Source organism: Telopea speciosissima, chromosome 10, assembly GCF_018873765.1.
Source record: "Telopea speciosissima isolate NSW1024214 ecotype Mountain lineage chromosome 10, Tspe_v1, whole genome shotgun sequence".
Taxonomy (NCBI): Eukaryota; Viridiplantae; Streptophyta; class Magnoliopsida; order Proteales; family Proteaceae; genus Telopea; species Telopea speciosissima.
Window position 1 is genome coordinate 11,990,179 of NC_057925.1, and position 70,720 is coordinate 12,060,898.

General features: G+C 39.6%; 6 protein-coding genes across 6 annotated transcripts; 3 read left to right on the forward strand and 3 right to left on the reverse strand.

Moving 5' to 3' along the window:
- Nucleotides 1-627: 627 nt before the first annotated feature.
- Nucleotides 628-8,872, reverse strand: LOC122642923 (U-box domain-containing protein 44-like). The gene is made up of 4 exons (XM_043836537.1): nucleotides 8,825-8,872; nucleotides 3,696-4,437; nucleotides 3,299-3,599; nucleotides 628-2,312 (listed from the first exon to the last, which is right to left on the reverse strand). Exons 2-4 carry the CDS (start codon nucleotides 4,410-4,412, stop codon nucleotides 859-861), a joined length of 2,472 nt encoding a protein of 823 aa, XP_043692472.1. The 5' UTR covers nucleotides 4,413-4,437; nucleotides 8,825-8,872; the 3' UTR covers nucleotides 628-858.
- A 22,161-nt stretch (nucleotides 8,873-31,033) lies between these two features.
- On the reverse strand, nucleotides 31,034-32,683 carry LOC122643251. Its single transcript, XM_043836891.1, has 2 exons — nucleotides 31,744-32,683; nucleotides 31,034-31,689 (listed from the first exon to the last, which is right to left on the reverse strand). Exons 1-2 carry the CDS (start codon nucleotides 32,681-32,683, stop codon nucleotides 31,034-31,036), a joined length of 1,596 nt encoding a protein of 531 aa, XP_043692826.1.
- An 8,759-nt stretch (nucleotides 32,684-41,442) lies between these two features.
- LOC122643252 (coumaroyl-CoA:anthocyanidin 3-O-glucoside-6''-O-coumaroyltransferase 1-like) lies at nucleotides 41,443-42,135 on the reverse strand. The gene is made up of 2 exons (XM_043836893.1): nucleotides 42,001-42,135; nucleotides 41,443-41,856 (listed from the first exon to the last, which is right to left on the reverse strand). The coding sequence occupies exons 1-2, from the start codon at nucleotides 42,133-42,135 to the stop codon at nucleotides 41,443-41,445; spliced, it is 549 nt and encodes a 182-aa protein (XP_043692828.1).
- A 9,415-nt stretch (nucleotides 42,136-51,550) lies between these two features.
- LOC122643253 (probable glutathione S-transferase) lies at nucleotides 51,551-52,353 on the forward strand. The gene is made up of 2 exons (XM_043836894.1): nucleotides 51,551-51,875; nucleotides 51,985-52,353. Exons 1-2 carry the CDS (start codon nucleotides 51,555-51,557, stop codon nucleotides 52,351-52,353), a joined length of 690 nt encoding a protein of 229 aa, XP_043692829.1. The 5' UTR covers nucleotides 51,551-51,554.
- Nucleotides 52,354-57,315: 4,962 nt separating this feature from the next.
- On the forward strand, nucleotides 57,316-57,927 carry LOC122643254 (malonyl-coenzyme A:anthocyanin 3-O-glucoside-6''-O-malonyltransferase-like). Its single transcript, XM_043836895.1, has one exon. The coding sequence runs from the start codon at nucleotides 57,316-57,318 to the stop codon at nucleotides 57,925-57,927; it is 612 nt and encodes a 203-aa protein (XP_043692830.1).
- Nucleotides 57,928-58,036: 109 nt separating this feature from the next.
- On the forward strand, nucleotides 58,037-58,618 carry LOC122643255 (phenolic glucoside malonyltransferase 1-like). Its single transcript, XM_043836896.1, has one exon. It carries the CDS (start codon nucleotides 58,037-58,039, stop codon nucleotides 58,616-58,618), a length of 582 nt encoding a protein of 193 aa, XP_043692831.1.
- The last annotated feature ends 12,102 nt before the right edge of the window (nucleotides 58,619-70,720 follow it).

The window sequence follows — 70,720 nt, forward strand, 5'->3', positions numbered from 1 at the left end:
GTGCAAGGATAGTGCATCTTCCACAGGTAGAGACACCTCTAACAACACCTAAGAAAGCCATATATGATGGACTTGTAAGCTATAATGTGTGTAAGGCAATTTGGAGACACTGTAGGAAATCGAATGGGATCTTAATGGGTCAACTTGGTTTCCCGCTTGGACTTGGGTCTGGGCCCAGCACACCCAAGTATTCCCCCTAATTGCTACAAATTATGGAATGGATTGACACAAAGGGGTGGTGAGATTCCAATAGTGCGAATAGGGTGACTTCGTCAAAAAAAATATATTTGGAAAAGCATCTTAAACTCATCAATTCCATCATATAGGATTGCTAAAGAACCAACATTGGGAAGAAACTGTTAAAAAGAACGAACAATCATAGGTTCATTAGGTTGTATATCACATGGTGTCTCTAAGACAGCAGTAGGCTTAGTTTGCTATTTAGGTTTTAAGAGAGCTTAGGAATTTCAAAATCAATAGTTTATAAGTGATATATACAGTTCATCTTGACTGAGACAGCAGGTAAAGTAGCTCCAACAAAAAAAAAATGACTAGCAGGTACAATTCCTGGGGGAAAAAAAGGTTAAAATTACAATGAAACCATCATTATTTCATGAGCCAGAAGGATTAGCAGAAAGATGGTGACGTTTTCACCACCATCCCCATCTTTTATTTCCAATTTGACAATTTTCATGTACACAGTTACCTTCTTAAACTAAATTACACCTGAGATCTACTAATGTACACATCTAGTCATGAACCAACTGATAGGAGAAACAACAATTGGAACACCGAAAGAATCATGAAATTAATTTCACCAAATAAAAATAATACACACCTTACTCAATTTAAACTTCCTCAGAAGTAGCTTGATTGAACTTGCAGGAGCTCAAGATGCGCCAAAATCTGAGCAATTGTTGATTTTAAGGTTGGAGATCCCTTTTGTGCTAGTTCAATAAGCAACACTTGAGCGGGTTCTCCGTACTGCACTTTATTATCCTCCATTCGAAAAATCCTTTCCAATATCCAAAGTGCTTTCTCTTGGGCCTTTACATTACCTAATTCAAGAACTCTCAAAAGGGCATGAACGCCCGATGATTTGGCAATGAACTTACTACCATTTTCCCAGATCTCATCTTGCATGATAGTTGAAAGGGCACCAAGGACAGTTTCATCTGCTTCTCTGTCTTCACCTTCCAAAATTTGGAATAGTGGTGAGAGAGCACCAGCCTTGACAAGACAAAACGTGCTTTTCACGAAGCAGTAGCCATCATGAACTTCACAAAATGCATGTCCAGAGGGAGGCATACAAAGCCACCTCAATGCTCTGGATTTGCTAAGGTGAAGTGTATTCTGTGACAGCTGAGCTAACGAAGTTGCAGCTCTACATTTGGCAGTCGGCGACCCAATTGAGAGCAACTTCACAAGCCACGGGATCACCCCATGTTCAGCAGCTAGTTGCTGAAGTTTCTTATCTGAAGGAACTGTAAACCGAATCAATATAGCCGCAACACTCTCGACTAACCATCTCCTTGTGGGTGTTGAAGTTGGGGTGCATACACCCAACAATGAAAGCAGAATGGCCAGCAAATTTGCCCTTTTGAGAAAATCTGTCGCTTTTTTGTTGCCAGCAGGGATGTTGCTCAATAGTCCAAGAGCAGCAGCTTTTTCATCCTCCGACACTGATTCTAAGACAATATTTACTATAACATTGAGATGGATCTCTTCCAGTTGTTCAGACAACTCTCCTGGAGAATCTTTAGAGAGATTGTATAGTAAATTCAAGGCAACTGTTCTGATTTCTGTATTTCGGTCAGTTAAGAAGGGTAGGAGAAGCTGAAGTGCACCATTTTCTTTCATCTTGAATTTAACCTTGGATGCATTGGAGTGGCTGGCAATACTATTGAGTGCTCTTAAGAGGTTACACTGAATTTCTGGGCTGGACAAGTTTAAAAGTGGGAGCATCTTTTCTGCCACATCTTGATTCACAAGTATAGATTCTGACTGAGCAATACTGGCAAGTATGGCTGAAGCTGGTTCTCGAAGTGTCATGAGCACAGAAGTAACACAGAAAAGGAGCTGGAGCAAAGATGTTACAATGCCTGAATTAATTAAAATCTGAACATTTTCAGCCAAACTAGACAGATTCTGCAGGGCACCCAACGCAGAGAGCTTGGCTTCAAGTTTTTCAGAACTAAACATTTTGACAAGGGGTTCAATTGCTCCTCCTTCACCAAGAGCAGCTCTACTCTGGTCCGTAAGCTCCATTCTTGAAAGTGCTGTTGCCATAAGAATCTTACTCATATCGGAACCTAAAAATAGACAATATAGCTCATAAATAGCTTAATCATACAAATGAATTTTTTTTTGCAATATGAAAGTGCTTCAACAGCAAGGGATTCCACATATAATACTAACAATTAACTGTCAAGGTAAAGGGCACACACTAATTACAGTATTGGGACCTCACATGCTTAGCTGACATAGGGTGCCACATATACACTTCAGTTTCCTCCTATTTCTGGACAGCCAACGGGTGGTGAAAAGAGGAAACTGATCTTTTGTAAATTTTAAAGTGCTCAATGTCTTCAGGATGAGACCATAGAAACTGTAGAGACTTGTCAAGTTTACAGCCATGAACCAAAGAAAAGTAAATTGTAGGTATATGGAGTTGGAGATAGTCCCGAACACATAACAAAACTAGTTGGTTTTTAATCCCAACCTCGATATTGCAAGTTAACCTAAGGTTAACTACCAATCAACAGAATAACAAAAATGATATATTCAAAGTTCTAAGAAGGATAATATACATGGCAGATGCAACAATGTAATTTCAGACTGTAGACAAAGCTCAAAGCAAAGTCATCTTTGTCATTCATGTTCAAAGTTCAAACATGTTATGAGATACTTTATCCTGTCATAAGGTAGAAGTGTTCTCGTATAAATTGTGAAACCTAATGTCCAGGCAGACTTAAAATGGAAAATTTGCACCATCTCGATCTCATATAATTCCTGTGAAACTAAAAGTTACTGGAATATGGTAAAAAGATGCACATGCGGACGAGGAATAGCAAAGACTTTGCCCGTTGTAGGGGCTTCACTCCTTAAGGACACAGATTGTCATTTTCAAATATCCAAGCACATAAGGATTTTGGATCCAAAGCAAACACTGGGACATAACCCCAAATCCATCTTTTGTGCATTCCAGAAAGGTGATCAAAATCATATGATATAAACAAGTTGACAAAAGAATGGGAAGAAATTAAATGCTAGAGCTTAAGGAAAGCTTTATAAGTACCTTCCCTCAGATATTCTATCAGAGGCTTGAAGTAACCTGCCTCTGCCATATGAAGAACATTCTGAGTGTTGCTTGACAAAATATTCAACAATTTCCCTGCATCCTGTGAAGAATGAGGGTCGAACCCATTGTGCACAGCAACCAACATAAGAATACAACCTTGTATTCTGCCAAGCCTCCGACGGACTGCTGGGACTTCCGCGAGAGCCAGCAAGAGCCCAACAGCTTCTCGACGCTCTTCAACATCCTGTGTTAAAGAGCGCACCAACATCGACAAGGATCCAACATCCACCATTTTCCCCTGTACACAAAATAGCAGTCTAAGATGCCAAAACACATGTGTAGTCAAACCGCAGAATTAAGAACAAATACATAAGTAAAATTGACTTCTATCTACCTTGTTTTCATCATTCTCCACTAGAAGGCTCTTCAGTATTGAAATTATAGTCAACCGATCATTCTCCTTACTAGATGGCAATCGATTCAAAAGAATTGGAATAATACTTTCATCGTTTACCCATTCATTCTGAATCATCTTCTCGCTAATTAGTGATCTTAATCCAGAAAGTGCAAGCCTGAATTCTTCATCATTTCCATATTTAAGGTGCAAGGCAATATCGTTAATATCAAGAATGATTCTTCTATCATTCTCCCCCTTCACTTCCAGGTCATTAATAAACTCCAATTCATGGTCAGTGCTTGCATTGAACCTTACATTCATCATTTCTTTATGTAAAGCTCCAAACTTTTCTTTGATTTCAATTGACACATCAAGGCTTGCCAAAAGCACAAGGCCTAGACATCTACCAAGATCATGAATAATTTCCCCAACCTGTTTCGATGATATTGAATTGGAAGCCTTGATTACTGTCCTAGCATGTCTAAGCTCATTTTCTAGCGACTCAACTGCCTTTTGAATGGACAGTGTGTCCATGACAGAGCTATTATCCCTTAAATCAATAAGAATGGGTGAGAATTTTTCTACAAAAACAGCAAATTCTGTGAAAATCTCTGGTTCAGTTTCGGAATCCTTGGCGAGTGAAGCAACCTCATCAGCCAATTGGAGTAACTCGGAAAGAAGCTCTGCAAAGGTTCTAAAATTTGTTTGATGCATCTCTGATCGTGATGTATCCCAGCCTCTGGAAATAATCAGAATATATGGTTAGCAAAAAGTGAAGTCAAAGACTCAAAAGGTAAGAATGTAAAATGGAATGAGAATATATATATATATATATATATATATATTGTTGGTGGAGGCAGGTGCAGGGGTGAGGGGTTACAGGGCATTCTTCTGTTACCTGGAGAAGTAATGAAAGAAGCAATTCACAGTTGCATTTTCCACATCTTCTCCTTTTGCACATGCCATAAACCTATTTAAAGACTCATATTGTTGCACGCCAACCTAAAACTTCTGCTAGTAAGGAGAGAAAGCAAACATAGCCTACCAAGTAAAACTAGCTATAGTAAAGTCATGAATCTCTTCTTTTGTTCCCAAAAGAAGTTTGCGTTTGTTTGTCTTAATTATATTATCTTCTCTGGCAAATGAATTTATTGATGAATCTCTACTCATTTGTTGTTACAACCATAGTATATGATTCAACCTTTGTAATATTAAGTTCTCCTGGAATGCTAATGATAATTTCTACAGTAATGTTAGGTTTTTGGCCTCCAAGGCCGTAATGGAACATTGTAGTATTCTTCAACATAGCCAAGATGTACTTTCTTCTTCCTAGTTATAATATTTTGCTTTTCAAAAAAAAAAAAAAAAACTTTGTAATACCACAACCTTAAAGAAAGGAAAGGATCATTGGTAATGTGATAACAATCCCATAACTGATCATATTTGAACTATGTTGGACCAATGCTTTAATAGTTCTATTGATGCAGCACCATGTGCCCACACCCGAAGGAAGAAGAAGAAGCAGCCCTGAAATTAGGATTTAGTTTGGGAGCCATAGCTTAGGTTTAAATTTAGCAGGTTCTATACTTAGTATTATTTCAGCTCATTTGTAAACTTAAATTGAACCGGTTCAAACAATGGTTCAATTTAAGTGATTTAATTAAGTATCTTTTGTTTTAATTTATTAGGGGTAGATAGGTCTTTTAACCTTTTTAAAGTTATTTAATTAGGTCCACCCCTCCATGATTTAGTGAGGGAGTGTTTTGCTTAGATTAGGATTTGGCCTATGGCCTTCTATTATTAATATTGAAATCGTGGGAGGCTCCCCCACAAGTTTTATGAATTAAAAAATCGTGTTTGCTGCCATTGTTGCTGCTGCTGCTCCTTGTGAGTGTTTGCCTTGTGGTTCTATCAAGGAAGAAAGGGTGGGTGGATTTCCTACGACTCCTTGCGCCGTGACGGCTGGGAGGATCACTAAATTTGAAGGTGGTTCTATCCTTCTAAGTTCTCAGCTGCTGCCATTGCAGAACCTGCAATTCCAAGTAAGTTTGAAGCCCCTATCCCCATTCCTCTTCTTCTAAATCCTCTAAACAGCCAACCCTAACTTTTCCCCCTTCTCAAATTAAAACATAAAGTCCTAAACCCTGCACAGACCATTCCAGCCATCACTTTTTTCTCAGATTTGGATCGATTACTCCCCTCCCCAATTGGGAAACTCGATCTGAGTTTGGTCCCCAAACTTCCATCCAAACCCTAGAAAATCCTACTCCATTGATTCCCCAAAAACCCTAAATACTAACCACTGAACACCTCAAACACTGAGTTATTCAATAAATACATAAGGTGTTAGATGGAACAAAATGAGATGGCCTTTCATTCCTCTTTCCAAATAGAAAGGCTTCAAGGCTCTCTTTCTAGGCCATTATGGGAACGCCTATCACATCTTCAATGTGAAAATTATAACTTCACAAACAAGTGACGTACGACTGGAGTATAATGGTCATTGACAACTGACAGAATCTGAAAGTTTTAGGCAGGAACGTGTTGATGCCAACAACATAAACAAATACAAGGTAGAACAAAGCTCACGGCTGGCAAGATGTCTATGCAATAAGAGGATCAACTTTGGTAAATTAAAACATGAAACTTCTGTAAAGTTACTGGAATGTAATAAATAATTATGACAAGGGTCCTATCAACTTACCATTCTTTTTTTTTTTGGGGGAGGGGGGGGGGGGGGGGTTGGGGGGTGGAGGGGGTTACTCGATCAACTTAACATCCACACCATAGAAGAATAATATTTCAGGAGGCAGACAAATTGAATGGTCATCTAAGGAGTACCAGAAGCACAGCAGAAGATAAGGGACATAATAGAGGAGTCATATATTTACTCTGACCTACAAATCAGATTCAGCATCAAGTTCTGGAATCAGAGCTCAATTGCATCAACACCACTAATGTTTTCAGCGAATAGTCCACAAGATCAGCTTGTTTGAGAGAAGATTTTGGATAGGAGTGCAACCGGGCCAGGCCGGGGTTTTCAAGGGCCCAACCCAGGCCTGGCCAGTCTGAGGTCGGGCTGGGATATCTCAACCCATGCCCAGACCTGCTTGGTTCAGGGCCAGGCTTGGCCCTGTTTTTGTCATTTTCACGTTATGTTTTAATAGAAAAAAATAATTTGTAACCTAAATATGAATATGGTTAATATATTAAATCAATGGTGTATATTAAATGTAAATTATGAAACTTAATACAAACTTAATACATGGCCCTTATCTTGTGCATATGTATTATATATGCATATATAAGGCAAGGCTGGGCTGGGCTCAACCTGAGACCTTAGCCCAGGCCTGGTCCAGCCTGAACTCAGGCCCGGAAATCCCAACCCTCTGAAAGTCCAGCCCAGGCCTTCGGGTGGGCTTAGGATGGACTCGGGCTCACTAAGCCAAGCTTGAACCCCTATCTTTGGATATTATAAACTGGAAAGTCTCTTAGATATGCATAAGCTATTGAAGGCATGTCTTTAACTTACAACTTCAAATGCTCCAAACCAAACTAGGGCTTTGATGAACAAGTTGAAAAGAAAACCCAACCCAACTCACTAATCCTTATCAATACAAGTTAAGGAAAGAAATATTTACCAAATATAGTATAAAGAGGACTCAATGAATAATGGGGAAAAAAAAAAAGACACCAACAGAATAAAAACTTGCTCCAAAATTATGTCTGCCACTGCATTTGTACTTGGGTAAATTTGAAACTGTTAAATTCCCATCAATAGGTATTCACTTGACTCGGACTCTACAGAGAAAATTCCTGTAAAAGCGAGGTCCACTAGACATATAACTTACAGATTTAACAAAAAGGAAAACGTTCAGAGTTGCAGCGGCTTGGTTTGTCTCCCATGCCTGACATCTTGCTTAACAAAATAGCTAAATAACAATGAAGACATAACAGAGAAGGTAAAAGCATGAAGCCATGTACACTTCAACGCGAATTGGATAGAGAATAAATGCCTAAGCATGTTATGCAGATTGAAGTTAGACTTTTCATCGTAGTTTTAATCTTCCTGCATTCACTTATTCTATCTTTACATGCTTAGCTCTAGAGTTTTCTACTTTTCCATCGAATCTCATTCATTAACAACAAAAGGGATTTAATCGGATCAAAATTCTTCTTAAAACAACATTTTATGTTAAACACAAAAGACTACAAAGCCCCGAAAGTCTCTCTCCAAAAGAAAGGAAATAGTGAACTATGGTTATAAGGTCAGTAGAACATTCCAACATATTATGAAAGCCCCATTAAATTACATTCCAAATCTTGTTCAGCTACTTGTAATAACATTTTCTGTATTAGCCAATACATGCGAACATGCCAACATATATTATCAGAACCTGAATTCTCACTTTCAAAATCTTGTCCAACTACTTGAAAGTAATTCATTGTGTCTGTGTGTGACCAAAGATATTAAGTCCTAACCAATATCAAGTCCAAGCTTCATTGGAGTAGATTATTGAAAATCGGCCCCAAAGAAACTTTCCTTCAAAGGCTAAGGTAGTTACATGTCCATTTCATCTCAAGGGAGACATTCAGTGGCAGGAACACCACAGTGTAAGCTGTACTTGAATGAAATATGGAACCTTCAACAAATTCATAGTCAATACCAGAAAGAAACTTAAAATTTCAGTACTACTAGTTGGAGCATCTTTTCAAATAAACTGGTTCTATTTTACAAGAAATCTACTTCCTCGGTAACAGCAGCATACTTCCTAATCTCTACATCAAATAGGACCCTTTTTAAGCATATTGAAACAGAGCAAATCAAAGAGAATTGCCATTAAAAACCCAATAGAAGTACAAAGATGTACTTTATTCAAGGAGGCATATTTATACTAAATATTTAAGAATTTCAAAATCCAATTTTCTTGTGATTTCACTAGCTGCACCAGTAGAGATCTTCAAAAAAAAAAAAAACCCTAAATTAACCAACATGAGAATTCTTGGGTCATCAAGTCACTGAACATGAATTTTAGTGAATTCTAAAACACAAATTGCGCATGCTTTCATCATCTCAAAATGCTTGTATTTCTCAAAATAGAAAATATAAGAGGATAACAGGGCACCTTATAATTTCACCACTGCCTCATCTTACACAAAAGAAGACTTCAACAGACTGATAATCCAAAGCCTTCACCAAGTCCCATGTCTCAAGAGAAACAACCGAAGCCCATGAACACACATGGGTCCCCAATCTACATGCCTTACCCAAAAAAAAAAAAAAATCCGACCTTCAAACCAAAACCAATTCTCCTCTAGAATCCCAGGAACAAATTAAGGCAAGAAACAAGGAGCAATGGAGAAAAGTGGTTCTTTGCAATATCTCTTCTTCTTAGGACTCCTCTTATGTTTTTCTGTTGCTTTTACTTGGTGGGCTTGTTCCTGTGAACTTCAAAGATGATGGGTTTCGTTACTTCAATCTTCACGAATTGGAGATTTGTAGCTTGTAAGGTTGTGGAGAACGACATATTCTTTTCAATATCAGTCTTCTATCTTCTTCCACCGATGACGAAGTCAACTCTCTCACTCACACACACTGCAAGTCTTCTCTCTCTTCTCTCTCTCTCTCTCTCTCTCTGCTTCTCGGGCTGAGCTTCGGTTTCTAAGATGAGCCGTGAAATACATTTCAATGAATCTGGTCAGTCAATTAAGTCTCAAAATGTGGGCCAACTCTCAGTTTTGATTTCTATGCCAAACCCTTCAAACACTGCTTCATCAATCTGGACCGTTCAAAAGTCTCAAATATCGGCCAGGCCTTTTTCCATTGAGAATACTAAACACATACAATAATCATTCGGGAAAAAGATCGTTGTTGCCTTAGTGGGATTCCAGCCTGGCAAAATAAGGGTGGTTTTGATCCACCTGTGAAATGACCAAAACCATCCTTATTTTGCCAGGCTGGACCCTCCAGATCCCACCACAGCTGGAAGAGAGCCAGATTGGCCTGAGGGCGTCGACTTTAGAATGGATCCCACCTATAAAATGACCAAATCACCCTTATTTGCTGGGCTGAAACCTCTAGCTCCCACCACGGCTGAAGGAGAGCCAAATTAGCTTGAGTGTCTGACAGGAAAATTATCACCTCAATTTGCCTGTCCGTCAATTTCCTCAACTCCTCTAATAGAGGGAGGTGGACCCTATCCGGACAGGGGAGTAGGGTGGTCATTTCCGCCTCCCTATTAGATTGAATTGAGGAAATTGAGGAGCAGACAAATTGAGGGGATAAAGATCCGTGTGTGACCTCTAGAATGGATAAAAATGGATTTGGATCCTTTACGACGTGGTTGCCCGTCCTGCCTAGGCTGCACGCAAAGACCGCCCTACCCCTGTCCATGCACCTTGCCCGAATAGAGGTAAGACCATCTTTACACGTAGCCCTGTTTCTGCATAACACAGGTAGGGCGAGCAGCCGCACCAGATCTGGAACCGATAAAAATTCTCTGCAGTGCCTTGTAGTTCGTGCAGAGGATTTTTATCCATGCGTGCTAACCTATAGAAATGCAGTTCTGGACGGGATTTCAGCCATTTCATGTGTACATAGGGGTGTAAATGAATAGCCGAAATCCGTTTCCGTATCCGTGTCCGTATTCGTTTAGCACTATCTGAATCAGTCCGAAAGCTAAACGGATGGAGATATGGATATGCTATAGCTATCCGAAAAGTTACATTTACATGTAAACGGATAAAATATCCGATTCGTATCCGTGTCCGTATCTGTTTAGCACTATCCAAATCCGTTCAATAGCTAATAGGATACGGATGCGGATATAGCACTATTTGAGCCAAATCCGATCCGTTTACAGCCCTATGTGTACACGGTGACTCGTCCGAGGATGAAATTTCAATTCTTTCCCGTAACTTAGACGGTAAAAAGTGTTCTTTTCTTTTTGTTTGTTTCACCGTCAATGCCTACATGTAAGACAGTTATTTTCCTCCTTTCATAGAAAAAATGGAAAAAAGTTTTCCTCCACGTTTACTTAAATTTTTTTTGTTCTTATTCTCTTCTAGAATCCATAATAAATTTACCTAACAATTACGTCTACCATTCTTAAGGTTTCATCTATTCATAAATCTTCTCTATATTTTAAAATATTCTTACAAATGTACCTTTACTGTTAGCTGAGTATAGTTAAATGATGATGTCATTATCCAAAAATTAGTTAAATGCATATAATACCCTTAATGAATGTATTTTTACATATTTACCCTTATTTGTTTGAAACACCATCATCATTTCAAAAGGGAATGCCCAACACAGAACTCGTCATTGCCATCCCCACCGTCAAACACAGAGTTTGTCATCGCCATCACCATCACCAAACACAGAGAGCCTCTCCAACGGTCTCTACAAGCATGTTACCAGTGTGAACTGCTCACACTCCGACAAACACGTTGCCTGTATCCGCTGCGAGTTTTAAGTCCTCACTCTCCTGAAGCGACATGGCTAAAGAAATTCCTAAACTCTTACGCTCCCTCCCAGTATAAGAGAATCCTAAATGCCAAAATTGGGAGCACGAGGAGACAATAGGGAGGGGAGAGGGGGGGGGGGGGGGGGGAAGACCAATTCTGTCAGTTTGACTTTGCTTTTGGACTTCGATTTCCTCAAAATTATGTATTTTTTGAGATTTTTGTGAGTCTTAATTAGATTTGGGTTCATTGATTTATCGGTTGTCTCGTGGAAGCCCATGTTTTGTCCTTCTATTTTCTGTTGTGTCTTCATAATTTCTCCATTGTTTTTTCCTGTCAAGTACGAAAGAAAGCTCAGTGTTGAACACAGTGTTCACAAGATTCACATACTATTTATGGCATTTATTAGGGAAAAATGAAATAAGAAACCAGGATCAATGCATCTCTCCGTTGATATTTATTTTCTTCTTTTTCGCACTCTGGTTCCCATCCACCTAAACGTTGCTAAGGAAGAACAGGGGTTGAGGTGGGGCTGGGTTGCAGGGGTGGAGGTGGGGCGGTGGATTGGGATGAAGAACAGGAGTTAAGGGTGGAGCAGGGTTGGGTGGGCGGTAGTGTTGTAAGAGGAGGAAGAAGAAGAAGAGGAGGGTATGGGTAAACATAAGAAGAAATGGGAACGGTACCCAGCCACCGCTGCTTCAATTTCTTTGTTGTTGGTTGGCCCCTCAATGGAAATGGTGCCCACACAGTTATAAGAAGAAGGTAGGAACCATGATGTGATGCTTTACTGAAGCATAGAAAGAGTTAGAACGGTTAGGCTGAGATAGAGAAGTAGATAGAGATCAGGTTTGAATTTGAAAGTTTCACCTTATCATTTTATGTGATAGGGTGTTGTATATTTATAGGATATCTCCAACGTTTTAATAATACAACGTACATGAATTTGAGTTTTAGTTACACTAAACAACCTCCTACTTTGTAGGATTGAGATAATCCTTGGACGATGGAACCTCTCCAACATTTAATGACTTTTTCAAATTATTTGAAATTTGAATATTTGAATTTTCATTTACACACCCCCTCAAGCGAATCGGTCGGGCGCAAACGGTGAGCTTGTCTCTCAATAATTTGAATTGTGGTCCTGGTAGCCCCTTTGTTAGTACATCGGCTAGTTGATCTTGGCTAGGCATGAACCAAACACAGAGTTGCTTGGACGCCACTTGCTCCCTCACAAAGTGGTAGTCAATCTCGATGTGTTTTGTTCTTGCGTGGAACAATGGATTGGCTGCAAAGTACGTTGAACCAATGTTGTCACAGTAGATAACTGGTGCCGATGATTTTATCCCAAGATCACACAAGAGTTGGCGCAGCCATAATAGTTCTGCAGCCGTGTTGGCAAGCCCTTTATACTCCGACTCTGTTGAGGACCTTGCTACAGTATGTTGCTTCTTGGAGCTCCAGGAGACCAAGTTGTCACCCAAGTAAATGCAGTAGCCACTAGTTGAGCGCCTGTCATATGGACAACTAGCCCAGTCAGCATCTGTATACGCATGCAGCTGTTGGATATTTGATGGCTTTAGTTGAATGCCCATGTCCACCGTGTCTTTGAGATACCAGAGTATTCTTTTAACTGCTGCCCAGTGCTCATTGGTAGGGTTGTGCATGAACTGACAAACCCTATTGACCGAGAAGGCAATGTTAGGTCTTGTTAGGGTTAGGTATTGCAGTGCCCACACAATACTCCTGTAAAGGCTTGGATCCTCAAATCTTATCCTTGACCCTGGAGTCAATGCAATTGTTGAACTCGGTGTGGGCATGGGCTTAGCTGCTTCCATGTTGGCCCTATGAAGGAGATCTAGGGTGTACTTGGTCTGTGACAGATGTAGCCCTGTTGAATTTCGAACTACCTCAATTCCAAGGAAGAAGCTTAAGTCCCCCAGTTCTTTGATGGCAAATTCCATGCCAACTTGTCGAATTAGATCTTGCACAATTTGCAAACTTGAGCCGGTCACAATTATGTCATCCACATACACCAGCAAATAAATGGTGTGGTGTTTGGACTGGCGAACATAGAGGGCTGTATCTGAAGAGGAATGGTGGAACCCAATGGAGACCAAAAACGTCCCTAGTCTGGTGGACCATACTTTAGGAGCTTGTTTAAGCCCATATAGTGCATGCTTCAAGTGGCACACATGATTTGGAAACTCCTTGTCCACAAATCTTTGAGGCTAAGTCATGTAAACATTTTCTTCTAGCGCCCCATTGAGGAAAGCGTTTTGAACATCAAGCTATTTTAGCACCCATCCATTGGGTATTGCAACTGACAACACAGTCCGAATTGTGTTTGGCTTAACAACTGGACTGAAAGTATCAAAATAATCAAGTCCTTCCCGCTGGTGGAAGCCTTTTGCTACAAGCCGTGCTTTGTAGCGTGAAATTGATCCATCAGAGTTTCTCTTGATGCGATACACCCACTTGTTGCCAACCACATTCATCGATGGATGATGGGGTACTAATTGCCACGTGCCATATTTTTAAAAGGGCATCAAACTCTTCACTCATAGCTTGTCTCCACTTGGAATCTTTGCTGGCCATTGTGTAGGAAGTGGGCTCGATTTCAGTGGGTTGGGAATCAGCTAGGTAGGCCGTGGTGATGGGATATTTAATTGCAAGTAGGTTGAGCTTTTGGACTGGTTTAATAACCCCAGACCAAAGCCGAGTAACCATCGAATGGTGGGCTGGTGGGAGGGGCGGATTTGGTGGACTGTGGTTAGTTGGACTTAGGTTTGGTGGACTTGGGTTTGGCGGACTTAATGTTGGTGGGCTTGGTATTTCTGTTTGGGCCATGTGGTCAACTGGTGTGGGTTGGTTGTAGATAGGACTGCCAATGGGTTGAACATTTGGTTCGGTATTTAAAGGAATGGGTGAATGTAGGTTGGGATTTTGGTGATTGGATGAAATGATATTGTCAGTTGTGACAATGAATGGGTTCATTGGGTTTGATCCAAGTGGTTTATTGAGTTGAGCCTTGATGGCAAAAGGGAAGCATGTTTCATCAAATGTGACATGGCGAGAGATGTAGGTTCTCCCAATTGATGGGTCAAAACATTTGTACCCCTTGTGACTATTGTTGTATCCAAGGAAGACACACTGAGCAGTTCTGTACTGCAACTTATGCTTATTGTATGGTCTTAGCCATGGGTAGCAAGCACTCCCAAAAGTGCGAAGCAGCTTATAATCAGGATCTTTGCCAAACAACACCTGCCATGGTGACTTGTTTCCCAAAACTGGAGTTGGTAATCGGTTGATGAGAAATGTTGTAGTGTCAAAAGCCGAATCCCAAAAGGTTAGGGGAACTGAGCCACAGGCCATAAGAGTGAGGCCCATCTCTACAATGTGACGATGCTTACGTTTTGCCCTTCCATTTTGTTCTGATGTGTGAGGGCATGAATATTGGTGGACTATGCCTTTTGCTTTGAAAAACTTGTCAAAGGATTGATATTCTTTGGCTCCATCTGATTGAAAAACTTTCAGCTTATGTTTGAAAAAATTCTCAATGTGAGCATTGAATTGCAAGAAAACAGATAACGCCTCAGAGCGTGATACAATAGGAAACACCCATGTGAATCTGCTGAAATCATCAATAAATGAAATATAATATTGAAAACCATGCTTAGAAGGAGATGGTGTGGGTCCCCAAATATCTGAGTGAACAAGCTCGAATGGAGATGAAGCCACCGAATTATTTGCAGTAAAAGGTAATTTATGTGCCTTTCCCATTTGACAGGAAACACAAAATTGGGAAGCCGAAGATGCCTAAACTGGTAAAATATGCTAATGAAGTAAGAAATCCATGCACTTGGAGGAAGGGTGCCCTAATCTGTCATGCCATACAGACTTGGAAACTCGTTCTCCAATATTTATTGATGGTTGTAGACTTGATGACGGTGGATGAGGAAGGCGATACAATCCATCTTTAATCAGCCCTTTGAGTAGAATGATCCCCGTGCGCGGATCCTTCACATAGCAGCAATTTGGGTGAAATTCCAATATAACATCATTATCGGCTATAAATTTACTCACTGATAACAGATTTTTAGTGATCCTAGGCACATGTAAAACATCATTTAATGAAAGATTTCTCAAATTAGATGCAATATGAGAGGTGCCAGTGTTTTGTATACGCAAACCTACCCCATTGCCGACCCTTACTTGGTCGGTTCCTGTATATGGAGAACTAACACTGAGATTAGCCATATCAGAGGTGATGTGGTGAGTTGCACCCGAGTCTGGGTACCATGCACCATCAAACGTGGCAGTAGGAGTGGCCAGTAGGGCTTCGGTTTGAGCTGGTGCAGCTGGTGCAGTTGGAGCATGATAATTTGGATTGTATCTGTTGTAGCAGGTGGCTGCAGTGTGGTTAGTCCGATGGCATATTTGGCAGCCCGGACTGCCACTTGCTTCTGCATTGGACTGAGGTGCATTGGTTTGATAATTCCTACTACGGCCTGCATTGTTATAGTTTCTATAGCCACGTCCCCTTGAAGTTTGATTGCTATAGCCACGACCACGAGTCGTGGAAGCATTGGTACTCTTGGCAGCAACATTGGCTTCGAGCGTTGGAAGATCGAGGTGAGTCGAACGCTGATCTCAAAGGATTTCCTGGCTGAGCAACATACCAGTGAAATTATCTAGCGGCAATGGCTCAAGTCTTGTGGTGATGGACGTCGCAAGCGACTCATATTCAGGCCCGAGTCCTCGCAAAATACTTAGAATAACATCTGAGTCTGAGACTGGATTAGCAGCAGCCGCAAGGTTGTCAACCAGGTTCTTAATTCGCTGAAGGTACTTGGCCATTGATAGGGTCCCTTTCTTGATTTGGAGCAGTTGATATTTGAGCTGCATTATTCTTGCTTGTGATTGGGATGCATAGATGCGTTCTAGGGTACTCTAGGCTGCATGTGAGGTAGTGAGACCGATGATCTGAGCCAAGGCAGTCTCGGTTAGGGACGATATGATCCAGGAGAGAATAATTTGGTCTTGCTTTCTCTAGGTGAGATAAGTCGGGTTGGTAGTGGGCACTTCAGAAGATAAGGATTCAGGAGAGAGAGGAAGACTTTTCAGTGGAGCAGGAGTGCTACCATCAACGTAGCCATATAGATCATGGGCATGAAGCAAAGGGAGGAATTGGGATTTCCAGAGAAGATAATTGTTTCTATCTAGTTTCACAGGGAGAAGAGAGATAAGATTTGTTGGAGAGATGATGCTGCTATGAGTAGTGATGGTATTGCCAGAGGTGGTGGAGTTGTCGGAGTTAGCCATTGGAGAAGATGACATTGGTCTTTTGGTGACTGATACCAAGTTAGAACGGTTAGGCTGAGATAGAGAAGTAGATAGAGATCAGGTTTGAATTTGAAAGTTTCACCTTATCATTTTATGTGATAGGGTGTTGTATATTTATAGGATATCTCCAACGTTTTAATAATACAACGTACATGAATTTGAGTTTTAGTTACACTCAACAACCTCCTACTTTGTACTACTTTGTACGTAGGATTGAGATAATCCTTGGACGATGGAACCTCTCCAACGTTTAATGACTTTGTCAAATTATTTGAAGTTTGAAATTTGAATTTTCGTTTACAGAAAGAAATAGAAGTTCCAGTTAAGTATGATGGCACATGAAAGAGCTCTGTACATTGTTTAAAGGGTAAATTATGAAACACCCCTTGAAATCGGATTGAATCTCAAATCACCCCCTCCTATCTGAAAAAACTCAAAACACTCCCTGCTTCAGAGCCCTATATTACAAATCAGTCCCTCCCGTTAGTTTTATGCAATTAACTTATGAAGTTTGTAGGTTAATTTTTTTAAAAACCCTAAACTACCTTTGACCATTGTGTAGTTACTGCTTAGTCCTTAAAATCTAAAAACCCCAAATTCGTATTGGATCTTCTTCCTTCTTCACACTGCTCTCATCCTAACTCACCTGCAACTCTAATCTGAGAAGAAAGACAAGAAATTTCCAAGATTTCTTGGCGAGATACACACGAATGGCATAGAAGATTGTACTTTCGGCAACGAAATTTCCAAGATTTCTTCAACCATCGTTCTTCTTCAACATTTGTCTCTGACAGAGAAGCTTCTTGGCCAGAAAGTGGGAAGCATATCGGCCACCAGAGTAAGGAAAAGGTTCTTCTTGAACATTTGTCTTCAATTTCCCCATCCTTTTGTTCCACATTATTACATAGTGCTCATAATTTTTGGGTTTTTTGTGTCATAGGAACCAAAACCCTAACCTGTAACCACATTCTCAGACGATCACAGGTAACCTTGAATAACAATAAGGTTTTTCTTATAACATATAAATCCTTTGTAATGCCCATATGTTCTATGCTCTGATTATACCAAATTAATTTGCAAAGCATTGTGTGAGAAAATATTGCCCTATTTGTTCCATTGTTACACCCTTGTTTTATTCATAGAATGGTTGTCATAAAGTAGTCATACATATTTTTTCTCCTAGCTAGATAGCAGCTAGGAAAAGAATTCAAAATGTTGAATCAAATGGAAGGGTATTTCCTTTGTTAGAATATGTCATCTCTGCCTTTGCCTCATTGAAACTTCTGTGCACCAATTCTTCTTTTGAAAGTCCTAAGATGCCACTACATGTGCACCATATGTACATTAGCTGTAGAATTTTACAAGAAGAATAGAAAGAAAATAAATTAAGCCTTAATAAACCAAAATGAACTTAATTATGTATGGAAGCATCTCATTTATATTGACTTAAAAACTCTTTTGTTGTTCAATATGCTGTTTTCTGCAACCTGAGATTGAATATGTTATTCTCTGCAACCTGAGATTTAATATAGTTGCAGTTGTGGGGATCTATTCCCCTGTCCATAACCTCCACTTGATCACTTGGGATCCAGATATGAGGCCAGCTGATTGTAATTTTAGAGACCTCCATAATAGGCCTGAGGTGTATGTGTTATGGGTAATGGTTTTGTGATTAGGGCCTGCTGTTATCTGCATGTGTTTTAGAGCTTCATAAATCTTGAGTGTTAATTTACAGTTGCTACTTGTTTAAATTCTCTTCCTATAAATATGGTGTGGCAGTGTGGTGATTTTGCTGTGGTGTATTGTCGTAGTGTGTTGCTGTGATGTCTTACTGGTTCTCTTCTCCATGGCTTCTATTGAAGCTTAATTGAAAAGTGAGAAGTGAGAACTAGACCACTTCCATCTTGCCTTATTTTCTTCCTTACCCTCTCCTCAAACACTGAATCCTCTTTTCTTCTTTTTTTTTTTTTTTTTCTCTCTTGGTGGACTTAAACTCACAACTTATTGATTTATTTGGTGGCTGTTGCGTAGAGAAATCGTCGGCGGTCCCTTCGAGTGTCGTAACCTGCAAAAGGACCAGGGTGACAAAGGAAAACTGGTGTGGTTCCGGCCTAGGACTCTCCGATGCCTAAGTTAGATCTCTTTGAGCAAACAGATGAGTGATAGAATTCAAGATGAGTTGATGGGGTAGAGTACCTCTGCTTTTATAGTGGAATGTGGCGGTGTGGAGAGTCCCAGCCGATGGTGAGTAATCCTCATAATTGATAGAGTCCCTGGGTAGCAGGGTTCTCCCTTGGTTGGTTGCCTCCCTAAGGGAGGTAGTGTCCCCGTAGGGTTGATGTCCTTAATAGATAGATGCTTATACGTGTTGGATAAGGTCCTTGGTGTTTGAGTCCGTTTGGGACTATGTGGCTGGTAGGCAGTGGCCTAGTATCCTTGAGATGGTGTATGTCTTGTTGATAGCGGTGGTAGTAACTTGTAGTGCTCGTACTTGGATCTTGGTGATGGTCATGTCCCCGGGCTTGGTCTACGCCCAAGGACCGCGCCCGTGGTCTTGCCTGGGTCCACGCTCGTGGCCTTGCCTGAGGCCGCGCCCGTGGCCTTGCCTGAGGCCGCGCCCGTGGTAGTGAGGTAGCGCCTGTGAGCCCGCACCCCGTGAGGCCGCGCCTGTGGTTGGTCCATGCCCACGGCCGCGTTCGTCTAGTCTGTGCCCATGGTCGCGCTCGTCTAGTCTGTGCCCATGGTCGCGCTTGTGGTTTATGTCTGAGCTGGTTCTCCGTCGGGCCTGGGACGGCCCACCTCCTTGGGCCGGGACATGTGGCGGCTCCCGATTGGCCGGTGTGATTTTGGGTTTATCAATGGCCCTAAAAAGTCGTAGACTTCTTTTCTGAATTGGACTCCTGGCTGCCCCAAAGTTGGTTTACAGGTTTGTTTGAATATTTGAGACTATTAAGTCAAGCTTTTTAGAATTTGGCTAAGTCTAGTCCTGCTGATCTTCATTTTTGCTATAATTTTTCTTTTTTCATTCTGCAAGATCAATAGTGATTCGTTCTTTTTTCATCGTCTTCTAGTTCATTCTGTAAGATCAGTACAATTTACATCTCAAACAAAAACTCCCTTGTTAGAAGTGCAAGGAAGTATGGGGTCTAGACAAACTTCTTAAAGGTTTACAAGAAGATCAAGGCTCTGTTTTCCAGATAAAAGCACATAAAACTTGTCTATTTTTACTGTATTTCTCTTCATTAGCATTTTATTGTTCTCAGCAACACTTTAAATCCTTTCCTAGAGACACACAACACTTAACATTGACTAATATTAACACACAGATCTATAATAATTGATGGATTTACATAAATAGATGCATCATGTCCCTATCCCTGCCCTTTTCATGGCTTCTATTTACATTATTATAGTTGATTCAGCATCAAATATACAACATTGAAGAAGAAGAGATTGAAACTGAAAAAACCCTAGCAGAGAATAAGAGGAGAAGAAGAAGATGGAATGATAGAGGATATGGTTTACCATAGCAGAGCAGAATAGGAGAAGAAGAAGATGGAAGATAGAGGATATGACTTACCGTAGCAGAGCAGCCTAGTATGCCCTAGTAGAGAAGAAGAGCATAGAAGAAGAGATGAATATGTCCGTTGAGGTTGAAGCTTGGTCCAACGGTAAAATGTGCCCCTCTTCTTTGAATTATTTATGTTTTAAAGCTAAAAGGGTATATATGATATTTCAACTTTTTTTTTTACTTAAGTTAACAACGGTCACTGTAGACTGTAGAGAGGGACGGATGAGTTTTTTCAAATAGGAGGGGGTGATCTGAGATTCAATCCGGTTTCAGGGTATGTTTCATAATTTACCCTTGTTTAAAACAGAGTTTTTTGGTTTGCCATGTTTAAAACAATGCATCATTCTACCAATGTTTTAAAGCACCTAAATTTTATAGCAGACCCATACATTTGCATAAACCTACCATCATCAAGGGATGAAGTTGTTCTCCAAGAATCCAAGAGATGGAGAGGTGCTATCATTGGGTAGTCAAATGAAGGGTAGAACAAGGTTCATATGCGTATTGCAATAGTTCAGATAAGGCTTAGATGAAGGGCAAAACAAGGTTCTATACCATCTCAAATGGCGTTTTAACCAACTTGTAAAATTAATTTACATACATTGATTTAGTTTCCCTAAAGCATCATTTATCTAATTTATGTATCTGAAGCTATTGCGACATATTAACCTTGAATGAACCATTGGCCATTTCATGAAGAGTATTCAAAGTTAATGCTTCAGCAAAGCATCACATCATAGTTCCTATCATTAATACTAAAATGCATACCTTTTGCTAGAGGGCCGTGCTGAAGAAGAATAAGAAGAAGAAAGTATGCTTACCTATTTGCTAGAAGGAGGTCGCCGAAGCTACAATGGTCGTCGGAGATGCCTGTAACGTTCGCCAAAGCAACAAGTGGTTACCGGCACAATAATGGAAGGTCGTTGAGTCCCAACCTTTGTTGCTCCATTTACTTAGGGTAACAAGTTAACAAGGGTGGGTTTGGGTTTGGGTTTGGGTTTATATATAAGAAATAAGAAAAGACAAAATTGTCATTTTTTTATTAAAATTAACAGAGTTAGTACGCAGGGGTATGGACTTAATTTTGAAACCCCCAAAGGTGATAGACGTAATTTTACCAAAATATTAACGTGTGGGAATAATTAAAATAACTAATTTCCAGCATCTCTTCCCTTTTCTTCTTCCCATAGAGAACTGACGATCGAATTCCTTTTCTTCCTATTCTTCTTATTCTTACGGGTTGCTCTTCTTGCAACATCATTCCTCAATCTTTCTTCCTATTCTTCTTATTCTTACGGGTAGCTCTTCTTGCAACATCATTCCTCAATCCTGTCGTTGCAGTACTCTTCCGCCCCATCCACCATCGCTGAAATAGGGATAGACAAGTGGCGATTCTGAAACTGATATTAAAGAAAAAGTATAGAAACATTGGGATTGCCGATTCTGATTCTGGTTATCAATACAGAATTTTGAAAACGTGTTTGGGCTCCAAAACGGAAAATATTCTGATTTGAAGGAGGTTGTGGTGTTGTGCCACCCACTCATCCAGATTCCAAACTCCAAACATGATTAATTGAAGGTTGATTCAAGTTTGGATGTCCCAGAAACGTTGAAACCAGAAAACAGAGGATACGAGCTCTATTGTCAAACGATAAAACCCATGTACATATTACCCAGTTACTATGCTAGGGAGAGAGAGATCTATCCGATGGTACTACTAACTCGCACAATGAATAGCCGAAATCCGTATCCGTATTGTTTAGCACTATTCGATAGGGTTGCAATAGGGTCGGGTTGGGTCGAGCTTTATAGAACCCTAGTCCAACCCTAAGTCCACTTTGCTGGGCCCAGGCCCGACCCGATCCTGACTCAAGGCCAGAAAAATCCAACTCTAACCCGCCCTCAGGGTCGGGCTAGGCTGGCCCTGATTGGCCCTGATCATGGGAAATGGAAAAGAAATGCATGGGCTGGAATGGATCGAGAAGAACATTATCAATTTTACATAAAATAACACTATAATAAAAAGTATTATATCACTTATTGTCTTCATATATATAATATATTGTATAAAAAAATGTGGGTGACATTTAAAGTTTATAATGTATATATATTATATCAATATATATTTTATAGTATAACTTAAATCAGGGTCGGGCCAAGCTTAGCCTGAGGCCTCAACCCTAACCTGACGGACCCTGATTCAGGGTCAGAAATTTTCAGCCCTGACCCGCCCTCAGGGCCAAATATCTCAACCCAAGCCCTGTTCGGGCTCAGGGTGGGCCAAGATGGGTTCGGGTCGACAGGGCCAAACTTGCACCCCTAGTTTTCGAATCCGTCCGAAAGCTAAACGGATACGGATATGGATAGGCTATAGCTATTCGAAAAGCTATATTTATATGTAAACATATAAAATATTCGATCCGTATCCGTTTAGCACTATCCGAATCCGTCTGAAAGCTAATCAGATGCGGATGCGGATATAGCACTATTCGAGCCGAATCCAATCCGTTTACATCCCTACACCGAGTTGCTTCTTCAGCACCAAGCAACTTGCTCAGTTAAATTGAATATGCCTCAGAATCGTCTTCTTGTTATCCCTAGTCGGCATTGAATTCCCGCATTGCTGCTATGAGACATTGCCTTCGTCGATGCTCTACTGTATAGAGCCGAACACTTTCTCCTCAGAGTCCCACTGAAAGCGGGAGTTTGGATCTGCTACCCACATGGGGACGGGTGGGAACAGATCTGAACCCTCCATGGGTAGTGGATCCCACATCCCTATGGAGGGTTCGATCCGGATTCCGAAATCATGTGCAATGTCAGCAAACAACTTCTGACCCATATGCAAGTTGTCGATTAAGTTCTCCAACCTAACCAAATGTTTTGGAATTTTATGGAAAACTACCCAAGTATCCCAGCCTTTTTTGCCCACCCCATTTTTTTCTGGCAACCAAACAGGCCCTTAAAGGAAAATTTTCGTAGCATCTCACAGCTGTCTAAAGTCCCTAAACTCTAAACTCTAGGCCATGTAGCCCATTTTTAGTTTCTAATGCCAAGTAAGAATACTGCATTAGATTCTACAAATAATGGCTGTAGACGAATAATTTAAGGGAGAGGGATGGATATGCTACCAGTATACTGAATGCTAGCACACTCTCTCTCTCTCTTCCCCACTTTGAAATGATTTCCTTACCCCTCAAAGGAAGGAAGAGAGAGTTAGACACATAGGGTGCTAGCATACCCAGCCTTTTCCCATAATTTAATACTTCATCTAACCCATGTCAAATGAAACAAAATTCAGTTACCCAAAAATAAAAAAAATGAAACAAAATTCACGCAAAATGAATATATCTTTGTGGAAATGCAAAAGACTCTGTCTATCAATTATCTTTCGGCTCAGGTGGAGATGGATGGCGGAATTGCTTTCCTTTTACTCAAATCAGTCAGTGGATTTTGTCAGGGATTTCCGTCACTTGGACAGCATGACGGCTAGAGAGAAGGGTTTCTGATTGTGGATATGTAAACAGTGGGACACTCACTTTTGGCTGAGTGTCATGGAAACATGGTTAGAGATAGGATAATCCTCAAGTAAGGTAATCAAAGGATCTACCCATTTTGATCAAAAATTGAAACCAAATGGAGAAATGGACGAGAAATAGAGTATGGATACATTCTCCCATTCCTCTCTCTTCCTTTCCTCCCTTTCTTCTCTTGTTTTGAGGGTAGGTGGTCCCTCCTATTTAGATGTAGGAGTCTGGATACCCCTTGGGCATTCCCTAGGCGTTGGGCTCCCCAAAGAGCAGCTCAATCCCGATGGAAGAGTTGAGACTTGAGAGGTTGGAAAATGGGTTTCTATTGGGACCATAATTTTATTTCATTATACTTTGTTTTCCCAAAGATGGTCTTTTGAGCTGCAGAACATGTATTTGGTGTTCTGTCAAACTTGTTCTTAAGCCCATATTTGTGCTGGTTCATTATGTGAGAACATAAGAACAAATCGAATTTGCCAAACAGTTTTTTAGTGTTCTAGTGTTCCAGCAAAATGAACAGAAGAAGGGGCAATTACTATCACTATCCTACACTTAGCCTATATTTATTAAAACTACCCTACCTTGAACTTCTTTTCAGAAATTACCCTGCTTTTACACTTTTACATCTCCTTCTACCCTCATGTTTTTAAATACTTAGATTACCCTTCCTTTTCACCTGGTAACCTACTAATCTAATTATCCATTCTTAATGAGTGGCTCACAAGTTGCTTTTACCGAACCAAGAAAGAACCAACCGGTTAATAAATTTTAATACTCCTCCCACCATGGTTCGTGATCTTGGTATCGGTTGGATCGGATCGGATTAGGATCGGAACAGCCAATACGGATCAGGATCGCTCAAACTCAGGTGAATATGACACTTTTGTCCTTGTTTTTGTATAAAAAAAACTATTTTTTTTTTTTTACATTTTTACCCATGTTCATACAGCTGGATTTTATCGGTATCGGGATCGGTCTCGGCGATACCAATCCGATCCGGCCAAAATTGACTGATCCGATACCTTAAACATGCCTCCCACTAACGAAGTAATTCTTCCCCTTATTTATTTTAATGTGATTAAATTATTTTTTTTGTTGAATTATATTTAAATGTTAATTTATCACTTCTTTTTTTTTTTCCCCTTTTGTCTCATCCATCATCATAGATTTAGTAATCAATGGTAGGATCAATATCGGTCTCAACCGTATTGGGATGAGATTAATGATACATTCAATAAGGTAGCAACAAGAGGTTTTAGGGATTAAAAGATAGGCAGAACGAACGCCACTGTGACAATGCTCAATCATTAAATATATCAAAGAAGTTGTGTGTGAAAGCAATTTTTATCCGGACATGAAATTCCTTCATTTTTGCTCAGTGCAAGGTTATTCCTGCATAGAAGAATTGAATAAGTAGCTGCAACTGAATACTTAGCACGAACTCTATCCTGTTAAAAAAAAAAAAAGAAGCATGAATTGAATAAGTAGGTACAACTGAACATTTGAAGATAGATTAGATAGGCACTTCAAGATGGAAATTATAAATTAAAAGGCTATAACCAAATCGAGCCAAATGATGTCACTGACCAAATCAACACACCATGTAAATCAGTAGAAAGAAAACAGATCCAGTAAACAATAAATAAACAGATTTGGGCATATGCAGCAGACCAGTCAAGAGCACTATTTGGTTAGAGATCCTTTCAATGAAGAATTCAGATAATTCTTATGAAGTTCTCGGAGGAAGCATCCAGTTTATCATTCAGTGTCAATGTGGGCACCTATACTTGGGGATTAGAACTAGTTATTCTTGTCCTGTATGAACCACAGTCCAAAAATCCTTAATGTCAAACCAATTACAATTTTTAGTATGCAGCTGGAAATTACTAGAATGAATCAATATCAGAAGTTACATTAAATTAGTCACATACAGTCTCAAATTTGAAAAGATACCCTTAAATGTACTAAAAGAAAATAAATAGAAGAGAAGTAACTGGAAAATAAAAGGATCAAAGAGATGTTTGTCTCCCTTAACACTGCAACCAATCAAATTCATTAATCCTCATTGCAACAAAAAAAACATTCCATCTAATTGAACATCCTCTGAACAAAAACTTCAATAGGTCAAGAGAACGGAAAGAAGATGCCAACACCAATATTATCTCTTCCACGCATGCATGACTTGTACATTCCATATTTTCCATTATTCTCCCCCCATATTTCCATATTCTTTCCTTGTATATATATTTCTCTCCATATATTGTACATTCCTCATTAGTTGTAGGATGTATTTATATTGAGATCATTGAATAATATCAATCAAGTTAAGGCAGATTGCCTTTCTCCATTATATTCTTAACATGGTATCAGAGCACTTACTCAAAATGACACTTGGTCTCTTGTCCCTCTCCCACAGGGCAAGAAGGCTATTAGATCGAAATGGGTCTATAAGATCAAGCGCAAATTTGATGGGACTGTCGAGCGGTACAAGGCCCGCTTGGTTATAAAGGGTTACACCCAAGTCAAGGGGTTGATTTTCATGACACTTTTGCTCTAGTTGCCAAACTGGTCACGGTGCGTGTTCATCTTGCTGTTGCCACAGCTTCCCAATGGCCCCTAGAACAAATGGATGTCAACAACGCTTTTTTACATGGCGACCTTGATGAGGAGGTTTACATGACTCCACCCCCCGATTATCGTCACAAGGGGGAGCAGTTAGTTTGCCGCTTGAACAAATCCTTATACGGGCTAAAGCAGGCTTCTCGTCAGTGGTACTCCAAATTTTCGGCTGCCCTGTGTCATTTTGGCTTTGTTCACTCTCAAGCAGACCACTTGTCACGCCCCCATCCCAACAAGGAATATAATATCATATAAAGGGTGACTAGGACGACGCGTGTCATCCTACTAAACCGCCCGGATCACTGACACAGTGTCCCAACGCACAGTCATATCCAATATTAACACAATGTAACATTAGAATGCGAGAAGAGGAATATTACATTCCAAGGATCGGTAGTATTGCGGAAGCGTATAAATCGAATAGTTACAAGATGTTCAAAGCTAGATGATAAATACGAGAATTAGTTACATTTCCAATGATCATCTAATAACTATCAAAAATGGTATTACGATAAGTATTTCACCATAGGCCTTAGCCTCAAAAGTAATCAAAAAGGGATCGAGTCCCGAATATCCTCACGGCCCGTAGGCACAATCATCGCAAGGACACCGTCGCCATGTTCCTCAAACACGGCCTCCGATTCCTCCTCACCGATCTCATCGTATCCCGAGGGCTGAACTCCAAGTCCCGCGAGATATCCGTCACCTGCACCATAATCTAAAAAATGTGCGACGGGGGTTAGCTCCACGAGCCGGTGAGGGGATGGGAATGCACAAACACGCAATTCACATAGTCCAATGATGCATGCACATGTTAAGTCCATTTTTCCACCTAACAAACAACTAAGTCAATGGCATATAGCTCTTGTGACAACTCGGGAGACACTGTGGGTCACTTAACTTATCGCCACAATGAAACCTCAATTGTCACGTGGGACCTACGCCGATCGAAGCCTCCAAGACCACTCAGTGGCACCCGATAACCAATACTACCATGATCGCCTCTCCCACCTCCACGAGAATCCGTGTCGATTACCCAACACCTAAACCCCTGTTGGTAAGGGTCGTAGCATAAGGGTGTGAAATCCTAGCCACAATATACTACATGCAAGTCCTATCGTCCCGAGAGGTAATCCGGGCGCATCAACTTTTCATCCGGTTTAGTGCCCGGTTACCACAAACGACGCCACAGCGCATACTGATTCAACATGACATTCAACATAATTTCTTCATAAATGTTTATAGAGTTCGGGGTTAAACCGCACGTACCCACCGGCCCGAGACCCATCAAGATACAACATTACCAATCAACATTATAACAAATAGATATAAAATTATGCAATATGCGCAAACATGCTTATTAATTATAATGAGTACATAATATATAATGCAATAATAATAACAAGCCCATACAACCAAACCCACTCACAACGTATACGCCAAGCACCACGATTATCGTTGTCGCCTCGATCAAGCAATAAGCCACAAAAGTGAATATTTTAACCTATACAAAGAGTGGAATAAGGTTAAACGAGCGAAAGGAACGGATCCCCAAAAGATCTCCCATAAACACTTAAGTATAAGGTTTCGAGAGCGAAGTGGTTGCGGGAGTGGTTTCATGCCCAAATTCGCAACCACATGTAAATCCTAGGAAACCGGGACGAGTTTTAGTCAAGGTCGGATGCGATGTGGTTTGAAAAACTGAATCCAAGTGTAAATCCGAGCTTCACGGGGGCTCAGGACAATTTTTGTCAAGGTCGGATGCGATGTGGTTTCGAGAAAAGCGAATCCGAGTGTAAATCCGACCTTCACAGAATCCTTCTCGGGAAGGTAGTTTGGGGGGTTTCTTGCAGTCCGAAATCACATGTAACCCTCACACCTTCAGGTCCAAAATCCGAAGGATTCCCTCCAAGGACCCCATTTCAAGTGGTTTTTAAAGCACAAGGACTTCTAGAAAACTCTATCCTAAGCTCCTTAGGGTCCAACCTTAAATCTCCCAATTGGCAATGAGAACCCTCACATTAGAGCTCATAATGGAGTGAACTAACTCCACCATAGCTTGGCTTTAAAGCTCCATCTACTCCCTAGGTTCCAAGAGAGATCTAGGTCAATCTCTCCCATTACCCAACCCCTTTTTGAAATCCAAAATAGAAGAAGGAAGAAGCTTACCTACCCCCAAGATGAGAGCTCCACGATTTCGCCCAAGAGATGGGGTCTCCACCTTCCTCCAAGCCTCTCTCTCCTTCCTCTTTCTCTTTCTCTCCTCTTTCTCTCCTCTTTCTCTCCTCCACGATTTAGGGTAGAAGAGGATGTTGAAGAAGAAGTAATGTTCTCTCCCCCTCCTCCTCTCTTTTATAATAAATGGGTATTTGGGGTACCTCAAGTCAAATGGGTCATGAGGCCTAATGGGTCAACCCATTAGTCCTATGTGGGTAAGTGGATGGAATAACCCACCATTGGGCCAATAGGTTAAGTGGGCCTGCCCACAACCTTAATTAGGGAAAAGCCCATTCTTAGATGGGCTCATATGAGATGGGTATAAGTCCCCAATGTTCTTCCTAAAGGTACGCGGGACCCGAACTTAAATTATTCCTTCTCTCATGAAATAGCTCGAGCGGTTCAAGCCCGGACCCGCGCCTCGAGGTTACCAAGGGAAGAATAATTAATAAGACTTGAGGCTAGAACTTACTTTTCCCCTGTCATGGTTTATTACCCATGACCCCGAAAAGGCTTCGCCACGCAGCAACGCTAAGCTCATCACCGAACGAAATATCCGGTGAGGTGACGGTCCGGATGCTCTCTCCGAACTCCTCGCTTCCCGGGCTGGTACTTGGAGGGTAGTCGCGAAGTCGCCATCAACGAACTTTCCCACGGCGGTTGAGGAATCTTTCCTCCACAGCAATCCCGTGTTGTGGTCAACGATTTTGTAGCTAGGTTTGACCATCATGGAGAACGGTCACCAAAGATACATGGCAGCGGTATCTACACGTCACGACGAAGAAATGATATTTAATTATATCCCGGAACGGGTATAACACCACTCATTATTTATTCTTCATCGTGGGGCTGCTTCTGTTTTTGTTCTACTTTATGTGGACGACATCATCATCACAGGCTCCGACATCAGCCTTATTCGTACTGTTTAAGCAATGCTTCATCAGCGGTTCCATGTCAAAAACCTTGGCACATTAAAATATTTCCTTGGCATTGAGGTCGCCCGCTCCAATTCTGGACTTTATCTTTGCCAACGAAAATATGCTCTGGACATTCTTACCTCTACAAGGTACACTGGTGCTCGCCCTGCAGACACCCCGATGGAGCAAAATATAAAGCTTTCAAAAGAGACGGGGGATGCCCTCCCTGATCCTACTCTCTATCGACGATTAATTGGATGCCTGATTTATTTGACGGTCACATAGCCTGATATTGCCCACACCGTCAATGTCTTAAGTCAATTTATGCACCAGCCACGACAGCCGGGCTGCACAGCGCCTCCTTCGCTACATCAAGGGCACAGTGGGACAAGGCCTTCACTTTCCTGTCACAAACTCCTTGTCCCTCCGGGCATATTGTGATTCTAATTGGGCCAGTTGCCCGACATCTTGCCGCTCTACCACTGGGTATTGCATTTTCTTGGTGACAGTCTGGTTTCTTGGAAGACAAAGAAGCAACACACAGTCTCGCGCTCCTCTGCAGAGGCCGAATATCGGGCCATGGCTGTCGCCACTTGTGAGATCACCTGGTTAGCATCACTCTTGCGAGATCTTAGTCTCACTCCCACTGAGCCGGTTCCGTTATACTGTGACAACCAAGCAGCACTCCACATTGCTGCTAACCCCGTTTTTCACGAACGGACTAAGGACATTGAAATAAACTACCACCTCATTCGTGAAAAGCTGCAACCGGGCCTGATCCAACCTAACAAGATTGGAACCACGTCTCAATTGGCCGACTTGTTAACTAAGGCCCTGGGTCGGACCCAGTTTCAGGCTCTCACATCCAAGTTGGGCGTTCGTAACCTACACGCTCCAACTTGAGGGGGAGTATTATCTCTTCCACGTATGCATGACTTGTACATTCCATATTTTCCATTATTCTCCCCCCATATTCCCATATTCTTTCCTTGTATATTTCTCTCCATATATTGTACATTCCTCATTAATTGTAGGATGTATTTATATTGAGATCATTGAATAATATCAATCAAGCTAAGGCAGATTGCCTTTCTCCATTATTTTCTTAACAACCAATATAACTGTATATCATAGAGAAACAAATTACTAGTCACATAAGTTCTTTTACCCAGCTAAATCCAAGAGTTTAAATTTTCAATCATTATACATATTAAACCTTATAATGACTATCTAACAAACTATTCAAAAAACATGAAACAACGAGGGTCAACTTGAAACAAAAAACACATGGTGTCTGTGCAATGCATGACCGACCATATCAAAAAGCTTCAAAATTTGAGAAACAAGAAGCGACGTGAGGCTCAACCTGAAAAAAAAAAAAAACATGTTGTTTAGGTATATTTAAGTGTGATAATAAATTCCTAACAAATTAGGAAATGGATAACAAGTAGTTCATAGGATTTACAATAAAATATCACTCAAAACAACTAGTGTCGAAACACAAAAAATTTATCCAATTAATCCTCCTCTACTTACCAGTTTGGGCTTCTTTTTCATTTTTCCAATAAAGGGGTCAACGTTCCCTCAAACTTCTCACATCCATTCTTATTATGGCCGACTACCCCACATTTACTACAGTGCATGATTCTATTCTTCTCAACTGCCTCAGACTTAATTTCTTCTTTTACTTTTGGGCCGTCCTGGCATACGACGAACTGGTGGTGGTAGGACATCATTTTTTTTATACTCCGTTTCAATAGATGGCAATATTGGATAAATAGTCTCAAAATAAGTTTGACGGTAAAATTCCTCACCGAAGAACTTCTGATAATGATCATAAGAATTTTCACCAGCCGTATAAATTGCTATTAGTGCATGACTACAAGGCAACCCAACAATATGCCAAACCTGACATGAACATATCCGCCTTTGTAAATCCACCTTATATTGAACTCCTTCTGCTGTATATACTTCGTATAAATTGGCATTAGCAGGATATGCTTTATGGTTGCATGACTCAAATGATTGCTTCTCCATATATTCTGCAGCACTAGGAGTGAGATTACCTGTAAGCTGGAAGGACTTCATGTGATTATCATAGAATCTCGTCATTAATTTAAGACGTATGTTCTCAAGCATTGGTATCAATCGAAGGAACCTAGCTTGATAGATCCAACTATTAAATGATTCAACAATGTTGGAAGTAATATGTCCATATGTCAGTCCACGGAACTTGGATACAACCCAATTTTCAGGGTGATTTGACTTTATCCACTGGGCAGCAGCATGGTTTATTCCCTCTAACTTTGTCAATTCTTCATCAAAAGCTGATACAGTTAGTGACTTTGCAATCTTTCAAAATTGTGTCCCAATTGACTTACCATACTTCTTCTGTAAGTTCTGACATAAATGCCATGCACAGTTACCATGAAATGCATTAGGGAAGTATGTTGCAACTGAATCAGATAACCTCTTCATACAATCGGAAATAATAGTGAGTAATTCCACCGCCATATGGTCTCTAACAGATTGCTCAAGAAAATTGAAGAACCACTCCCAGGTGTCCTTCGACTCATTCTCAACTATTGCTATGGCAAGAGGAAAAAAATTTTCATCCCCATATAAAGCTGTTGCACTCAATATTATGCCCTTGTATCTTCCCTGTGCATGTGTCCCATTAATAAATAACAAGGGCCTACATCCCCGATTGAACCCTTTGATGCAAGCTGCATATGATAGATAACACCTCTTAAAATATCGACGCTCATCACACAATACAACTGTTATACTGCCTGGATTGGCTAGCAAGGTTTGAGCCATGTAGTCTTCAATCATCGCATATGACTCCTCCCATGATCCGTGGATGACAGAAATACACTTTTCTTTAGCTCTCCAAGCAACCATATAATTTATATCAACTTTATACATTTGCTTGATGAAAGAAACTATCATCTTTACCTTGTATTTAGGATGTTCTCGTAAATGAGGCATAACAACACTTGCAACGCATCTACTACCTGCTTGACGATGAGTAGGATGAGCTAGCCATTGACATGTGTGGCAATCAGTTAGTGTCTTCACTTTGAACTCTTCACTTTGCTGGATTTTAGATGCATGTATACACCATTTGCATCCAATAGCTGCACAACGTGCAGTAACACGTGTTTTGGCTGATTTGTCAAATTTCAACTCAAATCCAACATTAATAACTGCATCAATTAGAGCTTGTCGGGACACACGAAAGCTTTCAAACACTTGATCAACATGTATAGAAAAAGGGGCTCTATGTGGGTAAGTAGCAAGTCCTTCTTTGCTCCTCATATCATCTACACTGACAATATTTGTTGGTGCATGCTAAAAAATAGCATCATCTATTGAATCATTATCACTATAAAGATCAACAGCAGCTACTCCAGAAGTGTTTGATGAATCCTCATCCCTAATGAATTAAAAAGATTTTTAAAAAAAACACATATCTCTCTAATGGCTTATATATCTCTCAAGAACTACTTGGTAATAAGAGAAATTAAAACTGCCTAAGGAGGATATCCTAACTTACCAAATGCTTTCAGTAGCCTCGGCAGAAGTCGATCGACGTTCTGTATGAAACATTGCCTTTTCCTACATCAACAACAAAAAACAAGCACAAAACAAGTAATTCAATGATAAAATGATGTAATGATCTCAGCAAGGAATTTTTTTTTTAACAAAAAAAAAAAAAAAAAAAAAAAAACATAAAGTGAGTGAATGTATATATATTTTTCTATAGCAACCTACCGGTGCTTCCTTATTGGAATTCCAACGCTACAAATACAATTACATACAAGAAAAGGGGCCAAACATCAGGAAAAATCCAATCAAAAATATAATATCACATTACTAAAAGTTTTGTGTTCAGAACTCAATTATATTGGAAGCTAATGCCCACTATTCAATAGTTGAAGCTTTACCTAAAGCTCTATCTATAGGTAAGTTCATCTTCACCGCTTTAGAACTGTAAAATGGGATTAGAAGTGAATAACAATCAAGGTACAATGGTAAAATTTAAAAGTTGACAAGTATATTCTAGAGGTAAAACAAGCAGCATATCAGAGACTGCAAAACCTGACCAACAATGGTTGAAGACCTATCTAGTTAATAACATCCAAGCTATCACAATCCTTTAATTACACCAAGACCAGTAAGAGATCTTTATTTTAACTAAAACTACTCATATGCTTAGTTATCCCCAAAACAAACCAAGAAAGGCATCTGTTTTTTGACAATGGCTAATTCACAAAGTACGCCCTTCATGTTGGAAAGAAGAGGAAAGTTAACATTCATTAACAAATATTTTTTCCTCCACCTGTTTAATCACATCTCTTTTTAGATTTCTTAACCAACAGCCACAAGCTATGCAAAACAGATTTCCAGTCACAGCAAAGAAAGGCAAGGCCAATGCCAAAAGCTTTTTCCTAAAGCAGTATTGTAAACAGAAAAGTTGACTCTTTATGTGAAACAGCCCAAGCCACAGCCTTTTCCTTGTTCAGTTGACTACTACTAGGTTGGGTAGTCCAAACCATGGGAATTTAAAACAAAAACCAGGATATTCCACAGTAGTAGCAGGGCATAATTGGTTGTCATTCAAATTACCTTACATATGGTAGTTATAAGGGGCTAAAAATTTATGTAGAGAGATCTAAAGAGTAGGAGAACAGGGGAATTGAAGATGATTTTTAGGGTAATTTTCCGAAGGCCCTAGTGCCAGTTAACTGTATGGGATCGATATAATTTTATGAATGCATCAGGAAAAGAGTTATGTTTCTCACTTCTCAGATTTGTCTTGCAGTTATTCTTTTTCTACTCAAATATCTGTCTTGCAGTGTGAAAATCGAGTGTTAATCTTTCTTTGGTTTAAATTCTTGCAGCTACTTGATTCATTTTACTGAACTTAGTTACAAATCGAAATACCTATTGCTAAAATTCTTGTAATTTGTCCTGTTTTGACATTTCAGTTGTCACGAGGTCTTTGTTATCTTGCCTGGGAAAGGACCAGGTGATAGGAACCCAATAGCAGAAATACGGAAAAATACCACTTCGATGATGGTGACATCCTAGAAACAGAGAGACAAAGAAGAGATTCGATTAATGTTTTTGCATATCCCTTGCAATACCTCCCCCAATAACATTTATAGACTAGACTATGTACTACCCATTATCCCTAAGACCAATCTTACCCTATCATATCCCAACAACCCTGGCCCACTTCTAAGTGAAATATTCCTACCCAACTATTTCCTAACAAACTATTCTCCCACTAACTACAACGATCATAACACCAGGCTTTTGATCCGTTGGCCCTACCAGTGGGTAAACAAGACGAAGGAATGTATGCTGAGGTTCATTCTTAGAAAATAAACCTTTCACCCATGAATACAACCTTGAATTAGTGAAAGGCAAGCAAACAAACAAGTAAATCGACCTAAAAGTCTCTAAGTTTGAATTATAAACCATTATTTTTTCTCATTCTCAAGGTCACAAGTAGTTCTTCAGCGAAAATCAGAGACAATCTGAGGAGACTTTAAGCCCACAAATTATGAAGGAATACCAATCTTTGTTGATGCATCTCACTAACATGGTTCAACAAGAAGAAACCAAGAAGAAACCAAGATATCTATAAATACAGTTCTTACCAATCAAGAAATGGAAGAACCAGATTTTTCACTTAGCCTTGGAAGGAATTCGAGTGAGATGAACAGAGGCTTGTCCCTTCTATCACGGTCAGCAGGTTTGGTTTTAGACCTCTAAGCTCTCCAATGACGGAAAGGAAGGAAGGAGATGAACAGAGAGAGAGAGAGAGGGAGAGGGAAAGTCGGTTTTTGTTAACCGGTTGTTCCTTTCATTGATAATTAGATTAGCAGGTTACCAGGTAAAAAGGAAGGACAATCTAGGTATTTAAAAACATGAGGATAGAAGGAGATGTAAAAGATTAAAAACAGGATAGTTTCTGAAAAGAAGTTTAAGGTAGGGTAGTTTTAATAAATATAGGCTAAGCGTAGGATAGTGATAGTAATTGTCCCACAGAAGAACTGTTCATCAAGATATTTACCAAATGCAACCTAAGACTATCCAACGAGACTCCCCATGTATTGGGGGTTTTAGTTGTGTCCATCACACCACATCTTCGGAAATTAAACTGTACATTATTTTATGATGTTTTTAGACTCGCATGAAATAAATATGGAAAACAAACTGTACATCATGGGGTACTTTTTATGCAAAACATTATTAATTGTGTTTTTCTTATTGATATCTGTAGTCTGTAGACATGTAAAACCTTTTGGAGCGAGGGTAAGAAAAGAGCGGAAGTGATTCGAGAGGGAAGAGTATATATGCACGGATGGGGGTCGAGAGTTGCAGGGGAGGGAGGGTTCGGGTTGCAGTCAGAGAGTGTCCGGAATGGATTGCACTACCGGTGATAAGTAATCGTATGAGAGAAGAGAAAGGATCATTAGAGAAATTTGGATCCTGTACTGCCGAGCTGCCCGTACTGCATCCTACTGCACAGACATAGTAAGGCACGCAATGATCGACTTACACCTACCTGAGCGCCTTGCCGGAGGGGGCTTAAGGTGATCATTTCACACCCTACTATGTCTGTGCAATAGGAAAATTGGAGCAGCTCGAAAGTAGAGGATCCGGATCCTCGTTAGAGTCGGAGTTTAGAGCAAACGTTGGAAGAAAGATAGCGTGACTTAAGGAAGGATAGGTAATAGAGTAAAAAATATATATCCTCAGCCCTTTTGAGTAATTGAAATGTCAACTTTTAGGGGGTAAAAAAGTGAAGATAAATTAAGTCATTCCACCTGTATACGAAAAAAACGTGTGACAATGACAGGTCTATGCAACTCAAAGACAGATGAGGGCATAAAAGTAATATCAAGTGTTAATGATACCTCTGATTAATGAATTTGTAAATTTCACATGGGGATCATGGTTTGAGGTATCGGTATTGTATCACCCGTATCGTGTTATACATAACAGTTTACAAGTGATCGATCCTAATATCATGTCGATACCATATCAGTGATATGATACGGACAAGGGGTAAAATGGTCAGAAAACCCCTTTTTAAAGGAGAACAAGGGATATATTTGTTCGATCCATGCCAATACCGACTTGATACCATATCGATTTTCACGTATTAATTGTCATATCTGACCGTATAATTCAATTACCCGATTCTTACCGTATTCTATGAGGCAACTTAATTCCATATGCAACTCTTAAGAGTACTCGTTTTAATACATATTTATGTTTTTTATTTAATTAAATAAAATAAAAAACCTAAAACCTAAAACCTAAAACCCAAAAAACGGATACTCACCGTGAGAAAACCCCCAAGATTCGTTCTATTGCACCAGAAAAACATAAAAAAACCACAAGAAGATTCGTTCTATGCTTCTGGCAAACCATCACTCTCAAGCACTCTGATTCTAGTTCATATCCATTAACTCTCTCTCTCTCTCTCTCTCTCTTTGTGTTGATAAGATTTATATAGAACTTGAATTCTTCACAAACTTGGATTTATTTATGTGTTAATTGTTTTCGATTCATGCCTTCATGGTGCGGGGTAATTCCTTTATTCTTTTTCTTCTTTTATTATTATTTTTTTTCCTTTGGCTTTGTTGCTTGTGAAAAAACTCCCAATAAGCTACTTGATTATAAATGGTTGGGTAGATCCAGCTAGACTTGCAAAACCTGATATACTTGATTGAATCTACTTTCCTAAATTGCTTACTGCAAATCATTTCCTTTCCCTGCAAATTTTCATAATTTAACCACATTATACCTCCTCGGACTAAGTTTTCTCAATTAAAACGTAATTCATCGTATTTAACCTACCGTAAGTTCGTAATTACTACCAACCCCTTGACATCTACCAGAAAAGGCCAAGGTTTCTCGGACGTTTCTCCTATATGAACCATCATGTTGACTAACGTAATTCTCGCTGCCGTAATCGTTCGCTGCTGCCCTCCGTGGGACAAACTCATCCATTCCATCACCGTTGTAAGTTACTCTCCCTGAAAACTGGGAGGAAAAAAATGGTAGTCTACATATGATGTTTTGCAAAGAACTACATATGAACAACTAGAGTCAACCAAGAAATCGCAATTACTTTTAAGTTTTGGACAAAATTTTCCTGCGAAAGCTAACAACAATATGGTCAAACCAGGGATCCGACCAGAGCCTGGGGGGCCCTAAAAGCAATGTCATTATGCAAAAACAGGTCAAACAATGACTATATAGATTAGGCCCAGAGTCTTGACTAGTTGAATAAGACCATAACCAATTCTACTCCAACTTTTTGTATGAGAAGATTAGAATTTAATTGTAAAACCAAAAAAATCAGTTTACTTTTTTATTTTTATTAGGATAAACCTGTGTTTTTGTTCTCGTATTATTTCAGAGTAATTATATTAATATACGTATTAAATACATATCAATTAATTGCCGTATATGTTTTATTACGCTGAATTTTTGAAAACAAACTATTATCATGTAATCCACTTAATTATCGTACATATCCATTTCCGTATTATTACCATACCCGAAGTTACTAACTATGCATGGGACTACTAAGGTTAATATGGCAGATTTTAGATTCAATTCAAAAAAATTATTTATGCATAAAAGCCAATCACGTAGCTGACTTTATGACATTTCCTACTATCTTCTCGACTTTGTGAACAAGAGGGCAAAAGTGCATTCATTACCCTTCCCCAAAAAACCAAGAAGAAAACCTCTTCCATGACCACGAGGGGCCGAGTAGTTAATTGGGTGCCTAAGGGCTTAGGAACGAGTTTTTATTTTTCCCTTCTTTTCATGTCTATTTTTTTTTTCTCATCTGTTTTCCTTTGGGACGAACAATAACAGGATGAATGTTTAGGAAATAGAGATTTCATAAAGTGACCATTTTAGGTATTTAGGATCGATCATTAGTAAGGGATGTGATATAGAAAATGATGTCTCCTAGAAGATTAAATTAGGATGGATGAAGTGGAGATGTGCATCTAGAGTAGCGATGTAAATGAATAGCCAAAATCCATTTCCGTATTCGTTTAGCACTATCCGAATCCATCCGAAAGCTAAACGGATACGAATACGGATAGGCTATAGCTATCCGAAAAGCTATATTTACATGTAAACGGATAAAAGATTCAATCCGTATCCGTGTTCGTATCCGTTTAGCACTATCTGAATCCGTTCGAAAGCTAATTGGATGCGGATGCGGATATAGCACTATCCGAGCTGAAATCGATCTATTTACATCCCTAGTCTAGAGTATGATGTGATCGACGAAGCCCTTTAAAGCTTAAAGAAAAATTTTATAGGACAGTCATAAGACCGGCTATGATGTATGGCGCAGAGTGTTGATTGGATAGTTAAGAAGTGTCATCATATAGGTAAGCTAAGCATAGTGGAGATGGGGATGTTGAGATGGATGCATAACAAAACTAAGAAGGATAAAGTAAGGAATGACCATATTAGAGCTGGTTTGGGAGTAGTCCCGATTCAAGATAAGCTACAAGAAAATCATCTAAGGTAGCATAACCATGTTTAACGGAGGCCTTTTAACACCCTAATTCGGAGGAGTGCCTTGATTTAGAGTGAAAGTACTCAAAGAGCAAGTGACAGGCCTAAAATGATCCTAGGAGAAATGGTGAGGAAAGACATGCATATAGTTTAGGTATTGTCCCTAATATGACGTCGAATAGAGCTGATTGGAGGGCAAAGATTTGTGTGTAATTGACCCCAATTAATTTGTATATGACTGATTTTGTAGTTATTGCATTTCCTTTTCTTTTCTTTTTTTCGGATTTTCACAAGGATCCGTGTAACCGACTCCATTTAGTTGGAATACGGCTGAGTTTGTTGTTGTTGTTTTCATGTTCTTTTTATCAGAAAATTGTGGGCAATGCAGTTGTTCAGAAATCGATTGTAGCCGACTCCATTTCTAGCCTTTTAGTTGATTCTAGGATTTTTGGGACTGGATCATTAATCTTTCATATTTGAGTGCTGATTCTAGAGTTTTTAAGACTGATTTCAGCCAAAACTGATTAGAATTAGCGAGGACAAATTCAATCTCTGATTTCAAATTTAATTAAAATCCATATTGGAATCGGTGGAGACTCTAAATTGTCCTTAACCAATCCTGATGAGTCGAATCGGAATTGATCATGATCGAATCTAGCTGTACTCATCTGATGAAGATCATAATCAACTAGGATTGATTCGGTCTCCAATTCCAAGTTTAAAATCCCTATCGAAATTTGCAAGGACTCAAATCGGAATCGACTGTGATTGATCCCGATTTTAATCACTCTAACACGAGTAATTCAAGGGTTTTTAGGACTGAATTGCTGAGTTTTCAAATTTAGGGGTCAAGATTCGTTGAGACCAATTTGGATCAAATCCAATCTAGAATCCAGAGACCGTTTTGAAATATGTGATTCCAAGTTTAAATTCCATTAGTTTGACAGCCTGTTTCTGAGATAAAGACAATAGTGTTAGTCTTTATAGAAGCATTTAATGCCTTTTAGAAACTTACCAGGATTGATTCCTACTGTATTGTAGAATGGTCCCACACTCCCACGTGGTACAATCAATTCACTTTTCAAGACTTTAACTTTTGCAACAAAAAACAGAGAGAGAGTTGTGAAAGAGATAAACTTTATTGACAGGAACCCGACACATGGATAGATACGGATCAGGATCATTTTCGGAGAGCCCAGTGCCTTGCCTGCGTCTAGGGAGCATCTAGGGATGTAAATGGATAATCGAAATTGAATTCGAATTCGCATCCGTATTCGTTTAGGGGCATCCGTATTTGTTTAGAGATATCCGGAAAATAATCCGAATACTTCGATTAAAATTCGTCGAAAAAATCCGAATACTTAATAATAAAAATTAAGTAAATAATAATTTTAGGGTTTTTGAAGATTAAACAAGTTCTGAATATGATGAAAGAGAATCATGATCAAGAGATATGGATTGAGAGAGAATTATATCCGCAGGGAAGGAACCGGGTTCAGGCAGATATATAAACGGATGGTCAACTGCTGACAGTGCCTTAGGCATGTTGAACTCCTTGGAGAAGTGAGTTGTATGACACATATCTTGGTTTATGCCTAAGACCGTGTTCGGCATAATTCAACTGCTGGCAGTGCCTTAGGCGTGTTGAACTTCTTGAAGAAGAGCTAACGTGTCATTAATAGTGCGTGCCTTCCTAGTCAACAAAGCTGTTTTGCTTCCTTGGAACAAAAGAGAAACTTACATGAAACAAACTAAACCGAAGATGAGATCCCAACTTCCAGTCAGTATTAGGTGTCTCGAAATCTATAAAAGAGAGAAGAAAAGTAATCCATTCGGAATTTAGGTAAAGCCACCCCAACTTCTAGGCTTCCTTAACCATCTTTGCAGTCATAAAGGGAAATACTTGTGTCACCAAGTGTGAGTGATTCATACTTCTTTGGCCTTCCCCACCCAAAATCTGTATCATATATTCTATACTTAGGTGACCCTCCAACTGCCAAAAATCCCTTATCCACTACTGCACTCGTATCAGAAAACAAGTATTCTACCCCTTTCAACATTCCATCATCCAATCTCTTCTTTATTGCCTTTGTGATTGCTTCTGCTGCTATGCTGATCCCTTCTTCTCCCATTAACTCACTCCTTTTCACTCTTGCAAAACAAACTGTCATGCAATTTCCAAAATATGTTTCTGGAACTGGAGGATCCAGCCGATCCCTGATGCGGCAGTCCATAGCAATGGCGAAGATCTCCTCCATATCTTGACTCTTAGAAGCAGCACCATCTATCGATCTTGATTTAATCGAGCAATCTCAGGTATGGGCACAAATTACAGAGTATGTTGATAGATGCAACATTGGGGTGATTGATTGAGCCAAGATGATCAATTGTCTCAGTCTGTCAACATCATTTTGGTTAACAACAAATGTTGCTTGGACTATAATATTATCGTTGTCTGAAACCTTAGAGATTCTCTGTTTAATGGTTTCTCTGTATTTTTTAATCTAATTCAAGTAAATCATCTTGAGCACCTTCTGGTCATTTATAACATTCCTGTCATAGAATGGAAGAGAATCTGGTGACAAAGAAGCAGCAACTCCTGATGATGATGATGATGATCTAGAAATTGATGCCCATGATTTCATGAAGTGGACAAGGGTCCTACCATCAAGGACTACATGACTAGCAGTTACTCCCATGCAAATTCCAGAGTATGGAAACAGAGTTACTTGCAAAGCTAATAGTTGATCTGAGAAATTAAGATGATCTACAATGGATGATTGGATAAGATTAGGGACAAGAAAATGGAATTGATTAACATCTCTTGCTTGGTTGCCTGAAAGATAGTGGAATAAATCACTATCTGATTCTGCTAAGGTTAAGGAAACTGAGTCTCCATCAACATAACATAACTCAGGCTAAGATAATTCTTGAGACCAAACTAGATGCTCAAAAAGTGGATAGAAGTGTTGGAGTGTGAGGGAAAGTGATTGTTTAAGGTTGGGAAATAAGGTATTTTTGAAGTGCTGGATAGAGTAAGAATATTCATAAAAGAAAAGGACCTTCACAAGGGGATAGGGTGGTAACCAGAAAATGTCAAAGAAGGTGAGGGGAAGGCTCTTGTTTCCAACAGATCCAGGTGGTGGAGAGATATTGCAGTGCTCCATTACCTTCACTGGATTAGTATGATCAGCCATGTCTGCTGAAGCACTGTGTACACTCTGCATTTTTTATATGGTCTATCAATCTGATACCTGAAACAAACAGGAAACATTGACAAAAAAAAAAACTTATTGTTAGATTGATCTTTTGCAAAGAAAGTAAAGTATCATTTTGGGATTTCATTCCAATTCATTAAAATATTAAATTATAGGGGGGGGGAGAAAGTTCTCTGTCTGGGAGTGTGGCCTATGCCAGTACTCTCATGAGTCTATCTCTCTCCTCCCCATGTGAAAAGACACCTCAGCCCCCTTGTTTTGAGGAGGAGAGAGATAGACAAATGGGAATACTGGCGTAGGCCACACTCCCGGACATAAAACTACTTCCCTAAATTATAATAGAAACATAAAGAAGAAGGAAATAAATGAGTCATGGAATAAGAAAGGAAACAACTACTGAGAAGAAGGGAACATGAAGATGGGAAAGGAAACATAAGAAGTATTGTAGAAGGAGATTTTGAAGAAGACAAAAACATAAAGAAACCATAAAGGCCGGGTGGTAGCAGCGCTTAAGCACTGCCATTATAAAGTGATGTTAGTAGTGCTCCATCAATCTCAACCGTTGAATTATTATCATTTAATCTGGAACGTACATTTTATTAAACATATTACCTATTCTTTACCCGTATAGCCGGTGAACTTTTCATCTCTTTCTTTTCTTTTTTTTTTTTTGTGGGTCCCACAATCATTATCATCTTCTTCCTTCCTTCAGTCTTTTTCTTAGAAGGCGACGACGGACATCACCACCCCATCCCTTCTTCTTCTTCTTCTTCCTCCCAAGTCCTAACGTCACACCTTTTGCAAGCTCACCCCACCCCTTGTTCTTCATCCCTTGGAACCCCGTCCCAACCCAGCGTACCGCCCACCCCCTGTTCTTCATCCCAATCTTCAAATGGGTTCGTAGGTGATTTGAGTTTCTTAAAATTTGAAGGGCAGCCCAGTTTTCCAAACTTTTGAGGTCATAAAAAAGCTAAAAAGAATCACCTACATTCAAAGTGGGGGATAAATCCAGGCCCTACACTAAAACCCTCCCGTCCCTCGAAAAGAAGACCAACTAAAGAAAAGAGGGGGGGGGGGGGATTGAAATATGGAAAAGGGTTTAAAGAGCTCACTTTTCTAAGTAGTTTGCAATTCTTGCAGGAGGAGGAGGATTCAGATGTGATATCACTACTGTTTCTTACGTTTTCCAATAAAAAAATTTTCAATCATTTTCTGAATCCCATCTGTTTTGGCTTCTCTGGTTTAAAGGAGGAGATGAGTTTACATCACCTTCACCTAAAATCGACAAGAATTTCAAGGGCTTTTAAGGGATGAGCTTTCTCTCCCCCTCTTCTGCATCATCGTCTCCTCTCCCTCGCTCCTTATTTTGGCATTTCGGGTTCTTCCTTCGTTGCCTTTTGCAAAGAAGAAGAAGAATAATGAAAGAAGAAGAAAATAATGATGACGACGGACCCACCTGTTGAATAAAAAAAAGGGGAAAGGTTTCATACACGATTTTCCTTTTTTTTTTTGATATAACTTTTCATCTCTTTCAAACACCCCCAAATTAGCGGTTCAGATTGATGGAGCACTGCTAACATTGTAAAAGAATGGCAACGCTTGAGCGCTGCGACCTTTTGGCCAATATATAATAGTAGAAACAGTATCTAAAATTAAAGTAGGAAAGAATTCCACATACCACAACACAGGGATTGATTACAGAGAAAACCCACAAGCACAAGGTTGGAAAAACTCCAAAAGCAGTAGTTGCTCAGCTTGAACTTTCCACAATTCTTAGCCAATTTATAGACAATAGGATGGAAACTCAATAAAAACCTACAACTAAAACTCAACCACCCATTTATACCCTTTAATTGCAAAGATAAATTTTTATGCAAATAACCCTGACATGGATATTGATTGCTTTGTACTGTATCTAAGGTGTTAAAGCATCGGTCGGAGTTTGTCTTACATGAAGCGCTGGTTCTCAAATATGAAAATTCCTTCTTCTTATCTCCAGGGAGTTGAAAAAAAAATAAGGATAATTTATACATATCACCCCTGAGATTTGAAGAAAGGATGATTTTACCCTAAGTCTGCATACCCCTGAGGTTTACAAATGGTAAGAAATAAATCCATTCCCTAACACTGTTAAAAAAAAGGTAAAGTGAAAAAAATGCCCCTTCAAGAAAAAAAAAAAAAAAAAAAAAAAAAAACCTGCAACTCCTCTTCCCCAAATCGATTGGGGAAGATGAGTTATAGTATCCCCATCGATTGCTCCTTCCATGGCTTCTAATGGAACGTCTCCGGTGAGCTAAAATTTTTGCAAATATGCTAAAATCTATTTGAAGCATCATATTCCACCCAGTGTTGCGGATATTTAGAACCCAGGAGTTTGTTCCTCTACTCTCACAGTTCTTAACTACATTAGGAATTGTGATCTTTCTTGAAAACCCATTTCTTTTTTTTGCTTATTTTTATTCCCCCCTGCCCTTGAGCTTCTCTCGTCTCTTTCCTTGCACACTTTGTTTTTCCCCATTTACTATGTAAAGTCATTTTTAGAACCTAGGAGTTTGTTCCTCTATTTTCACAGTGATTTCGATGGCGTTTCGTATGCCATCGCCCTTGCTGACATGCGAGTGTAAAGGCAAAATAGAGCATAAAAGACTCAAAGCCGAGAGCCAGAATCGAAACCCTAAAACACTTATCGTTGAAGACCAGTCCAGATCACCATGTTGCTGCTTCGTGTATGTTCTCTTCTCTTACTATGTTGTTCGTTCTCTGTTTGTATGTGTACGCTCTAATCTCTGTATTTGGGCATTCGAAGAAATTGTGTTTAGAGAAAACATAAGATTCCTAATGAATTCATTTTTAGATGTTTTTCTTGCAAAGATAGAATATGAGATGAACTGAAAAGTTTCACCGTAACTTGTTATGGTGAAATTTAGAAAATTTGAAAATCATCATTTCTGGATTTGGTTTCACAGGGAAAGCTTTCAGAAAACCAATAATTCTGATTATCTGATAGAAGACTAGAAAGGGTTTGAGACGTGGAAGAACATGACACCTGAGGTAATGATGAATTTAGCATACGAAATAAGTTTGCTCAAAGAAGAGGAGGAAATGGAGGTAGAGAAACCACACAAAATCGATGGGGATACCTGTAACTCATCTTCCCCAATCGATTTGGGGAAGATGAGCTGCAGGTTATTTTTTTTTTTTTTCTTGAAGGGGCATTTTTGTTACTTTACCTTTTGATTTTAATGGTGTTAGTCATAAACTGACGGAATGGGTTTATTTGTTACCGTTTGTAAACCTCAAGGGGGTACATAGAATTTTCCAAAACTTGGGGGTAAAATCATCCTTTCGTCAAACCTCAAGGGTGGTATGTGTAAATTACCCAAAAAATAATAACTACAAGTTAGTATATTCCTCATGGTCTCTCTCTCTCTCTCTCTCTCTTTTGTGAGGCATTGCGGTGCCAATTGGACATTGTCTCACCTCTCTAGCTAGGTCGTTTATATGGTCGGTCCACCACTGCTTGTCACCACCATATTTTAGACCTTTCAATGGTCGGAGCTATGTCCAAACCATCTGTGTCATCTTGTTACTTGTTACGTTTATTCATTAGGGGAGGTGGGGGGAGAGGTTAAAATTATTTTGATTAAGTTGCGCTATTGTAACTTGTGGGCTATGGTTTGAAGCTTGACGCAATTGCAACTTGTGGGTTGTGATTTGAAACTTGGAAACAGTCTCTCTTCTGCGAAGTAGGGAGCAGCATACATTTTTCCCTCACAAGCCTTGAAATAGTGGAATTTTTGTACGGGGAATTTTTTTTTTTTTTTTATTATCCTGACATGGATATTTGTTGAGGTCCTCTTTATGACGGGGACCAGCTCCATCCACCGACAAGGAAATTAAAGAGGGGGTGGCAGTGGACAATCAAGAGCAAAAGTCAAATACAAAATAAATGAAAAGAGAAAAAAAAAGAGAGAAGAGAGGAGTTATATGCAACCACGTAAATATTTGTGTATGTGAGGTTGCTTTTATCATTTTTGTGCATTTTCACTTTGTGTTCACGTGGGTCTCATATAGAGGTATCAATTACAATGTGCACCGATAGAATTGATCGACACCGACAGATCAAAAATTGAGACCGACACGATCGATTTGCAAACAAGCCAAGCTTATAAACCAACCGATTAATAATTGATCATTCCTAATGCAGGGTTGGAGATCGATCGACCTAATAGAAAATGATTTGTTTAATAAAAATGGTGGAATGAATAAACCGGCGTGATACATATATATAGCTTCCATTCGAGGCTAGGGGGTTATGTGGAGATCAAATTGATTAGTATTAACAATATCTTAATACTGCATTGTTTTACACTTTGGAAATCTCAATTGTGAGAACAACTTCACAATCTGTCATTTGATACTTTATGAAGGCTAGATGATGATTCAAGATACCATTTAATTTGTGAAGCATACTATACATTCTTAACCATTATAAGGGAGAATCTTTCTCCAACAGTTGTCTCTACCAAGCAACAGCTGGAAGATAAGAGTTCAACCGAACTTGCCGAGACCAACTCCTCATGTGTTGGCTCATTGCATCCCTAACCGAACCTGTACATGCTCAGGTTGTAGGCTGCACAACCTCAAGAGAAATTTGGACAAGTCATGAGCGCTTGTACTCCACTTCCTCCACAGCGCGCGCATTATGCAACTTCATTTGGAATTGCAAAATATCAAGCACGGCAACTCATCCATCCATGATTATCTACTAAAGATCAAAACCACAACAAATCAACTTGCGGCTTTTGGTAAAGCCGTTTCTGATGAGGATCTCTGCTTTTATGTTCTCAATGGTTTAAGCATGGAATATGCTGCCTTTGTTACCTCAATCTCAACACGAGGCATTCCGGTCACATATACCGATCTCCGAGGTATGTTGTTGACTCAAGAACTTCGTATAAAAGAAGATCATGCATCTGAACTATCCCAAACTTTTGCAAATATTGTTGTTCATTCATCAAATACTCGTGGTGGTCACCACAATCGTGGCCGCCAAGGCAACAGAGGCCGTTCTTCCCATGGTAGGTATGGCCATTTTCGTTCAACAACTGTACCACAACAGGGCTATGATAATGCTCCTACTGGTAACTAGCAGCCATCATCGGACTATTGCCAAATTTGTAACCGAATTGGGCACAAGGCCTTGGACTGTAGACAGCATTTTAACCGCTTTTTATCAAGTTGCTGCTACTGTTCCTTTCTTCGCTAACAGGGCCGAATATCCAGCTTCTTCAAATGTTTATAATTACTGGTATCTCGATTTCGGAGCAACCAACCATATTACTGGCTGACTTGGAGAATTTGCATCTCTCACAGCCTTACACAAGTTTGGATCACGTTCAAATAGGAAACGACACAAGTTTGTCAATTACTCATAGTGGTAAAACTTCTATTGTAACTTCATCGATGCCTTTAATTCTTAAAAATATAATGCATGTGCCTGATATCACTCGTAATTTATTATCCGTTTCACAATTTACATGTGATAATAAATAATATTATTTTTTAATTTCATCCTGACACGTGTTTTGTGAAGGACCGAGCAACGTGGATGTGTCTTCTTTAGGGAACAATTAAAGGCGGACTCTACTAGATTACTCTCAATAAAACAGCCCCTTTCAATAAAAATTCTCCTAAAGCTATGATAGGGGAAAAGGCCTCTATTCATCAATGGTATAATCGGTTAGGGCATCCTATCCTCCGAACTGTTCGTCGTATTGCACAAGGTTTTCATTTACCTGTTTTATCCCAAAAAGAATTTTCAATTTGTAGTGCATGTCAAGTAGGAAAGAGTCATAAACTCCCATTTAATATTTCAAATTCAAAATCTTCAGGACCACTTGAGTTAATATTTTCGGATGTTTGGGGACCCTCCCCAATCACATCTGCTGATGGTCACCTCTATTATGTCATCTTTATTGATGATTCTAGCAAATTTGTTTGGTATTTTCCTTTAACATTAAAATCTGAAGTTTATGGTATTTTTCAAAAATTCAAGTTGCTTGTTGAAAATTTGTTCAATCGTAAGATTAAAAGGTTTCATAGTGATTGAATTGGGGTGGCGAATACCATACATAATCCACCGATCTTGAACAGGTTGGCGTTAAACATCGACTTTCTTGGCCTCACACACATGAACAAAATTGGGCAGTAGAACATCGATATCGACACATTGTTGAAACTAGGCTCTCTTTACTGGCCCACTCATTTGTTCCAAGACAATTATAGCACCATGCCTTCGAAACAATAGTGTTTCTAATCAGCAGACTTCCAACTGTTGTTGTTGGAAACCTCTCACCTGTTTTCAAATTATTTGGCACACCCTACATATGATAACCTAAGAGTTTTTTGCTGTGCCTGTTACCCTCTTCTAAGACCCTGCAATAGACACAAATTAGATTTTCGTTCACGGATTCATGCCTTTTTAGGATATAGCTCCAAACACTGTGGCTATAAGTGTTATGACCATGAAACCAAGCGTTTCATATTATCACATCATGTGATTTTTTTATGAAAACCGTTTTCCATTCAAGGCTGCCCTACCAACTTTACCAACACCAGTGGTTACACAACCATCACTTCTTGGACCACCACGTACCCATCGTGGACTGGGTTTTACCCAACCAAATGGAACACCGGCAGCCTCCCTATACACCTCAACCGGCCAACTCCACACCATCTATTCGATCCCCTATAGAGTCAAACTCCAACATTTCCTCAGCCTCATGCCCAATCATAAATCCCTCACCCTCAACGACTTCAAATGATCCAAGTTCTCTTCCATATATCCATTGATCTAGTGGCTTATTTACCCATTGCACCACCAACGGGGAATCAACATCCAATGGTAACCCGCACAAAGGATGGAGCTTGAAAGCCAAAAATTTTTCTTACAATTGCCAAACCGGTTAACCCTGACATCACTGAACCTATTACCTTTGCCCAAACAAATCGTTCTGCTCATTGACGACAGCCTATAGCCCGAATTTTGGCTAAAGGCTTGACTATAATGAGACTTTTAACCCAGTTGTTAAACCCACAACAATCCGTCTGGTTCTATCCATTGCTCTCACAAGATCTTGGCCCATTAGCCAACTAGACATCCAAGATACCTTCCTACATGGCATTCTCAATGAGGAAGTGCTCATGACTCAACCCCTTGGTTTTATTAATTCAAATTTTCCTTGACACGTTTGCAGGTTACATAAATCTCTCTACGGCCTCAAACAAGCACCACGGGTTTGGTTTGATAGACTCAGTTCCTTCCTTCTTGAAAATGATTTTGTAGGTTCAAAGACGGATACTTTTTTATTCATTTACCACAAATATGAAGGCACAATATACATTCTGATTTATGTAGACAACATCATACTCACCGATACAAGTGATGCTCTTCTCAAAAAATTTCTATCAAAAATTGGCGGCACATTTTCTATCAAGGATATGGGCCCTTTACATTACTTCATTGGTATAAGTGTTGAACAAATGGTCACCGACATGCATCTTTCACAATGTCAGTATATTTTAGATCTATTAGCAAGAGTGAAAATGTCAAATTGTAAGCCAATTTCAACACCAATGTCCCCGTCAACAAAGCTCACTAAATTCTCAAGGAAACCAATGGAAGACCCTACATTATATCGAAGTACCATGGGTCACCTACAATATGCAACCCTTACAAGACCGGATATTTAGTATGATGTCAACAAAGTCTATCAATTTATGCATAATCCAACAATAGATCATTGGTCAGCTGTCAAAAGAATTGTTTGTTATTTAAAAGAAACTGCATCTCATGGAATAATGCTATACAGGCGCTCCAACTTAGCTTTATCAGACTATTCCGACGTAGATTGGGCTGGATGCCTCGATGATTGCAAATCAACAGGGGGCTTTGCCATCTTCATTGGTAAAAGTTTAATATCCTGGAGCTCACGTAAACAAGCAACTATTTCCAGATCAAGTACATGATCGGAATATGGAGCAGTTGTAAATACCGCATCTGAACTAACATGGCTCCAATCTCTGCTCAAGGAACTGCGACTATTCATTCCGTCTCCTCTAACCCTGTGGTGTGACAATGTGGGTGCAACTTATCTTACTACGAATCTAATTTTTTATGCACGCACAAAGCACGTTGAGATAGATTTTCATTTCGTCAGAGACAAGGTTGCAAAAGGACATCTAGATGTGCGGTTCATCTCAAAGATCAGTTGGCAAATATTTTTACAAAGCCTCTATCCACGCAATGGTTCAACACCTTAATCAACAACCTCAATGTGACTAAATCCTACCTTGAGTTTGACGGGGAGTATAGGGGAGAATCTTTCTCCAATGGTTATCTCTACCAAGCAATAGCTGGAAGATAAGAGTCCTGCTCTAACAGTTATCTCAGCCAACCTAGAAGACAAGAATCCAATCAAGTAAACCCAATATAGTAGGAGGATAATATCTGATTCTAAGGAAATCAATCCTAATCTCAATCAATATCCCATTACTTTGTATAGAGGGATTCTTCCCTCAATCACCCCACCTATTAATCAACCGTCCTCAATATAAAAGGATTATAATCACATAGAATAATACAATGGAAAGCATTCTCATCGTGGACGTAGGTTACTCTAACCGAACCACGTTAAACACTGGTGTTATCTCTCCTCTTTTCTTCCTCTTTAATTTCAATCTTAGAGTCCTATCTTATCAACCATGGTTTTAAAAACCAGGAATCAGATCGATGAATTGTTCGTGATTCATGCCAAGAAACCCTAGAATCTTTCAGTGTTCAGATATAAGGATCGATTCTAGGGTTCTTGAGACCAATTCTTGCCGATTTCGATCCGATCCAGATCAGAATTGGAAGGGCCTAGTTCAATCCCTCTACAGTTTACCCAAAAAGAATTCTCCAAAACAGAAGGGACCTACTGGCATCTGGTAGTCATTAGTCAGGCCATTTTGTGCTACCCACTAGGCCACTACAACTCATTTGGGTCCAAATCGTATTCCAAAACACCTTCCAGCAATCTTTAATCGTATCCTTCAACGTCATAAAACCAATAACTTTTATGTTTTGGCTTTAAGTGAATATAAGCGGTTGAGCAACTAAAAGAAAGATAATGACTGAAAATGGAAAATTTTGGGGAAAGAATAGAGAAATGTGGCCAACTTGAACAGAAGTAACCACTAGATTCCGAATCCTTACAAGATATACAATAATCCAATCACATTACTGTAAAATGCTCAGGTTTTTGGGTTTCAAATTTATCTTTGATGAGTTTGGTCATATGGGTTCCATAATGCTTTTAAAGCAGATTTTTTGTTACCAAGAGAGCATCATGAAGATGGAGGAGAAGGAAGAGGAATTGAAGCTCTTGGGAACAAAGTTAAGCCCATTTAGCTGGAGAATTATATGGGTATTGAAACTGAAGGGAATCGAATACGATTTCATAGAAGAAGATCTGAGAAACAAGAGCCAATTGCTTCTCTCGTCTAACCCAGTTCATAAGAAAGTTCCAGTACTCATTCATGGTGGTAAAGCCATACCTGAGTCAATAATTATTCTCTTATATATAGAGGAGACATGGTTAAAGAATCCCATATTGCCCAATGACCCTTATGAGAGATCACAAGCCCTTTTTTGGGCTAAATTTGCTGATGAGAAGGTGAGGGCTTTCTTCAATTCCTAGCTAGAACTTGTTTTCATTCTTAATTTTCCTCTCTCCAAATTATATGATAAAAATTGATATGGGTTTGTTGTTCTTAATTGGTAAGTTCTTGCCGGAGATTGAGATGGCTTTCAGTTCTACTGGAGATGATCAGGTGAAAGCTGTAGAATTAGCAACAGCGGCTTTAGAAGTACTTGAAGGAGAGATTAAGGGGAAGAGATTCTTTGGAGGAGATAGAATTGGGTTTGTGGATGTTGTGGTTGGTTGGATTGCTTATTGGTTAGAGATGGTTGAAGAAGCTGCTTGTTTCAAGGTATCGAATTCCAAGAAGTTCCCTTCACTTCATTCATGGATGAACAACTTTTTGGAAGTTACTGTCATTAGGGAGAACCTTCCATCTCCTGATGATTTGCGTATTTTTTTTCATGATCTTCGGCAAGTTAAGTGTGATTCACTGACTCAAGAAATTAAATAACTCTCTCGTCATTAGGGAGAACCTTCCATCTCCTGATGATTTGCGTATTTTTTTTCATGATCTTCGGCAAGTTAAGTGTGATCTCTCTCTCTCTCTCTGGGTTTGTATGTATTTTAAGCTTGTAGAAGCCAATTTTTTTAAAAAAATAAAATATGGATAAATCTGTCCGATCTAGACTGATACAGGCGATCCGGATCGATATTGACTGAGAACCTGAGACCAATCCTGTATCTGATACGGATTCCTAAAACTTTGGACTTTACTAATGGTCCTGCTCTACTTGGGCCATTATAAGCCCACCAACCCCCTTAAGTCTTTCATAGCCATATGGACTAGAAAATTTGTGATTCATGATCCTAGCTAGGCATCAACTAAACTAGTGAAATGGTATTAAACATTAAACCACATGAGGGGAAAAGGTATCTAAGGGTATTTATGACAATAGATGGGTTGGGTAGGCCTTTTACAAGAACCATACTTAAAGGAACTTTCTAAATGACACCTCTATAAGTGTATTTAAAATTTGATACATTCTTTAATTGCTTCTTGTATTATTCTCAAAAGGTCTTTAAAGTCAGGGATAAAAAGGATTTTCAATATTTATTTAAGAGTGACATATCATAAGTTACTATTGTATTGCATATTTTTTGAATACATATATAAAGTGACATCATAATTTATCCTTGTTGAAAGAACAAATGTTATATACCTATAGGATAAAAAAGTAGGGTTCCAATTAAAAAGTAGGGTTCCAATTTTATTTTTTTTGATAAACAAAGCTACAAATAATTTGGCACCTTAAAGAGGGTCAATAACAAAATCCCATACTAAAATACCTTTTTCCCTTATTAAATTGGGCAGGTGAGCAAGCGATATATGTCCTCTCTTGCTCGTAGAGACACAATTTGTTCATTGCCAGCTCATCATGAGATATTTAATTCAAATCTTATAATTAATATATCTAATTATCTATTTGACTGACACCCTCACGTGGGACCTTAATCGACTTGACCAGGCTGCCCCTGGTCTTGCCCAGATAATATCACTCATCCTTGTCTCGGGCGTCGACGACACTTGGTGGTGCACCCTGGCCAGTGACGACCATTTTAGCACTAAAAGAGCTACTAATTTTCTCAATTCTCTTTCTACTAAGCATGATTTGTCTTCTGTCAATTGGTGGAATTTCTTTTGGAAACTTGATTTATTTCCTAAGTTTAAAATTTTTTTCTGGCGCCTATTAAATGCAAGGATTTCAGTTAATGATATTGTGTCGAAATGGATTGAGATCAACCCCACTTGTGCTCTCTATGGTACTTGTGATGAGACCCTCCGACATATCTTGCTCTCATGTGATTGCGTTAAACATATCTGGACAGATGGTCCTCTGGGTCTGAGAACCGAGTTTCCAACCACCCCTCTTTGGAACATTTCTTCATCTCTACTTTTCTTTCCTGCAGGCTCGGCAAGGGCTCACTCATTTGGTTTTTTTTCTATTTTTATAATAACTTGCTACTATATTTGGGATTTTAGAAATAATTTACTGTTTAAGGCTACTACTCCTAGTCCATTATTATTGATGAAAAAAGTTGCTTTCTGGCTGCAAAAACTCCAAGCTGCAAATTTCTCCCACTACACTTCACCCTTCCCTATAATCAACTCTAATGATGAGGATTTCATCCCTTCATCCATGCCTGATTTACCTATTTTGGACTTTGCTGTTTTGCTATGCGTAGGGGTTGACTCCGCCAACTTGAAATCCGTAGGTTGGGCCGTTGGCATTTTGATAGGTGGCAAACTCTTTTTGGAAAATGCTGCTTTCATTAGGAAACATCATATTTTCGAATCTAAGCTAACTGGAATTTTTAATGGACTAATTTTGGCACAAAAGAGAGGAGTGAAGCTGAAAGAAGTTTGGTGTGATGATAAATCCTTACCTGGACTTCTTCCAACTCCATCCCGATCTCCTTAGCCATACGACCTGCTGACTCTTTTTTTGCAGATATCACAACTATCTAAGGATGGTTTTTTTAGACAAATGGATGATAAATTGGCTGAAGTCCAAGGCCCTTGTAGTTGCGAATCAGAACGTCCCTTGTATGATTGAACAGTGTACTAGTTTGCCCCCTTTTTAATTTTATAAAATTTCCTTTCTTTCACCAAAAAAAAAAATTATCTATTTTGGAAATTTATTTCCTTAATACATAAATATTTATTACCAAAACCACATACTTTTGATAAGATGATCAAGACTAAGGGTGTCAATCGGTTCGGTTTCGATCATTTGGTTCGATTTTGGTTTGGTTCTATGAAATGATAATGTGATCCAAATCCGAACTAAGAACTGCCTCAGTTTTAGAATTAAATACAAATCCGAACCTACTCGGTTCGATTAGGTAATTGTTCCAATTCGGGTCTTGATACGATTTTAATTCGGTTATATAGCTCAATTTGTATTCCTTTTGTTAAACAGTTCTACTATTTAATTGGCTTTAAATTCCCAGCAATATCTATTACTAAAAGTCCTACACATGCTCATCTTGTATTTTTTGGTCTTACAATTTTAAATGCACACTTTGAAAATCCATTTAATTAAAAAATTATAACAGGTTGGAACTTGGAACTTGGGAGAGATGAAGAGTGTCATAGAGAATAGAGATAGTAAAACCTTTTAAAAATTATAAAAGGTTGAAACTTGAAACTTTGGAAGTTAAAGAGTTTGCTGCAACATAAGAATAAAGAAATAAAGCATTAAAGCCTAAAGGTCAACTGCCGTATTAAAATACCCCCACTCCCCTTGGGATCCAGCTCCTCTCCAGCGCACTTGAACGCCCGATGGTGTCCAATGCACATCGTGCAGCTGGGGGCTTCGATCCACCCCATTGCACGCATCCCGATGCAGTGATGTATGGATCGAAACCTCCCTAGCCGGACGATGTGCGCGGGAGAGGAGTTAAATCCCTCCCGTTCCTTCATCTTCAACAAAAATACCCCACCCCTCTCCTTTCTCTTTGCTATTGATTGACGGAAAACAACAACAGGAGAAATCTGGATTGAAGCTGAGTGAGGTGGAGAGCAGCGAAAGAGTTAAAGGCAGAGGAAGGTCATTTGTCACCTGAGAGGCGAAAGGGCGCAGCGGCTTCCCTTCTTCTTATTCATCGTCGTTTCCACATCAAAATTCAGGATCAGAATCAGAATCAGATAATAGAAACCAGAAAGAGACGCAGAGAAAGAGATAGACCTCACGCGCAGAACATTTTCTATTCTGGCACAGTTGATGATAACGATAATTAGTTCTACTTTTTTCCTTTGCTCTTCTAGTTCTTCCTCGCAATCCAAGTAGAAAACGCACCAAATATATTTTGCTCAATTGACTACCGATTCTGAGGAGCTCCAGTCATCCTGAGCGGCGCCACCACCTTGTCTACCAAGAAATGTAAGAAAAATCCCCAACCACCACGAGCACCTCTCCCCACTAACCCCTCTTCTCGTCTCGGTTATTTCTTCTTCTTATTTTAGTCCCTACTACCTACTGTTTAGTTTATTTTTTGCTTCTTGGTTTCTACGTTGGGTAGTCAAACTGTGTCTCTTCTTTAAACTGATATATAGCAACACATATAGTATTACATATATTAACTTGTTTATCTCCCTGAATCTGGAAGGAGCTAGAGAGATCGAGTAGATATCCTGTTTAGAAGCATTTCTCTTTCTCTGTGCTTGTTTCTACTTTCAAAATCCAATCTGAGCTGCTCTATATCTGGAAAAGGGCAAAGGTGAGCTCAGAACCTTTTTTCCCCATCAAAATACCAATTTTCTTCTGTTATTTAGCTAATTAAGTTGAGGTTTCCAGATATTCAACTAAGCAAAGTCATTCAGGTTTTACCTCTTATTAGTTTACTTATTCTACAGATCCTTTCAATACAGTGTATGTCTCACATATGGGCAATAATATCAAACTATTTATTGAAATCAAGGTTTAGTTCAATATTTGATAACCTTAGAGTCAGTCAATCCTACATATCAAGATGGTGATATAAGGCTTGATTTCTCTTATGCACCTATCTCTCTGCAAATATTGAGAGCCACATGTGACTGTAAATCTGAAGATGTTCTGACAATTTTAAGCATTTTATCAAGCACAATCCAACTCCTTTAGGGTAAGAAATCAAATATATTCAAAATAACTACCAATGTGATACGAGCTAAAACAACCCACATATGAGAAAGAAAAGATAAGAGTTCCCTTAAGATCAGGAAAGGTAGTTCTAGATAAAATTATATTTGTTGGATCATTTTGAACATGTATGCTGAAAATCATTTTGGTTATCTGCTTAGCAGTGAATACTTAAAAAGGATTAAAGACTTCATTGTACATTGGTTCATCAAGTGCAAGAGTGTTTCTATTTGGGTCTTTTTTTTTTTCTGGTAATATTTTCCATTTGGGTTCTTAATTACATAAGAATAAAAAAAAGTTAAGGCATTAATATAAATATATAGATATTTATTATAAAAAAAATTGTTTGAGGAGCTCCATGGTTATCTTAATTTGATTTTTGTAACGACCACAGATGAATATTCAAAACAAACAGAATGTCAAAACTAGGCCTCTTTGCCTCTGTCAGTATTCATCTGCTTTAGAAATTGTTCACTGATGCTGTCCTGTTTACACTTTGAGGGTGTCCTGGAAATAGTATCAGTATTTTCCAGAATTATGAATGATATCTTCCAATTTTTGTACTTCAGGAACAGTAATGAATTGGAATCCCCAATTGATACATTTTTTTTTCTTCATATAACTTGTTTAACATGTATGACAAATAAAATGCAGTATATGGTCTTATAGATGGTCTGTCGCGACTTTACTTTCTTCACAAAAGATGTATCTAACAATATGTTTTTCAATATTTTCTGTTTCAACTCTGAAGTGCATATACAATGCAGAGTGTACACAGTACTTCAGCAGATATGGCTCATACTAATCCAGTGAAGGTACTGGAGCATTGCAAAATCTCTCCACCACCGGGATCTCTCGGAAACAAGATCCTTCCCCTCACCTTCTTCGACATTTTCTGGTTGCCACCCTATCCCCATGTGAAGGCCCTTTTCTTTTCTGAATATTCTTACTCTATGCACCACTTCAAAAATACCATATTTCCCAACCTTAAACACTCACTTTCCCTCACACTCCGGCACTTCTATCCTCTTTCCGGGCATCTAGTATGGTCTCAAGAATTATCCGAGCCCGAGTTCTGTTACATTGATGGAGACTCTGTCTCCCTAACCTTAGCAGAATCAGATGGTGATTTCCACCATCTCTCAGGCAATCATGCAAGAGATGTCAATCAATTCCATTGTCTTGTCCCTACGCTTACCCCGTCATCCATGGTTGATCCTGAATTTTCAATTCCACTTTTGGCTTTGCAAGTAACAGTGTTTCCAAACTCTGGCATTTGCATCGGAGTAACTGCTAGTCATGTAGCCCTTGATGCTAGGACCCTTGTCCACTTCATGAAGGCATGGGCATCAGTTTCTGAATCAGGAGTTGATTCTTTGCCACTAGACTCTGCCATTCCATAACAGGAATGTAATAAATGATCGGAAGGAGCTCAAGACGATTTACTTGAATGAGATTAAAAACCTCAGAGGAACCATTGAACAGAAAAGATCTAAGGTTTCAGACAATCATATGGTCCCATCTGACATAGTCCAGGCAACATTTGTTGTGAACCAAAACGATGTTGAACGACTGAGGCAATGGATCTTGGCTATACGTAAGAAGGATGAGGATCAGACATCAATCACCCTACCACATCTATCAACATACACTATAATTTGTGCACACTCATGGGTTTGCTCAATTAAATCGAGATCAATCGATGGTGCTGCTGGTAAGAGTCAAGATATGGAGATCTTCCTCATTGCCATGGACTGCCGCATCAGGGATCGCCTGGATCCTCCAGTTCCAGAAACATATTTTGGAAATTGCTTGATAGGTTGTGTTGCAACAGTGAAAAGGAGTGACTTAATGGGAGAAGATGGGATCAGCATAGCAGCAGAAGCGATCACAAAGGCAATAAAGAAGCGATTGGATGATGGAGTACTGAAAGGAGCAGAGTACTTGATGTCTGAGATGAGTGCAGCAGTAACTAAGGAGCCTTTTGCAGTTGCAGGATCTCCTAAGTATAGAATATATGATACAGATTTTGGGTGGGGAAGGCCAAAGAAGTATGAATCACTCAGAGTTGGTGGGAGACTTCTCACTTTATGACTGCAAAGATGGAGAAGGCAGCCTGGAAGTTGGGGTTGCTTTCCCTAAGCTTCAAATGGATTATTTTTTTTCTCTGTTTTACAGATTTCAGCCTAATGCTGCCTGATAGATTGTTTTGTTCTAAGTAAAGTACATTCTCATTTCTGATGAGACTTTCTAATGGCATCTTTGGCCAAATTAATAATGTTTAAATAAAAAAAAAACTTAAGATATTCTAAGTTGAATTTCTTATGATATGGTGTGGTGGACATAAGCAAAAGCCCCCACGCAATACATGAGTGGGTAAAAGTTTTATTGGGTAGTCTTACAAGTACTTCAGATTCAGGGAGTCTAGGTGAAGTCCACAGTTTTCATGTGTCCACCAGCCCCTGCTACAGGAGATTGGAGGTCTGGTGGGTGACAACCCCCTTGTAAGCAATTACTAGATAATAACAAGCTTGAACACATTGTTCCAACTATAATATAATCAATTTGCTCCACTTGTAAACATTTTTTAGGAACAATAGCAACTACAAATTGATCTAATGGCACTTCTCTCTGCAGTTAGAAATCCAAGATGAGTGGAAAAAATGAGAACCTAATTGGATTTACTCAACCAAAGTTACTGTATTTTATGGTAAATGTCTACTTGGAAGAAATGCCACCAGAAGACTAAACACTGAGATGCTGTTAAATGGCTTACTTGGGTAATCCTGTCAGGTTTAATGGTATCAAACAGAGCAACTTATCCTAGATTTAAATATTAACTAATAGTGATAAAAGTGGGTTTTCTCAGATTAGGCTGAGTAAGTAACTACACTCATAATATAATATCTTTCAGAACGTCTTCCCCACCCTCACCTTCTCTTTTGTCCAAAGTCATTCTTTCTAGTTTTGTAACCAGGCCACACAAACAGAGTGCAAGAGAGTTAAGGTTAGCAATTTCCTCTACTAAAAATACATGGATCATATTTCTCACCTAAATCAATAGATTACTAGAAGGAGAATGGATGAAATCTCCTAGGCTGACATGACATATATGGCAAAGTAGAAGTAGAATGCAGCTCGTTTCATGAAAAAAGGGGAAGTGACATGAGAATAAGGCAAACAAAAACGTTCAGTTTGGAACTTTGTACACCAAAGATTCCTAATCAAAGTTATCAAGTTAGCATGATTGAAGACTAAACAAATGGCCAAGCCAAAGCAAGTGAACTGAGTACAGAGCATAATTGGTTTTTTGAAACCAACTGCGAAGACAAACCTCAAAGAGATGTAAGTAGGGGTGCAAGTTTAGACCTGTCGGCCGAGCCCACCATGACTCGCCCTGAGCTTGAATAGGGTCTGGGCGGAGATATCCGGCCCTTGAGGGGTGGGTAAGGCCCGAGATTTTTTTGCCCTGAGTTAGGGTTGGGTTTGGCCCAGGGTTGACGCTTTAGGTTGAGTTCGGTCCGTCCCAGCCCGACCCTGTCTTTTTTTTCTTCTTCCTTCTTCTTCTTCTTTCTTCTTCTTCTCCCCGGCCTGGCCCAGCCCCTTCTCACCTCCCCATGATCAGGGCCATTCAAGGTCAGCCTAGCTCAGTCCTGAGAACAAGTCAGAGTTGGATTTTTCAGGCTCTGAGTCAAGATCGGGGCAGCCCTTGGCCCAACTAAGGGAAATCAGTATTGGACTGGGATAAAAATTCTCTCCAATTTTTAATCTGGCAGTACCTGGCAATGCTACCTTCATTGTGCAACAAGTGGCACAAGATGATCTAATGGCCAAGAATGGTTTGCACCATTTCATGAAACTCTGCCCGTTTTGGCAATCAGATCCTCTCAAACCGAGTAGATGGCAAACCCAAAAACGAAGGAAGTAGAAAAATAAAATAAAACGCAGAAAGAAAGAAGGAAACACTTTCAAATGGCAAGCTTCCCTCTCTCGGTTCATCTTCTTCCTTTCTTCCCATCGTTGGAGAGCTACAGAGGTTACACCAGATCTACTTTCCTTCTTATTTATCTGCAACAATGGCATTTTTTTGGGTGCTTGTCTCTTCTCTTATCTCAGTATTTTCAGGATAATGACCGATGTGAGTTCTTCGTTGGTTGTTTGCCTTCCTTTCATCTCCTGGGGAAGCTTGTACATGAACTTGACCTCATAGACGGGCCTTGGGTTCACCGTTCACGAAGGAGAAGTAAGCGTCCCAGAACTTCATCCCCCGCACCACCGTCCCATAGAATATACTCTATTCCGTCTTCATCGCCACCGGCACTATCCGATCACTTAGCTCTACAAAGAGCACACTAAACCTGAGCAGGAACGGTTTCGCTGATGGGTCATGGTTGACCATGTATCTTTCCTATTAATCAAATTTTCACTATCATCATCGTCTGATTTTTATCTTTGAGAATAAAGAGGAAACACCTAGATCTTTGGTCTTTATTTTCCATTGCGATTATCATCACTATAGATTCGAAACAGGATTAGTGGTTTTATCTCTGATTCTCTATTATTTATTTGATTGTGTTCTTAAACACACTATGGAGATCCTCGCGTTTATGATTTTGTACCTATTTGAATCAAACTATTCTAACATGAATTTCCTTTCTAAGAAATTAAATCATTACATTGAAGCAAACCCATAAGAAGACCAAAAATAAAAATTTCTCCTTCACGGATCAAAATGTACGTTTGTTAGGTGAATGACATTATTACAATCACTACTTCTACATTTTAATTGGTCATAGAGGGACCAGAATTCAGAATTATCCCTTCTCTGTTTCATTTTCCAACCTGGTGGATGTAGCAGAAACTAGAAAACGAAACAGAATGGACACATTATTTTCGCCATTAAAATTGAATTAAATCCTAAAGTACGAACCTTGCAAAGGGACATGAAAGGGTGGTCAGACTCGCGATCTCCCAAACCCAAGATGAGGCAAATCATCGTCTCCGACCAAAACTCCGGGCTTCTTCACGAATCCAGTGGCTCTCCCAGTCTTGGGGTTTACCTTGATCTCAGTTCCAAGCACCTTACCTCGTCCCAAGAAATCCTTCACGAACGGCTCTACCATCACAGTTCGGTTGGCAGTGACCACCACCTTTCTCTTGCACTTACTAAACACGTTCCAACTCTTCAAAGTTTCAAAGCTTTGAAGTCTTCTGTTCTGCTTCAGAGAACTGTAAACCATGAACTAGGAAAGGGAAAATGGGGGACTCTGCGATGTGAAAGTGTTTCCTTCTTTCTGCGTTAATTTTTTTTTTTTTTTTTACAATCTTTTTTCTACTTTCTGTTTTTTTTGGGTTTACCATCTACTAGGGATGTAAACGGATCGGATTCGGCTCGGATAGTGCTATATCTGCATCTGCATCTGATTAGCTTTTGCCACATGGATAAGGTGGCATGGTCATGTTAAATGAAGGCCTTTGGGTGCTCTAGTGCAAAAGAATGATTTGATTCAGATTGAAGGAACTAAAAGACCTAGGCGCAACCCTAAAATGATCTTAGGAGAAGTGATGAGGAAAGACATGCATAGTTTAGGTCTTATCAACTATGACCTCGAATAGAACTGATTGGAGGGCAAGGATCCATGTAGCCGACCCCATTTAGTGGTCCGATGCTTTCTCCCTAGGGGAATGGAGTTCGGATTTTTTCAACCCATTGCACCTACAAGTAGGCCTACCAAACCAAATTGACTGGAGCCCCAATTGGGTACAGTCTCTCCTACACACAAGTCATTCACGTGCACACCCAATTTGGGAACCATTAATTTCTAAGGGTGTAGGATGGAGATCCAGCTCCTCTCTAGGGAGCTCAATGCCCAGGGCACGCCCAGGGGGCATCCAAGGGTGGGGCTGTGTTGCACACATCTCGGTTCACGCCTAAGAATGTGTGCGGCACGTATAGCCCAATGGCTGGATGCTCCATGCAGACGAACTCAATTGGTAGGATGGTCTTAACGTTCCATTTTTCAAGATTAGGAATAAGAGAATTTCATTAGATGTTAGTTTTTCTCAAATCTAAAAGTTGCATGTGGTTATTGCCAGTTCCATAAGTTTAAAAGTTATTGAACTTAAGTATTAAAGCCATGGAAAATTACAAAATTTATATCTTCTTTAGAAGGACAAGATGTTGTAGAAAAAAAAGTTCACCTAAAATGACACAGAAAAGAATGGAATCGTAAACAAACAATCACACAATCAAACACAAGGATTTACGTGGTTCGGCAAGATTGCCTACGTCCACGGTGGGATGAGATCTGTTTTACTATCAATGCAGAAAGGGTTATAGTCGCTCGTCCTCACACCTCTCTCAAATTAATTACAGAGAAAGAACTATCACTAAAAATTTATAGCAAAACCCAATACAAGTTATTTACTGTTTCAACATCTTGGCCTTCTCTGAGTAAAAAATATATAACATGGATAGGTAGTTGGAGCAAACCACTGCAGGGAAACAAATCAAAGTCAGTTCATCAAACAAAAATCATAGTTGTTACCAAAAGAGGCAACTTGAACCTCTCTATTAACCAATGGAGTTCCTAATTGATAAAATTACGAAGGTATCCTATGTTTAACTCTTTCTTGTCCCACAAGTATTATTTTGTATAAAATAAATGACATCAGCACTCTCAAAGATATTTATAGAAAGCCACAAATCCTTAAATAGTCAACTTCTATGGGGAGACAGATATTGAAGCGCAAGCAATTCAGATTACCTTGGAGATGATGAACTTCTCGGTGAGAAGGTAGACAGATGGTAAGGTACACTACGTAGTTTGGGGCTGAGAGCTCGACACATGGAAGATGTTAAATCAAACGGAAGACCCAAGAAAATCTCTACAGATCCAAGAGCCCATGAAGAATCTGGTGCAGACCCCTATGCAGTACACAAACCGCCACTAGGGAAAAAAAATATTATAATGAGAATTGGATAAAATCTTGATTTATTGATGAAAACTGAAGGAGAAAAAAAAATTTGGGCTTTTTTGTGAACACCAAATCCCAGTTGCTTTTCTCGAGAAACATAAACCAAACATGGAAATTCATTTCGTTTAATATAACAAACACTATTTACAACATATTGGGGTTTTCGTCACTCCATGAACCAAAAACATGATAAAAGGATACTAAGCTAGACAACATGCACATGAAGAACAACTTCTAGATTAAACTATGGTATTTTAACACATAAACAACCACCTAGAAAGGCCTAATCTTAATAGATCTCATACAATTAATTGTACCTAGATCATGCTATTTTAAAAAAAAAAATTACACCTTACCTGGATCATTCCTGAATGATCCCGTACATTGTTCCCTAACCATGGTGTTCCATCCTATGAGAAATTTTTGTGCCATGAAAACCAACTCATTTATTCGAACCTTGAATTCTTCATATTCCCTCTATATCCACAAAATGATGCATCAGATAACCCTGATAGACTTGATAACTAGAGCATAAGATAGAGAACATGACAATCAAATATCGTAATATTCCCTCATTTTACAACAATATCTAATACGACCAAAATTTTGAGTCTCTATGTGACTATAGAAGAAAAGTAGTAGAATGTTACCATGAAATTGTCTAAGGAGGCTAAAAGAGAACCCTTGGAGGCAATTGTCAATACAAAATGAGGCCGAACCAAAATGTCAGCCTTTGTGGCTTTCTTCAAATTAAACACCACTTCCCTGTTCCAAAATAAGAAAAGGATCAGGATGACTTCAATTGACATCAGATTAACCTCATTTAGTAAGATTAAAATTAGATAACCACCACTGCTAAGCATACATATTAAAATAGATAAACCATTTTCTTAAAAAAATCACCTCCAAAGAAATAAAGATCCATGGTCTACAATGAGGACTTTAGCCATGACATCCCTATCAAAAGCCCAAAAGGCTGATATAGTTTTGGAAATCATAAATGAAAAGGCTAACCTTGATAACTATTGCTTAATTTTGAGAGCAATCTCAAACGAATCGCCTCAGTCTCTTGTTGGTCAATGAATCGTCGATCACAATTATTGTACTTCAATATCATTTAGGTCACCTAGAGTAATTTTATGAAAATGTTCCACAAGTGATGCTCGAAGAACAAGTAGCTCTTCTGATACTTGATGTATAGTTGGGCGGGATTGTGGGTGATTGTGTAAACATGCAAGTGCTATTCTCACAATAGAAGCCACCTCCTTTGCAACCTTTTGATGTGATGGAAACGTGTGTTGGACAAGTGTGTGTCCATCAAATCCGGTTCGGTCCGGTTCAACCCGGTTCATCTTTGTATTGAACATTTATACATTTTAGTTTAATATTGTCACATGCGATATAAACTTTTTGAGCATTATGTGTCCATAAGTTATACTTAAAATGGTAGTCACGACTAGGGTTTGGGCTGGGCACCCTTATCATATGGTCGTCGCATTGGGTATGCCTAGACATGTGATGTCAGGGTACGAATGTGAGTGCTCACATGTTTGATGTGTGCATTGGCGAAGAATCTACTTTGTCGATTCCCTCATGTATTACTGCCAGATATAGGAAGGGATAGACATGTGTCACCGACACCCTGTACCTGAGGGAACCCTGTCACTGCAAAGTGTGATCGCATTCTTTGGTTCATCAATGACTGAGACTCAAGCGAGTCAAAGCCGGTGTTCTGGGAATGCATGAACACTTTGTGAGTGAAGAAGTTATCCAACACGGTCACCACCGCCCGATTGGGAAACACCAAGATAGAGACTATCTATGCATGGTCGGATCAGAATCTGGATCCAGTACCGTTTTGGAAATGGTTTTGCAAAATTTATTTTACATAAAATGATACATTATTTATAGTTATTTGAAATAAAGTGTTTTATCGAGTTTTGCGGGACCCGATCGGATGCACAGACGCTCTTATATGGACATGTACTATGGATTGGGGTTTGGCAGTACATGTGTACTTGCCCTAGATTCCATAATGCTGGTGTTGATTAGTGGGGGGGGTTGTATATGATAAATTGTTATCATATAGGGAGTTATTTGGAATTTGCTAATTTAATTGGCTCTTTATTTAATTAATGGATTTGGTGCCAATTATAATTATCCATTAATATTTAAATAAAGAATCTAATTAATACTTTCCCTATTAGATTCTGCTTCTTCACCTGTGTAGCACTTTGAGTTTAAACAGAACTGCCAGACTGAGAGAGAGAGAGTCAGACTCTCACTAGGGCTCTATTAAATCTATCTAGGATTTAATTAAGCCCTATTATTATAAATAGGGGACCATAAAACACAGAAGAGGGAAGCTCTCCACATTTTTGGAGCAGACACTCTCTCTCCTACGTTTTTGGTTTCTCTCTCTCCCTCTTGTGTCACTCTTCTTCTTCTTGCTTCTCTCACCTGTGTTTGAGAGTTAGGGTTTGTGAAACCCTAGATCTGTGCTGAGGAGTTTGAGGGCATCTGAGATTGGCGTGTAGAACCTTGGTAGTACCATTGGAGGTTCAGATCTGTTTGCTTGGAGCGCTCATTGGAGGAAGATCCACTGTCTATTGGAGGAGCAACACTTGAGGCTCACTAGGTTAGCAGTTCTTTATTAATTCTTTTAGTTTATTGATTATTAATATTTATGGGATGCGAAAGAAACTCGAATCGACCTTTTTCGCTGCGCATTCGAGTTAGGGATGGATCCCCCTTACCATGTGATGGACTAGGGATGAGTTTCTTCCTCCCTACTGTGATAATAAATTTTATGGGACACATGAGGGAAGGAGAAACCTTAACAGGGATGCACCAAGGTTCCCATGGGTGACCATGGGAAGCCCTAAAAATTAAATGGGGCATCCATGGGACACCATGGGCTAACCTAGGGCGTGCAAAACCCTGAGGATAAATATCTTGGTCTCCCTAGGGAATCATGGTTTGATCCCTGGACCATTGTTTGATCAACAGTGTGGTATCAGAGCCACCTTTTCCACCCATGAATATTGAATAATTAATGGTTAATATGATTATCATGAGTGGGATGCAAGTTTGCACATGGATGGTTAGAATATGGTTGTTGAAACAACCTTCCCATGTGCACATGGGTAGTTACAAGGTTGTTAGTGTAACAACCTACCCATGTGATGATGGATTTGGTTTGTTTTATTTATTCCAATTATTAAAGCATGTATCCAATTAAGAAGTGATTACTAATTTTATTAATTTAAAATTTTTTAATCATGTTTATATGTGGGGGGGGGGGGGAGTGCACGCTACCAAGCCTCTGCGCACACCCTCCCCCTATTGCCTGCCTATGTGCGCATTCCCTTTGCGGGTTGCTGCCTGCGGGCAGCAAGCCTACGGGCTGCAGCTTACAGGCTGCTGTCCGTGGGCAGCAAGCCTATGGGCAGCAGGCCTGCGGGCTTGGCCATGGGCTGCTGCCCGTGGGCCTTGGGCTTGCGGGCTGCGCAGGGAGTGCCTGCAGCCTGCGCAAGTGGGCTGCATGCACCCCCCTTGTTTTCCCTCCAGTTTAACTAAAAAAAAAAAAAAAAAAGGAATTATTTTTCAAAACATAATTTCATTATTTTGTTTTGTTTTTGGAGGATGATGATGGGTGAAGAGATTCCCTCTTTACCCACTTGCGATTAAAATTGTGATTTTAATTCATGGGCTTGGATACATGTCATCACATGTGATGTGGTGGTTCAATAATTGAAGGAATCCATGTTATAATTTTTGTTTACTTGCTTTAATGCCATGCATGAAATTATATTATGATGTGATTATGGGAATGACATTCTAATAAATGGGTGGATTGTTTATGTATGTGATACATGGGGTTATGGGTGGATGTGATGCTTCTCTCTCTTTCTCTCTCTCCCCCTATCTTTTTTATAAACAAATGTACTCCATCCCATGGGCAGCCCAAATGGTGGGTTGGTTTCTCCTTTCGGGGTTTCTTTATTATTATGGAAAGGAAAGTGTATAAAATTTTTCCTAGGTTTCCATTGTAATTTTAGAGTTAGGACTCCCAGGGCATGTTTATGGTAATCCACATGTGGTGCTCAAAGCTTATGGAGACGCAAGTCACCTACTTTGAAGACGTGATTGGGCAGAGGAGATGATCGAGGTGTGGCATCCATGGCATGATAAATGCACCCATAGTTATTAGTTTTATTTTTATTGGGAGGGTTCTTTAATTGCTTTTGATAAAAATGCCGCCATCCCATAATCACTCTTAATTAATGTTGATTAATTATGTTATTTTATTCCATCCATGATATGTATGTGAGAGTTGATTAATCCCTCTTTAATCATAATACATGTATGATATGGACTAGTCTTAATCGGTAGACATGTCCATGGCCTCTTATTAAAGATAAATATAGAGATTGTGTGATATGCCCCGCATACGCCGACAGGACATTGCCAGGACCACTGTCACATTTATCTATATTTACCTTTATCGAGATACGTTAGGGTATGGATAGTGAGAGAGCACTACGACAGTAGGCCATCTTTCATGATTTCATGATTCTAACTAATGCGATAGGTAAGTACATGACTTGGGTGTGTGTCAGCCGACAGGATCTGGACTTGGCACCCAGGTGGTCGAAAATATTGGAAGCCCATGAGGCGGACAGCTTAGTCCACACTACCACAGTGTGTATAATAACTCCCGACAGGGTAAGTTATGCATGCAAGGGTTGTAGGTATCCAATTCATCTTTTGGGTTATGAGGGAAATCTAAATCATGAAAGACCATTGATGTGTGTGCTCAATTTATTATTTTCAATGGTCATTAATTAGCATGCGGTTATTTACTTGTGTATGTGTAGATTAATATACGATGGCTGTCGTTAATTCTAATCTGTTAACATTCATTAGCGAATACAAACTTAATGGTACAAACTATGTCGATTGGTACCAGAGCATTAAGTTGCTCCTGACTGCTGAAGGACTTTACACAGTTCTAGATGAACAAGTTCTTCCTTAACCCAACCCGAACGATTTTGAGGCAAATGAAGAGATGCAAGAGTTCCTCATGAGGGATTCCAAGGCATCACTCTATATCCTAGGATATACGCACTGCTGGGGGTAAAATGGATAAGCTTGCTGAATTGTTCAACAGGCAGTTGACACACGCACATTCTGATGCGGTGAGTCAAATCCATAACTCCAAGATGTCCCAGGTGACTCTAGTGATGGATCATGTAATGAAAATAATCAATCTGTTTGAAAAACTGGAATCCATGGGGACTGATTTCAGCCTGCGATACAAGACTGATGTGATCATAGCGTCACTCACTTCTGCCTACGCACCTTTTAGGATGTCCTACAAGATGTCCGAGAAGGAGATGGAGCTCACCGAGCTCACTAATGCACTGGTAGAAGCTGAAGCGTCCTTGAAAAAGGACAAGGCTGAGGTCAATGCAACTGCGACAAAGCCTTCTTCAAATGGGAAGAAGAAGAAAAAGGAAAGTAAGGGCAAGACCCTGAAAGCCAAGGGGGGGAAGTCTGGCAATAAAGCCAAAGGCAAATGCTTCTATTGCAAGAAGGAGGGTCACTGGAAAAGAAACTGTCGTGCTTACCTGGCAACTTTGAAAGACAAGAAGCCGGATGAAACAGAGGCTGCTAAAGAAGGTACATGTGATGTTCACGTTCTTTCTGAGTCTAATTTGTCTTTTGAATCGACCAATTCTTGGTTGGTGGATAGTGGATCCACTGTTCACATTTGCAATGATTTGCAGGGGTTCAAGGAGACAAGGAACCTGGAAAGAAATAAAGTGCGTCTTCGGATGGGCACTGGAGCTGAGACCATGGCGTTGGCTGTGGGAACTTTTATTTTAAATTTTAGTTCTGCTAGTTTAGTTTTAAAGGATTGCTATTATGTACCCTCTTTCAAGAGGAAGATAATTTTAGTTTCAAAACTTGTTTTGGACGGATATAGTTTTTCCTTTAATTCTAAATTGATTATTCATTTTAATAATTCCTTTGTGGCATCCGGATATATGCAAAGTGGTTTGTATTTTTTAGATTGCCCTATTAGAACGAATGTTGTTTCAAATGTTGATTTGAAACGGAAAGCAGCTCCAGTGAACTCAACATATCTGTGGCATCTAAGATTGGGTCACATTAATGTGGACCGAATCAGTAGATTGGTGAGGGATGGACCCTTAGAGAGTCTGAGGGTGGAACCATTCCCCACCTGTGAGTCATGCCTTCAGGGCAAAATGATCAAGAAACCCTTTAGCAATAAAGGTGCTAGAGCCACAGATCTGTTGGAGTTGATACACACTGACATGTGTGGACCCATAAACATACAAGCAAGATATGGGTATGAGTACTTTATCACGTTCACCGATGATTACTCTAGATATGGTTATATATACTTGATGCGTAGGAAATCGAAAGCCTTTGATAAATTCAAAGAATTCTAAGCCGAGGTCGAAAGATAGCTCGATAAACGTGTCAAGTCCTTACGATCAGATCGTGGAGGGGAGTATCTATCGGATGAGTTCAAAGAACATCTCATATCCCAAGGGATAGTTAGTCAACTAACTAATCCATGCACACCACAACAAAATGGTGTATTCGAACGACGCAATCGGACCCTATTAGATATGGTTAGGACGATGCTCACTGCTAGTGAGCTGCCTCTTTCTTTCTGGGGGTACGCTTTAGAGACGGCGATAAATATCTTGAATAGGGTTCCATCTAAGTCTGTAGCCAAGACACCCTTTGAGTTGTGGAAAGGGCGAAAACCTAGTATTCAACACCTTAGGGTATGGGGTTACATAGCACATGTGCGAAAGCAACAGACAGACAAGTTGGAATCCAGGACTTCAAGATGCTATTTCTTAGGCTACCCCAAAGGCACGATAGGCTATTATTTCTATGACCGAGTTGACCAAAAGGTCATTGTAAGTAAACACGTCACATTTCTGGAGGAAGAAATGATGACCCAGAGGTCCGAACCAGTAGTCATAAAAGAGCTATCAGATGGCTCAGAAATGTCACTTCCAGAAGTGAGACCAATTGACATACCCACTGAAATACCAACACCTGAGGAACCTGGACGCAGTGGGAGGACTATTAGACCACCCACCAGGCTAACTCTTTTAACCGAAGAGGAAACTGTGGAAGAGTTCCACATGGTATTGGTTGAATCGGATG

Excerpts from the sequence above, each read along its gene's own strand:
- LOC122643251 (XM_043836891.1), bottom strand. The coding sequence starts at position 32,683 with ATGAGGAGCAAAGAAGGACTTGCTACTTACCCACATAGAGCCCCTTTT. Across the intron at positions 31,690-31,743 it reads GAACTTACAGAAGAAGTATG|CTTTTGATGAAGAATTGACA; the intron begins GTAAGTCAATTG and ends TAACTGTATCAG.
- LOC122643254 (XM_043836895.1), top strand. The coding sequence starts at position 57,316 with ATGGCTCATACTAATCCAGTGAAGGTACTGGAGCATTGCAAAATCTCT.
- LOC122642923 (XM_043836537.1), bottom strand. The coding sequence starts at position 4,412 with ATGCATCAAACAAATTTTAGAACCTTTGCAGAGCTTCTTTCCGAGTTA. Across the intron at positions 3,600-3,695 it reads TGGAGAATGATGAAAACAAG|GGGAAAATGGTGGATGTTGG; the intron begins GTAGATAGAAGT and ends TTTTGTGTACAG. Across the intron at positions 2,313-3,298 it reads GATAGAATATCTGAGGGAAG|GTTCCGATATGAGTAAGATT; the intron begins GTACTTATAAAG and ends GTCTATTTTTAG.
- LOC122643252 (XM_043836893.1), bottom strand. The coding sequence starts at position 42,135 with ATGGCTGATCATACTAATCCAGTGAAGGTAATGGAGCACTGCAATATC. Across the intron at positions 41,857-42,000 it reads CACCCTATCCCCTTGTGAAG|CCTGAGTTATGTTATGTTGA; the intron begins GTCCTTTTCTTT and ends GAATTATCTTAG.
- LOC122643255 (XM_043836896.1), top strand. The coding sequence starts at position 58,037 with ATGGTCCCATCTGACATAGTCCAGGCAACATTTGTTGTGAACCAAAAC.
- LOC122643253 (XM_043836894.1), top strand. The coding sequence starts at position 51,555 with ATGGAGGAGAAGGAAGAGGAATTGAAGCTCTTGGGAACAAAGTTAAGC. Across the intron at positions 51,876-51,984 it reads CTAAATTTGCTGATGAGAAG|TTCTTGCCGGAGATTGAGAT; the intron begins GTGAGGGCTTTC and ends TTAATTGGTAAG.